At 45.8% G+C, this 72089-nt stretch overlaps 2 protein-coding genes across 3 annotated transcripts; both read right to left on the bottom strand.

Moving 5' to 3' along the window:
• Nucleotides 1-27317: 27317 nt before the first annotated feature.
• On the bottom strand, nt 27318-33821 carry LOC127308467 (uncharacterized). 2 transcript variants are annotated; one of them, XM_051339295.2, is made up of 3 exons: nt 32465-33821; nt 27744-27782; nt 27318-27634 (listed from the first exon to the last, which is right to left on the bottom strand). In XM_051339295.2, exon 1 carries the CDS (start codon nt 33696-33698, stop codon nt 32469-32471), a length of 1230 nt encoding a protein of 409 aa, XP_051195255.1. In that variant the 5' UTR covers nt 33699-33821; the 3' UTR covers nt 27318-27634; nt 27744-27782; nt 32465-32468. The 2 variants fall into 2 exon arrangements, with proteins under 2 accessions (XP_051195255.1, XP_051195256.1); XM_051339296.2 differs by having other exon boundaries at nt 27318-27596.
• A 1347-nt stretch (nt 33822-35168) lies between these two features.
• Nucleotides 35169-37751, bottom strand: LOC127308468 (uncharacterized). The gene is made up of 2 exons (XM_051339297.2): nt 36312-37751; nt 35169-35431 (listed from the first exon to the last, which is right to left on the bottom strand). The coding sequence occupies exon 1, from the start codon at nt 37660-37662 to the stop codon at nt 36316-36318; it is 1347 nt and encodes a 448-aa protein (XP_051195257.1). The 5' UTR covers nt 37663-37751; the 3' UTR covers nt 35169-35431; nt 36312-36315.
• Between the last annotated feature and the right edge of the window lie 34338 nt (nt 37752-72089).

Genomic DNA, 72089 nt, shown 5'->3' with positions numbered 1-72089 from the left:
CAGGCTCAAGTCCTTGGCGTCTAGCCTCCTAACCTCGTATCGTCTCGTCCAGCTACGTTCGGTCTCTCGGTCTTACCAGTACTGTTCTACACAGGTAGAAACCGTCAGCGGGGTTACAAATAATTTTTCCTTCGATAGTTAGCTTATTGCAAATGTTCCAAAAATCCAGCAAAGTGCCGCAAAGGTAAACCAAGCCAATCTATGAAGGGGGCCCGAGTCTGCGAGATTGCTAAGAAGTCTGCAGCTCACGCTGGATTCCACTCACAGTGCAAGAGTTCCCTCACCCATGTCCACATGAAGCCCGCCATATGGCACGAGAAGAAGATGTGGTTGCAATCCTCTGGTTCCCGAGAGAGAGTGCATAACCCATTAGATGGGTCGTGGCTTTTAGCCACCTGGACACTGGATGGAAGTCCTCCTCGGATGAGCTGCCAGAGGAAGATTTTAATTTTTAGCGGACACTAGTGCACCACACCTCCTTGAAGTGTGTGACCACCGCTCCCTGCGATAAGCTAAGGTATACCGACCGAGTGGCGAACTCCCCGGAGGCCTCCAAGGACCAGGACAAAATGTTGTTTTGGTCCTCGATGGGCAGCCCTTGTATCTCCATGCATAGGTTGTCACACTCCACCGCTTCAGCTAGGCCAAACTAACGTCTGAAGCGGATGCGCCATTCCCCCGAGGCCCCCCTCCACACGTGTACCATGGACCGATCTGAAGGGTTTGGCGCAGCAATTGAATAAGCGAGGGAAACTCCCACGAAGAGGTCTCGTTCCAATCCAACAGTCAAACCAGAAGAAGGTCTATTTCCATTATGTACCTTATGCTTGATACCCAACTTGAAATACCATTAATTTTCCTGATGGCGTTCTAGAATTGGGATCCATTGGTTGGGACCTCTTTGGCAAACATGTCCCTCTCCCCAAGGTATTTTGCCCGAATCAAGCCCACCCATAGTCCCTCTATGTTTTGGTAGAACGCAATGTTCATGGTTTTGGCATTGAGGATTCCTAAACCCCCAAACTCCTTGGGCTTGCAAACCTTAGCCTAGTCCACCATGTGGTATTTCCTATTATTTTCGACTCCTTCCTAGAAGAATCAGAATTTGGGCTTGTCTATCGCGTAGTATGTGGAATCATACAACAGATAGACGCCTATAGCGAACATTGGAAGGCTTGATATGTATAGGAGTTAGTAAGCTCCAATCTCCCTGTTGTCGCTTCGTTGTGGTTGGAGAGAGCGAGATTTGTTGTTAAAGAAAGATAAACTAGGCCGAAAAAGGGAAATGGAAGAAACTAGTGTAAATCATGTCGTTTGAACTGAATAATTATTGAGAGAAAGGATTCCTGGCAAGCCAGGTCTAACTTCTCACATTGCCTACATGCTACTACCTTTGTTTCTATATTTTTGGTATGCTCTTGCTTCCTTTTTCCAACTAACCAGAGGCAGGCCAAAACGAAGGCTCAATCTATTCAAACCCTGAACCTTACGGCCGCACATGTGTCACCTCTCGTGGCAAAATTCACCAACGGAATTTCATCAAGTACACAGTTGATCAAGCCAGATGATGTGATGCCTCAGCATGAACAAGACCCAAGCGAGAAATCAACCATTTGACTCAGCCATGTCAGGAGCGGGAATGGTGCGTACCATCATGGAGTGTGGTGAAATGGACGTTGTATCCTCTCTCCTGACGAAGATTTAGCCTTAAAAAGTTTCTCCTCACTTGCACGACAGAACTACCGCCGGTGCCAACATACTAGGAGAAATTTGCCCCACAAAGAGAGGGGGAGGCGACCCAAGACCGGGCAGTACCATGAAGATGATTCTCCTAACAAGTTCGGCGAAGGTGCACTAGGAAAATGGATCACTTGATGACGGCTTAACAAGTCTCTGAATCCCACGATCTTTCCTTCGATGCCTAGGTCCTCTGATCCCTATGAGCCTCAAGCTTAAAAGAGGATGCGGTTTTACTTGGTGTGTGAAGACCTAATACCCTGATCAATTCGTGTAATCATGACTGTGGTGCATGTGGACTGTAAGTGCTCTTTTGTTTATATAATTGAGAATAACTTTCGTGACACTAGTATGCACCTTTTAACATTCACTACGATATTTGTGATGAACCGATCTTGCTAACCCACATGCCACATTCAGGAGTTTCTTCTCCCCGAAACAACTATGTGATAGTGTCATGAAACGAAGAGCCTTGTCAACATCCAACTCAATATGGGTAGTAGCGCGAGCTAACAATAGCTCATTAAGCGATTTTCTTAAGAATAGTTAACCAAAAAAATCGACTAACCTTCAAAAAAAAATTGTCCATGATGTTTTCATCTACGTACACTTCCATCATGTCATTAAATTGACTAACCCATGTCATCAATGTTCTTCCTTGTGAATCGAATTAGATACTCCTCTACTCGTGTCATCAAAGTGCCTAACCCCTTTCAGAGTTTTGGGATTACATATGCCAATATTTTTCCTTGTGAATCGAATTAGATACTCATCTATGCTTGTATTGTACCGTTGATGTACTCTGTCTGTGGGAACCTGAAAACTATGCTGGCCTATGAACGATCTACATAAGAGAAATATCAGAGTAATGGTATGACGTGTAATATTTTTGCTCTCTCATAGGTCTTGGTTTTTAAACGAAGTTGGACACTCGTCTGACTATTTGAGCGATCAAAACGGGAGGGAACCCTCATATAACAGTCACGAGTGGATCCTAGTTGTACATCTTTGCTGCATTTAGTACTCGGACCCAGCCTATACAATACCGACTTGCATAGAGCATGCTTTTGGATGGTCTCGTTCACCTAGAAGTATATATTTTAGGAGCTGAATGAGAACCACTTAACAAGGCGAATGACAGTATTAGGAAATTAAGAAGAGATGAGGAAATAAAATGGGCCCAGAGAGCTAAAGTAAGGCATATCCAAGAAGGGGGAAACAATATTAGATACTTGGGAATCCCTATTCATTATAGGAAGCTTAAAAATTCAGATTGGTACCCAGTAGAGACCCGGTTTGAAGGAAAATTGGGATGCTGGAAAGGAAAATTACTATCGTATGGCGATAGATTAGTACTTATTAATTATGTCTTAACAAGTCTTCCAATGTTCATGTTATCTTTTCTGGAAATATTCGTCGGAGTAAGGAGGCGTCTTGATTTCTATAGATCTAGATTCTTCTGGAAGTCGGATGAAGATAAGAGAAAATATAGGCTCACAAGATGGAATATAATTTGCCGACCAAAGGATCAAGGAGGTTTAGGTATTGAAGTCCTTGAACTCAAAAATAAATGTTTACTGAGTAAATGGCTCTTTAAACTACTTAATGAGGAAGGGGTGTGGCAAGAATTACTACATAACAAATACCTAAGCCAAAAAACACTTGTAGAAGTAGAGACAAAACCAACTGATTTCCCCTTTTGGAAGGGGCTCATGCGGATAAAAAAACGATTTTACTAAAGGATTTTTTAAAATTGGTAATGGTACATCGACAAGATTTTGGGAAGATATTTGGTTAGGGTAATCCTCATTAGCTAGTCAGTACCCATCTTTATATAATATTGTGAACCATAAGAATGTATTGGTGGCTCACGTATTAGCACACATACCGCTGAACATTGGTTTCAGACGTGTGCTATCTGGTAATAAGTGGACAACGTGGTTATACTTATGCCAAAGATTAATGATGGTTAATTTAAGGAATTTCTATTTTCGTGCACTCGGGTCCTTAGTTGTGCTCAGTTTTTCCCAGCCGCTTAGTTTTTCCTCAGTTTTCCCCAAGCCCTTGTCTGAAACCATCACACGTGCTGTAACGGCCGGTTGCCCGACGGTTGACCGTTATCTGCTGACTAGTGGGGCCATGTAGAGCCCGCAAAGACACGTCAGACCGTCCATCTTTGTTTGACCGTAAGCATCGCTGTATCCCTGACCAAAACGCGAACGATGGGGCTTCGGTATATCGAATGACAAGTGGGGCCATGACGCTGATACAAGGGGAAATACACGTGTAGGATTAGATTTTTAAATGGAGCTCCACAGCGATGACACAGAGGAGGTGGCATGCGGGGTGCCGAGATAAGATCGACGTCCACAAAGAACTGCATGAGGCGAGACCAGACGGATTAGATAGATATGAACTAGACGCGTTTAACCATGCAAAGAAGAGAAGAAATGGTCGAGGACATCGACGACTACCTCAAAACTTTGACTGACCGTGTCGGACACGAACGCGAGCAATGCAGATAAAACTAGTGTCTCTCCTTTCTGGCGTGTATAGATGGGTGCTAGGAGAGTGTGGTGGCGAAGGGAAAGACCTCATGGTGGTCTGTGGCGTCCAGCATAGCGGGGCGGCGTGGTCGTGCCCACAGCGGCATGCATGCATGTTCGGCATTGGCATCAACATGTACGTTCGGCACTGGTCTCAGCGGTATCTCTGGTGTGTCAGTGATCGAATGAGGGGACGAGATTGAGGGTGCATCCCGACGGTGACCTAACAATGGCGGCGAGCATAGCCGTTCCAACCATACCGATATCAGCATCGGCTTGGAGGCTGTGGTGCTCGAATAAAGGTGGGATTTGTTTCTTGTACGTCAAAATAAATTTGAAACAAGTTTCATGTTGAAGGTTAGGTAACGAAAGTTTATAACTACAAATTATACTAGCGCCATGGTGAGGTTCTTTTTGATAGAGCTGTACGATTCGGCAAACTTTTTTGACACTTTTTAGATATTCCTTGTTATTACACGTATGGCATCATGTATGGCAAATTTGGGGTCATTTGGAGATGTTCAAAAAAATCACTTTGCTTAAGCGCGTGCCGTTTCGTCTCACTGAAACCAGCTTTTCTAAAAATGTGATTTTTTTCTACCTTCTCTAAATGACCTCAAATTTCATACAGATGATCTTCTATACATAGATAGATAGATTGTTTCGTTTTTTACATTTTTCAAACTTTTCATTTCCCTTTATAATACCCAATTGATTTTTAGGTCAAAACCTCGAAAAACAGCATCATGTATGGCATCATTTTCATCCTAAATTTCAAATTTTGTGAAACTTTCCCTTTTAGATATTCCTTGTTGTTATAGGTATGGCAACATGTATGCCAAACTTGGTTACGTCTCACTGAAACCAGCTTTTGTAACAAGTTAGGTTTTTTCGACCTTCTCTAAAGGGATTTTTTTCTACCTTCTCTAAATGACCTCAAAAATCATACAGACGATCTTCTATACAAAGATAGGTAGATTGTTTCATTTTTACATTTTTTTGAACTTTTATTTCCCTATAATACCCATTTGATTTGCAGGTCAAAACCTCGAAAGTTAACATAAGTAGATGGTGAACCCTCCCAAACTTCAAATACAGAGATAGATAGATTGTTTCGTTTATCATTTTTACCGTGAATAGTAATGGCTACAAGAAATTGGTGATGGTTTATCATTTTTTGCGTGAAAAGTAATGGTTACAACAAATCGGTGATGGTTTATCATTTTTTCTGTGAAAATTAATGGCTACAACAAATCGGTGATGGTTTATCATTTTTTGCGTGAAAAGTAATGGCTACAACAAATCGGTGATGGTTTTTCATTTTTTGCGTGAAAATTAATGGCTACAACAAATCGGTGATGGTTTTTTATTTTTTGCGTGAAAATTAATAGCTACAACAAATCGGTGACGGTTTATCATTTTTTGCGTGAAAAGTAATGCCTAAAAAAGTTTATAATTTTTAGCGCGTGAAAATAATACAGAAAACCTCCCTTTAGCATACTTAGAGGGTGGAAGCTAACCGCCGACAGAGAGAGAGAGAGGGTGGTGGCCCCGATCAGAGAGAGGGGTTATCCTGCCCGTTAGATCATACGATCAACGGTTGGCGGGCACGATCCGCGTGACATGGGCTAGACCAATCAGGGCAATGTTGCACGTCTGTGAGAATTTGTGAAAGAAGAGGGCAAAACTGAGTAGTATCAAGAAACCAAGGACACCTGAGTGGTAAACAGATTAAGAGATTTAAATATGAGATTTTAAAAATGGAAACTGCGTGTTTTGTACAATGAAACCCATCTTAGCCTACCTCAAGCTATTTGCAATACAAATATACATGAGTGTGAAAGTTGTGGCCTCATTTAGACAAAGTATGTTTTGGAGAAAGCTGTTTTGGGAAGGGCTTATTTTGGAAAACCATGCACCTTCATAGCTACTAGGTGATTTGAGAAGTTGCAATTTGTGGTAAAACTTGATTTATCTATGATTGTTATGGTTCCCAACGTGGCAGGTCGCGTAAGAAGACTCCATGCGTAAGTGCCACTTTTTTCGGAATTTTTTGCACATTAAATGACTCATTTAACTAGTTAATATCATTTGTTGACTCTCTGTTCACCAACCTCTTGAGGGTAAAACTGAGTATATTGCACTAGCCAGTATTAGCACTCAAGGGGAAAACTGAGCACACAAAAAATGCTAGTATAAGACTCGAGGGTATACCTGAGTATATCTAATTTTCCAGGGTTAGACTCGAGGACGCGTGTTGCGGTGCAGAAGTAGAAGACGTGCAATTGTTGACGCGTAGACGCGGTTCGCGGTGCAGAAGTCGAAGACGTGCAATCATGGACGTGTGTCGCGTTGCAGAAGTCCAAGACGTGCAGACGTGCAACGGTGGACGCGTAGGACGCGGGTCGCATTAACCACCCCTCGCCTTTATAGACGCCTCCTCGCACTATCTCTGTCACTCTCACTCGCTCACGCAACGCCGCCTCTCACGTCCCATCATCTTCTCCAAAGCAAAAAAACCCTGTCCCTCCCCCTCTCCTCTGCCGGTGAGATGGACAAGGAGAATGCGAATCCCATCGTCCACGACGCCATCGGCTCCAAGCGCGACGCCTCCCTCTTCGACGTCGTCCTCTCAATGGCCATCGCCGCCGCCGGTGCATCGGAGGCTGCCGCCGGTGGCGGTCAGATCCCGCCGGGATGGGACCCCTATGAGGATGTGTCGTAAATCTCGCCTGCAAACCCCTACGACACCTGCATGGATGACACATGGAACTAGGTAACTACGGTTTGCTCCCTTTTTTGTTCCCCATTCCTTTTTGAACCTTATTTTTGCTCGTGTAGATGGATTTGTAGATGGATCAGTATTGGGTTAATATTTGCGCCGATTTTATTCCATTTTGTTTTGATCCCTTTTTGATTTCGTTTAAAATTTGGGGTTCAGACGTTCGGTTAATTTATGCAAGTAATAATGGGATCTCAATCAGTTAATTTATGCAAGTAATCATGGGATCTCAATCAGTTATTTTATGCACGAATCAAAAGATATCAACCGTTTATTTTTGCAAATAATCTGGAATGTGTTCAAGTTCAGATCTGGAATCTGTTTCTTTGCCTATGATGAATCGTTGGGCACAATTTTTTACAGGGAGGGTTCAGCGAACCATTGCTGTGTATAAATCTGTTATGCATGAGCTTTGCTTCGCTAACACCGTCCCTGTAGATATATAATCGTGTCCACTCTAACTGAGGCTGCCTCTGTTTTTGCTAACTTTGTTATCATGCACATTAGTCATCGTTGCAAATCATTCACTCATAGTTTCCGTTTGATATGGATCATGTGTCTGGCAGCGACGTCGGCAGCGACAACGAGGACCAGCACACCAAGACTCGGCAGGTGCTGCGGAGGCTGCAGGTCGGCCAGTACATCTCCTACTTCGCCAAGGGTGTCTACAAGTGCCCTTCTGCACTAGGAGACTCGGCGACACTGACTTCAACTGCCTCCTCACGCATGCCGAGGACATCGGCAAGACCTTCCCCAAGGTCGGCACGACGGTGAACGCCTACTCCTTCCGCGCAAAGCACAAGGCACTCGACATGCACCTCCGCAACTTCCAACGGGTGGAGATCGCCGCCGGGCGCATGCCTCCGCTCAAACCCAAGGTGCCCAAGGGGAGCAACAAGTGGAGGCAGAGCCAGATGGGGTAGGCGGAGTCCTGGACGTGTGATGCTGCTGCCTCCTCTATTTTGTTGTTAGCTAGGGATCCCTTGTTGTTATGTTGTTAGTATGATGGTGTTGTGAAGAACCTCGAACCTGTTACTATGTTGGCTATTGTATGCAGCTTATTATCTAGGTAGGGATCCCTATTATCTATCCCTATTCTACTATATGACTGTGTGAATTTATTTTACATTACCCTGGAGATTTGCTTCTAGATTTAACTACATACATACGGACCAAAGGGAGTGCTAGATTTGCTGCCATATTGGGCAAACAACGAGGGCCAAAAGACACAAATAATTGAAGAAAGACGGAAATGCAAGCTTCTCTAGATTTGATATTAATTAGGTGAAAAAAGATAGAGAGAAAGAGGGGAAAAGGTACTCTTAAAAATGCCAATTTGGGCGAGAGAGACAGAACCTAGCTCCTGCTCACGTGCAACCAAAAGCGGTCTCGTCCTGTCCCACGCGGTCCCTTTCTACCAGCCCCACGCGACGCGGCCCCACACGACGCGGCCCCATACGTCAGCACGGAACGGTCAACTAAACGAAATAGAAAGCCCTTAATTTAAATAATGAACCGGATTTTTTATGTGGATGCTAACAACCAATGGGTTGTTTACAGTCAAATCTATGTATGAGGATCTTATGAATGATCATACAACGTACTTGCGGAAATATATTTGAAAGATGAAAATCCCCTTAAAAATCAAAAAATTATGTGATTTCTGAGTAATAAGGTGCTATTAACAAAAAATAATTTAGCAAAGAGACAATGAACTGGGTGTACTAAATGTGTTTTTGCGGAGAACAAGAGACGGTGGAACACTTATTCTTCTCGTGTCCCTTTGCTAAATTAATATGACGAACTGTTAATTTCACTAATAATCTTCCTCCTACAACCAATATTACAAATATGTTTGGAAATTGGTTAAAAGGTGTTGACAAACAATCCAAGATTTTAATTCGCATTGGCCGTATCAGCCTTATGTTGGTCAATATGGAGATATCGCAATGATATAATTTTGAACAACAAGAAAAAATTCATTTTTTTACGGGTAATCTTCTCTATGGTGCATTGGATCCAACTATAGGCTCTCCTCTCGCCGCAAGAGCAACGGGATATCATGGCTTCTGGATGCACACGATTTCAGTTGGTCGCTCAGGATATCTTGTGCCGGGCTGGCTGGCAGCATATTATTTGACTAGAGGATGCTTAGTCACTTTGTGTTGTTCTCCTTTTCTCGCTGGTTGATTTTTGTATCAACTTTAAACGAATATTGAGATGTAATAAGTACTTCCGAACAAAATCTGCTGGGTTTTAATAAAGGAATGTATGCATCATGATGATGCAGAAGTTGGATTTATCCCTTAAAAAAAGATATTTTAGGAGCTCAACAACTAAAATTTGCACCTGAGAGCCTTGACTTGATGGCATTAGTGGGTAGCATTGAAAATTCTATTTCTATCTGTGGTTTCCAACTATTCATGCTCAACTTTTACTTTACAAAATTGAAAATGAAAAAATACAATAAAGTGCAAATATGAGATCACAAGTCAAGCTAGATTTAACTTTGAGCTTGTGTTGCCTTGCATAAGTACGTTCTATCTTGTTTTGATCTTGACCGATAAATATGGATACAAGGTTCTAGGGATATAAATAGGTCCACTCCATAACCTTACGATATACGGTCCTCTACCCCATCCAATCCACGACGTCCGCAAGAGAAAGCCCACACCAAGCGTTCCACCGACTTCATATGTCGTGATGCACGAGGACTTCTACCACAACTGCCTAAACTAGACATACATTGAAAGAAGCTCAAGAGATCAACTTAATGTGCAAGACATGTATATGACCTAACAAACTCCATGGAGACTCCTACCTTCGACGGATATATACCTCAAGATCATGCCGAAGCCAAGTTACATTCATGGCCAACTCTTTGTAGTCTCTGTTAGAGTGTCAGGTATAGACCCTAGACACATCTTATCTCATCGGGTGCAACTATAAAACCCACGAGATCCAATCTTGTAATAGTCTTGTACGAACTTGTGATCACATCATGAATGAAGTCCGAGGGAACTTCATCAACATCGATTTGTAACCTATTGACCTGAGACCTGTACCGAAAAAATAAACACTTTCCTGATCCTTGTAAATGTGATTGCCGAGTGATCCTTGTAAGTGTGATTGCCGAGGGATCGTGAGAACAATCATTTGTCATTTTAGCATGCCAAGTAGGGGGTGTGCACGTCATTCAGATCAGATCTACTCCAACCCCTACGAGTAAGAGGTTTACCTCATACTAGGTCAGGTAAGATCTCCACGTCATGGAGGACGAGGAAGCATGTTGACGTGATCTGTCCTTGAAAATGGCATGACCTCACAAGGTCGAAGCTAGGACCACTAGCGCCGAAGAGTACACTCCATCGGACACCCGTCACTTAACGAAAAGACTACCTCGACTCCACCGAGAAGATCTTTAGAGCTTCTTACCGACAAGAGTTCGAGGCCTACAACACAGCGTTGGGGGCTTACTACTCTACCACAAGCCCCCACGCCTATCGTTCCGGGGCTACCTAGGTATATATGCCATGGTATTTTCCCGCCACTAGAATTGTTCGGCAGGATTGAAACATCATGTCTTGTTGAATAATACGGAAAAGGGTTCTTCAAATATTCCACAAGAATCTTCCTAGACTTTTTGGTAGATAAGGTACATGTAGGAAACAAATCGATTTCGATACACTTGCATATCTACTTGATGCAGATTGTAACCCTATTCGATTTTATAATGATTTATCTTCCATCGCAAGAAATGGACTTTCTAACATCTGAATTTCTTCATATAATCTTTATAATGAAGATAATAGAATTCCTCTTGTCAAAAAATAAATATAGTTTCTACAGTCTGATCCCTGTAATCTTGATTCCACAGGAAAATCAGTCCAAAGGCCCTACAACATAAAAGCTAGATAATGATCTTGTTGAGCAGATTAAGCACAACAATAAGCAGCGAGCGATTCTTCCAGAAAACAGTATGTCACTTACATATTAGTGCTATAAAAAGTCACCACAACTGGGATGGGCATTTTCCCAGCACAAGTCACAACAGCATCATGTCTCTTACATATTAGTCTTTGAAAAAAATCACTATGCTTAGACCATGTCTAGCGACCTGCTTAAATGTGTTTTACACATCACGAGTACCTAATACTATTTTCTCACAAGTAGTATGACACAACCAGCCAGCATATTCACCACACTGCTTGACTATCAACTAGTTCTCCTCAATGACACCGGATGCATCGCCCAAATAGCATCGCCCAAATAAGGGACTCCAAAAGCAAAGAAAGATCATCCCTGCATATACACTTAGTTACATCAATGAAGAAACCGATGTGGATGCAATAAAACTACTGTAATTGCTTGTGCGCCTTTAAAGTAAGACTTATGTGCATAACTGTGGCATTAGACTAGAGGCGCATAAGCATGACTCATTCCTGCTTTGAATGAGTGCCAGACACTAAATCAGGCCTTCTATGCAAAATTGAGAAGTGCAGTACATCTTAAGAATAAAATGCACATCATGCTTTAGGAGAATCTCAGGAACATGTAACTAAAGTTTGAAGCAATGTACACAAAAATTACATCACATTTATGGTAAATAGAGAACCTCCGGCCGTCAAACAATATATAAGTGTTACACATGTTAGTGTATAATACTAACATCTAAAAATATACCGTAGGCCCAACGAGTTTTCGCTTCTATCCTATATCTTTCCAAAGATATGCACTATACATAGCAATTTTCGGTAAGCCACTCACAAGGCCAATATCACAAAGTCTCATCCACCAAATCTACATGGTAAAGGGCTGTTGACAAGCTGATCAACCTGATATTGAGCAATCCGACATACCCGAAATATCAAGATTAGCTTCAATAGACTAGTCTTTTCACCTTTTCTATAACACGTGCACGCATAATTTGACGTACTCCTGTAGGCTCTAGAACAGACGAACTCAAAATGTAAGAAACACGAGGACACACCAAAATACCAAATCATTTGTTGGAGAAAAAGACCCCCGTGTCGCACCCCAGGCGGCACCGGGGACGAAATCCCGCGCCGCCGCCGCCCTCTTCTGCGGCTCCCCTCGCCGCGGCGGCGTCCCCCCGCTGCCAAAGGGTGCCGGGGTGGCTCACATCCCGTGGAGGCGCGGGCAGGCGCCAAGCTCGTCTGGGGCGACGATGGCGGCTTGTTGGCGAAAGGATGCCGGAGCGGCGGCTCCGGGACCGTGCTGGCGTCGTCTTGTCGGCGGCCGGCGACGGGGTGGCGGATCCGGGGCCCGCGCGCCCGGATCTGGTGGGTTGGCGGCCATCCTCTGGTGGTGGCGGTCGGCCAGATGCGTCGGTGCTCGGTCCGTCTGGATGGACGGGCGGCGAAGCGCGTGGTGCGGGCAGGCGTGCGGTGGTGGTCCAGGTCGTGGGCGCGGGGTGCTGCCGCTGGTGGCCCTCACGGCAAGATCTGGCCCTGTGGGTTGAGGCGCCAGGGGCTTGCTGGCGACGTGCTAGCAGGTTGGGGGCGCTGGTGTGGTGCTGAGGAGTTGCTGTTGGTGGTCGAAGGAAGAGGTTGTGCATGGGGTGCGGTTTCTCCCACTTGGGGGAGGCCTGGTGGTCATGGCTGCCGGGCATGCCGGACTTTGGTCCAGCCGACGATCGGTGGGTGCGGGAGCTTCGGGTGAAAACTTTGCTTCGGCCTCGGTCGGGGCAGGCAGTGGCAGCACCCGTGGTGTTGCTATACCTTGTTGGAGGCTGATGGCGTGTAACTCACACGTTCGTTGGGAACCCCAAGAGGAAGGTATGATGCGCACAGCAGCAAGTTTTCCCTCAGAAAGAAACCAAGGTTTATCGAACCAGGAGGAGCCAAGAAGCACGTTGAAGGTTGATGGCGGCGGGATGTAGTGCGGCGCAACACCAGGGATTCCGGCGCCAACGTGGAACCTGCACAACACAACCAAAGTACTTTGCCCCAACGAAACAGTGAGGTTGTCAATCTCACCGGCTTGCTGTAACAAAGGATTAACCGTATTGTGTGGAAGATGATTGTTTGCAGAAAACAGTAGAACAAGTATTGCAGTAGATTGAATTTCAGTAAAGAGAATTGGACCGGGGTCCACAGTTCACTAGAGGTGTCTCTCCCATAAGATAAACAACATGTTGGGTGAACAAATTACAGTTGGGCAATTGACAAATAAAGAGAGCATGACCATGCACATACATATCATGATGAGTATAGTGAGATTTAATTGGGCATTACGACAAAGTACATAGACCGCCATCCAACTGCATCTATGCCTAAAAAGTCCACCTTCAGGTTATCATCCGAACCCCCTCCAGTATTAAGTTGCAAAGCAACAGACAATTGCATTAAGTATGGTGCGTAATGTAATCAACAACTACATCCTTAGACATAGCATCAATGTTTTATCCCTAGTGGCAACAGCACAACACAACCTTAGAACTTTCTCATCCTTGTCCCAGGTGTCAATGCAGGCATGAACCCACTATCGAGCATAAATACTCCCTCTTGGAGTTACAAGCATCTACTTGGCCAGAGCATCTACTAGTAACGGAAAGCATGCAAGATCATAAACAACACATAGATATAACTTTGATAATCAACATAACAAGTATTCTCTATTCATCGGATCCCAACAAACGCAACATATAGAATTACAGATAGATGATCTTGATCATGTTAGGCAGCTCACAAGATCCGACAATGATAGCACAATGGGGAGAAAACAACCATCTAGCTACTGCTATGGACCCATAGTCCAGGGGTAGACTACTCACACATCACTCCGAAGGCGACCATGGCGGTGTAGAGTCCTCCGGGAGATGATTCCCCTCTCCGGCAGGGTGCCGGAGGCGATCTCCTGGATCCCCCGAGATGGGATCGGCGTTGGCGGCGTCTCTGGAAGGTTTTCCGTATCGTGGCTCTCGCACCGGGGTTTCGTCACGGAGGCTTTAAGTAGGCGGAAGGGCAAGTCAGGAGGGGGCACAGGGGCCCCACACCATAGGCCGGCGCGGCCAGGGGGGAGGCCGCGCCGCCCTAGGGTTTGGGCGCCCTGTGGCCCCACTTCGTTTCGTCTTCGGACTTCTGGAAGCTTCGTGGCAAAATAGGCCCCTGGGCGTTGATTTCGTCCAATTCCGAGAATATTTCCTTACTAGGATTTCTGAAACCAAAAACAGCAGAAAACAGCAACTGGCACTTCGGCATCTTATTAATAGGTTAGTTCCAGAAAATGCACGAATATGACATAAAGTGTGCATAAAACATGTAGATAACATCAATAATGTGACATGGAACATAAGAAATTATCGATACGTCGGAGACGTATCAGCATCCCCAAGCTTAGTTCTGCTCGTCCCGAGCAGGTAAAACGATAACACAGATAATTTCTGGAGTGACATGCCATCATAATCTTGATCATACTATTTGTAAAGCATATGTAGTGAATGCAGCGATCAAAACAATGTATATGACATGAGTAAACAAGTGAATCATATAGCAAAGACTTTTCATGAATAGCACTTCAAGACAAGCATCAATAAGTCTTGCATAAGAGTTAACTCATAAAGCAATAATTCATAGTAAAAGCATTGAAGCAATACAATGGAAGATTAAGTTTCAGCGGTTGCTTTCGACTTGTAACATGTATATCTCATGGATATTGTCAACATAGAGTAATATAATAAGTGCAATAAGCAAGTATGTAGGAATCAATGCACAGTTCACACAAGTGTTTGCTTCTTGAGGTGGAGAGAAATAGGTGAACTGACTCAACATTGAAAGTAAAAGAATGGTCCTCCATAGAGGAAAAGCATCGATTGCTATATTTGTGCTAGAGCTTTGATTTTGAAAACATGAAACAATTTTGTCAACGGTAGTAATAAAGCATATGTATCATGTAAATTATATCTTATAAGTTGCAAGCCTCATGCATAGTGTACTAATAGTGCCCGCACCTTGTCCTAATTAGCTTGGACTACCGGATCATCACAATGCACATGTTTTGACCAAGTGTCACAAAGGGGTACCTCTATGCCGCCTGTACAAAGGTCTAAGGAGAAAGCTCGCATTGGATTTCTCGCTATTGATTATTCTTCAACTTAGACATCCATACCGGGACAACATAGACAACAGATAATGGACTCCTCTTTTATGCATAAGCATGTAACAACAATTAATAATTTTCTCATTTGAGATTGAGGATATTTGTCCAAAACTGAAACTTCCACCATGGATCATGGCTTTAGTTAGCGGCCCAATGCTCTTCTCTAACAATATGCATGCTTAACCATAAGGTGGTAGATCTCTCTTACTTCAGACAAGACGGACATGCATAGCAACTCACATGAAATTCAACAATGAGTAGTTGATGGCGTCCCCAGTGAACATGGTTATCGCACAACAAGCAACTTAATAAGAGATAAAGTGCATAATTACATATTCAATACCACAATAGTTTTTAAGCTATTTGTCCCATGAGCTATATATTGCAAAGGTGAATGATGGAATTTTAAAGGTAGCACTCAAGCAATTTACTTTGGAATGGCGGAAAATACCATGTAGTAGGTAGGTATGGTGGACACAAATGGCATAGTGGTTGGCTCAAGTATTTTGGATGCATGAGAAGTATTCCCTCTCGATACAAGGTTTAGGCTAGCAAGGCTTATTTGAAACAAACACAAGGATGAACCGGTGCAGCAAAACTCACATAAAAGACATATTGAAAACATTATAAGACTCTACACCGTCTTCCTTGTTGTTCAAACTCTATACTAGAAATTATCTAGACCTTAGAGAAACCAAATATGCAAACCAAATTTTAGCATGCTCTATGTATTTCTTCATTAATGGGTGCAAAGCATATGATGCAAGAGCTTAATCATGAGCACAACAATTGCCAAGTATCACATTACCCAAGACATTTATAGCAATTACTACATGTATCATTTTCCAATTCCAACCATATAACAATTTAACGAAGAAGAAACTTCGCCATGAATACTATGAGTAGAAACCAAGGACATACTTGTCCATATGCTACAGCGGAGCGTGTCTCTCTCGCATAAAGTGAATGCTAGGATCCATTTTATTCAAACAAAACAAAAACAAAAACAAACCGACGCTCCAAGCAAAGCACATAAGATGTGATGGAATAAAAATATAGTTTCAGGGGAGGAACCTGATAATGTTGTCGATGAAGAAGGGGATGCCTTGGGCATCCCCAAGCTTAGACACTTGAGTCTTCTTAGAATATGCAGGGGTGAACCACCGGGGCATCCCCAAGCTTAGAGCTTTCACTCTCCTTGATCATGTTGCATCATACTCCTCTCTTGATCCTTGAAAACTTCCTCCACACCAAACTCGAAACAACTTATTAGAGGGTTAGTGCACAATAAAAATTAACATATTCAGAGGTGACACAATCATTCTTAACACTTCTGGACATTGCATAATGCTACTGGACATTAGTGGATCAAAGAAATTCATCCAACATAGCAAAAGAGGCAATGCGAAATAAAAGGCAGAATCTGTCAAAACAGAACAGTTCGTATTGACGAATTTTAAAATGGCACCAGACTTGCTCAAATGAAAATGCTCAAATCGAATGAAAGTTGCATACATATCTGAGGATCATGCACGTAAATTGGCTTAATTTTCTGAGCTACCTACAGGGAGGTAGACCCAGATTCGTGACAGCAAAGAAATCTGGAACTGCGCAGTAATCCAAATCTAGTACTTACTTTTCTATCAACGGCTTAACTTGGCACAACAAAACACAAAACTAAGATAAGGAGAGGTTGCTACAGTAGTAAACAACTTCCAAGATACAAAATAAAAACAAAGTACTGTAGGTAAAAACATGGGTTGTCTCCCATAAGCGCTTTTCTTTAACGCCTTTCAGCTAGGCGCAGAAAGTGTGTATCAAGTATTATCAAGAGACGAAGTGTCAATATCATAATTTGTTCTCATAATAGAATCAAAAGGTAACTTCATTCTCTTTCTAGGGAAGTGTTCCATACCTTTCTTGAGAGGAAATTGATATTTTATATTACCTTCCTTCATATCAATGATAGCACCAACAGTTCGAAGAAAAGGTCTTCCCAATATAATGGGACAAGATGCATTGCATTCAATATCCAAGACAACAAAATCAACGGGGACAAGGTTATTGTTAACGGTAATGCAAACATTATCAACTTTCCCCAAAGATTTCTTTGTAGAATGATCAGCAAGATTAACATCCAAATAACAATTTTTCAGCGGTGGCAAGTCAAGCATATTATAAATTTTCTTAGGCATAACAGAAATACTTGCACCAAGATCACATAAAGCATTACAATCAAAATCTTTAACCTTCATCTTAATGATGGGCTCCCAACCATCCTCTAGCTTTCTAGGAATAGAGGCCTCGCGCTCTAGTTTCTCTTCTCTAGCTTTTATGAGAGCATTTGTAATATGATGCGTGAAAGCCAAATTTATAGCACTAGCATTAGGACTTTTAGCAAGTTTTTGCAAGAACTTTATAACTACATAGATGTGGCAATCATCAAAATTCAAACCATTATAATCTAAAGCAATGGGATCATCATCCCCAATGTTGGAAAAAATTTCAGCAGCTTTATCACACGCAGTTTCAGCAGTTTTAGCAGTTTCAGGCAGTTTCTCGCGCTTTGCATTAGAAGTGGAAACATTGCTAACACCAATTCTTTTATTAGTATTAGTAGGAGGTGCAGCAACATGTGTAGCATTAGCATTACAAGTGGTGGTAATAGTCCAAACTTTAGCTACATTCTTTTCTTTAGCTAGTTTTTCATTTTCTTCTCTATCCCACCTAGCACGCAGTTCAGCCATTAATCTTATATTCTCATTAATTCTAACTTGAATGGCATTTGCTGTAGTAACAATTTTATTATGATGATTCTCATTAGGCATAACTTTCGATTTCAAAAGATCAACATCAACAGCAAGACTATCGACTTTAGAAGCAAGTATATCAATTTTCCCAAGCTTTTCTTCAACAGATTTGTTAAAAGCAGTTTGCGTACTAATAAATTCTTTAAGCATGGCTTCAAGTCCAGGGGGTGAATTCCTATTATTGTTGTAAGAATTCCCATAAGAATTACCATAGCCGTTGCCATTATTATAAGGATATGGCCTATAGTTGTTACTAGAATTGTTCCGGTAAGCATTGTTGTTGAAATTATTATTTTTAATGAAGTTTACATCAACATGTTCTTCTTGTGCAACCAATGAAGCTAACGGAACATTATTAGGATCAATATTAGTCCTATCATTCACAAGCATAGACATAATAGCATCAATCTTATCACTCAAGGAAGAGGTTTCTTCGACAGAATTTACCTTCTTACCTTGTGGAGCTCTTTCCGTGTGCCATTCAGAGTAGTTGATCATCATATTATCAAGAAGCTTTGTTGCTTCACCAAGAGTGATGGACATAAAGATACCTCCAGCAGCTGAATCCAATAAATTCCGTGAAGAAAAATTTAGTCCTGCATAGAAGGTTTGGATGATCATCCAAGTAGTCAGTCCATGGGTTGGGCAATTTTTAACCAGAGATTTCATTCTTTCCCATGCTTGAGCAACATGTTCAGTATCTAATTGTTTAAAATTCATTATGCTACTCCTCAAAGATATAATTTTAGCAGGGGGATAATATCTACCAATAAAAGCATCCTTGCATTTAGTCCATGAATCAATACTATTCTTAGGCAGAGATAACAACCAATCTTTAGCTCTTCCTCTTAATGAGAAAGGGAACAATTTTAATTTTATAATGTCACCATCTACATCTTTATATTTTTGCATTTCACATAGTTCAACAAAATTATTAAGATGGGCAGCAGCATCATCAGAACTAACACCAGAAAATTGCTCTCGCATAACAAGATTCAGTAAAGCAGGTTTAATTTCAAAGAATTCTGCTGTAGTAGCAGGTGGAGCAATAGGTGTGCATAAGAAATCTTTATTATTTGTGGTTGTGAAGTCACACAACTTAGTATTTTCAGGGTTGGCCATTTTAGCAACAGTAAATAAAGCAAACTAGATAAAGTAAATGCAAGTAACTAATTTTTTTGTGTTTTTTGATATAGCAAAGTAGATAGCAAATAAAGTAAAACTAGCAACTAATTTTTTTTGTATTTTGATTTAGTGCAGCAAACAAAGTAGTAAATAAAACTAAGCAAGACAAAAACAAAGTAAAGAGATTGAGAAGTGGAGACTCCCCTTGCAGCGTGTCTTGATCTCCCCGGCAACGGCGCCAGAAATCTAGCTTGATGGCGTGTAACTCACACGTTCGTTGGGAACCCCAAGAGGAAGGTATGATGCGCACAGCAGCAAGTTTTCCCTCAGAAAGAAACCAAGGTTTATCGAACCAGGAGGAGCCAAGAAGCACGTTGAAGGTTGATGGCGGCGGGATGTAGTGCGGCGCAACACCAGGGATTCCGGCGCCAACGTGGAACCTGCACAACACAACCAAAGTACTTTGCCCCAACGAAACAGTGAGGTTGTCAATCTCACCGGCTTGCTGTAACAAAGGATTAACCGTATTGTGTGGAAGATGATTGTTTGCAGAAAACAGTAGAACAAGTATTGCAGTAGATTGAATTTCAGTAAAGAGAATTGGACCGGGGTCCACAGTTCACTAGAGGTGTCTCTCCCATAAGATAAACAGCATGTTGGGTGAACAAATTACAGTTGGGCAATTGACAAATAAAGAGAGCATGACCATGCACATACATATCATGATGAGTATAGTGAGATTTAATTGGGCATTACGACAAAGTACATAGACCGCCATCCAACCGCATCTATGCCTAAAAAGTCCACCTTCAAAGTTATCATCCGAACCCCCTCCAGTATTAAGTTGCAAAGCAACAGACAATTGCATTAAGTATGGTGCGTAATGTAATCAACAACTACATCCTTAGACATAGCATCAATGTTTTATCCCTAGTGGCAACAGCACAACACAACCTTAGAACTTTCATCCTTTGTCCCAGTGTCAATGCAGGCATGAACCCACTATCGAGCATAAATACTCCCTCTTGGAGTTACAAGCATCTACTTGGCCAGAGCATCTACTAGTAACGGAAAGCATGCAAGATCATAAACAACACATAGATATAACTTTGATAATCAACATAACAAGTATTCTCTATTCATCGGATCCCAACAAACGCAACATATAGAATTACAGATAGATGATCTTGATCATGTTAGGCAGCTCACAAGATCCGACAATGATAGCACAATGGGGAGAAGACAACCATCTAGCTACTGCTATGGACCCATAGTCCAGGGGTAGACTACTCACACATCACTCCGGAGGCGACCATGGCGGCGTAGAGTCCTCCGGGAGATGATTCCCCTCTCCGGCAGGGTGCCGGAGGCGATCTCCTGGATCCCCCGAGATGGGATCGGCGTTGGCGGCGTCTCTGGAAGGTTTTCCGTATCGTGGCTCTCGGTACTGGGGGTTTCATCACGGAGGCTTTAAGTAGGCAGAAGGGCAAGTCAGGAGGGGGCACAGGGGCCCCACGCCATAGGCCGGCGCGGCCAGGGGGGAGGCCGCGCCGCCCTAGGGTTTGGGCGCCCTGTGGCCCCACTTCGTTTCGTCTTCGGACTTCTGGAAGCTTCGTGGCAAAGTAGGCCCCTGGGCGTTGATTTCGTCCAATTCCGAGAATATTTCCTTACTAGGATTTCTGAAACCAAAAACAGCAGAAAACATCAACTGGCACTTCGGCATCTTGTTAATAGGTTAGTTCCAGAAAATGCACGAATATGACATAAAGTGTGCATAAAACATGTAGATAACATCAATAATGTGGCATGGAACATAAGAAATTATCGATACGTCGGAGACGTATCAGAGGCGCTGTTGTGAAGCCCACGCCTATCCTACCGTGAGGTCGTGGGTGCTTCGGGTGAAAACCCAAGCTCCGGATCCATCGGAGCGGGCAACGACGACGTTCCCTCGCCGCTTCCTCCTTGTAGACGTTGCCTTGGACACCCGATCTCCTGTAGCGGTTGAGGCTCACACGCATATGTGGTTCCTCTTGCTTTGGGGTTGGTGGACGCCGGGGCAGCGGCCCTGGGCGGTGGTTGTGCGTCGAGGCGGCGGCCTCGGGTTCCGTTGCAGGCAGAAGCTTCATGGGGCGGAGCAGTTGCTTGCAACGCTTGGGTGACAATCTGGGCGGCGAGGTTGTCGGCTCGGTCGACGTGCCTCAGAGGAGGCGGTTTGACGTTTATGTCGGGGCGGCGGCCCCGGATGTTGGTGCGGCGGCCGTGGTCTGCGAGCGGTGTGCTCTGTGCAGCTTGGGCTGCGGGTTGCCGAGTCGTGCGGCGTCGTGGCTCCGAGTGCGAGCGGGGGTATGTCGGGATGGCGGTCCCGGAAGGTGGTGTTGGTGGTCTCTGCGCCGGGCGTGGTGGGTTAGTTGGATGTCGGGGCGGCGGCCCCGAGAGCTTGATAGTGTTGAGGACATCGGCCTTGTGTCGCGAGGGCGACAAGGTTGTTTTGGCGCAGTTCTCTGAGAGGTTCGTCTTCAGCTATGTTGGAGTGTCCCGTGTCTGCTCCTCCCATAGTAGGCACAGCGTTTTCTCTCCGGCTTGGTTTGAAGGCAAGCTGGTCTTGGCGAGTGTGTCGTCTGCTTGTATCTGTGATGGTTTGTGTGGGCTTGGCCCCGTGGTGTCTTGTTGTATGGTTTTCGCCCGGTTTTCTCCTAAAAACTGTGCACTTTCTGCTTAATTAATGGATGAGGCAAAACTTTTGCCTCCGTTTTAAAAAAAATGTAAGAAACAAACTGGATTGAGTTACCTCGGAGAACCTGGATGGGAACCCAGCCAAGCTGGGTAGGTTTTTGGTCAACCGGAGTTTGCGCAAGTGATGGTAAATCGGTGATGGATACTGATCGTTGAATATTATTTCACTGTTGATTTATGTTTGTCTAGTTTTTATTTTTCTTCTTGAAAAATGCAATGTACTAGTAGCTGAAACTTATAGATTGGTCCAGCAACAGAAGGATATAAATGACTTTCCTAGTACGATATTATTTTCTTTATTTGTACAGTCGCATGGCAGTACGGATCAGCCGTAATGAAACAAACCATGACACCTTTCCTGGTTTGACAGGTTCTCACAGTAGCATGGAACAACTAACTTTCCATATTACAAATTAGGACAACAGAGCACCATAAATTCGTAAATACAAACAGAACAAGCTTGCCATGTACGACTTCAGAGGAGAGAATCCTGAACAGAATAAGCAATACTATGACAAGATGCTTACTGTGTTGTAGTTCATAGGCTTGATTTCGACAACGATGGTGGGAAGCCGAAGTAGGAGTGAACACAATTGGGATGATATTTCGCCATGCAGACCTGCTTGAGTTCAAAAGTCTTGACCTCCAGAGAGAGAAAATTAACATGGTTATCTTCAGGCAAGAACCCAAGTGCACTACCATCCAACTGAGCCTCTCGATCACATCGAAGGAATAAGAACCCCTCTGTTGCGCCCATTGTGGAGCAGAGCCACCGGCGAGGCAACTCCATAACATTTTCCAGGTTCCACTCAATGGAAGATCCACCATTGCTCTTTTGAGTGGTATGATAGAGATAAAATGAGGTAGGACCGTAATCGCCGGCGAGAGTAAGCATCTCAAGAGCTCCTTCCGTGCCATCAACAACGATAGACATGCATATTCTCTGTCCCGGCTGGTTTCTAAGCTGCACATGGGTGCCGGTGAGAACGGCGACGGTGGAGAACTCCATTACGCCGGTGTCCAGGACCAGAAGCTTGTCCCTCCAAAGGTCTGTCCAGTAGAAGCAGCCACGGAAGTAGTTGTAGCGATACATGCGTTTCCAAGAGGGTTCAACTGCGCCAAGAGAGCTCCAGGTGGTGGACGCGGCTATGCGCCATTGTCCGGTGATGGAAGAGAACACAAACGAGGCCAGCTTGGTTCTGTAGCGCGCCACGCAGATCACCTTGAACGACGTCTCGTCCTCGTCGGCCTCGTCCTTGCCCTCCCGAATGGGAGCTAGCATAGGCCTGAACTCGAGGAGGTGCTCTTCCTGGCTGGTCATGTCCTCGGGGATGGGCGGGAGCAGCACGTACCTCCTTGACAAGGGGTCGCACACCGCCAGGTCGGTGAAGACGGTCTTGAGCACGAAGCGGGAGGTGTGCTCGAGGAGGACGCGGCCGTCGCGGGCGTCGCGGGGGAACCAGGTTTTGGGCGTGCCGGTGTTGTTGTCAGGCTCGGGCACGAAGGAGTAGGTGAAGTCGCCGGCGGCGACGAGGGCGCGGGCGAGCGGGGCGGAAGGGTGCGGCGCCTGGGCGGGCAGGAAGACGCCTTCCTCGTCGACAAGGCCGAGGAGCGGCGGCGGGTGGCGCTTGCGGAACTGGCGGAGGAAGGCGCGCTCGGTGATGACGCGGTGGAAGGAGGCGCAGACGGTGGAGGCGCGGGCGAGCGCCGCCGGGCCCGGCAGGCGGAGGAAGATCTCCTCCAGGAGCTCGTCGCGGAGGTCCGGGAGCGACAGCTGCGCCCCATGTCCGTGGTTTGGCGGCGCCGGCGAGGCCATAGCGGGCGGGCGGCCGATCGACCGCCGACGGGGTGAAGATCGAGGATGGTGGTAGGTGGTTGGGGTTTGGTGGTGCCGCGGGCGTCTCTACTCTGTGATCGAGCGGACGGACGAGCCATTTGAATGGAACTCAGGCCAACCGCCCACCGACTACGGGGATAGTTTGTTGGGGGTTGGTAGTGGTGTGCAGCGCAATGTGCGCTGTGGAATGATTCAAACTCGGAGTATAAAAAATATAAATCATTTGTTGACAATTTAGTAGGACTATACGAGAGACGTGTATACTGTATTATACGATTTTGTTTGCCAAAAATAGTCATTATTTCAGAATAGCATCCCCCTAACATGTTACATGTTGCAACGACACAAACAAGTTCAGATAGAGAAGGAGATCATGATTGAGGGTGGTTAAGGTGGTGTATGCGGTTTACCCGCAAAAAAAAAAGGGGGTGGTGCATGCGGTTGGTGCCATATGCATCGGCAGGTTTCTACGAATTTGGGCATCGGCAGGTTGCTGAAAATTTGGGGACATGCTTACCAAAAATAAGACTTGGTCGTTGCACATGCACTCTGAGGATGAGGTTGACGCGCCATTTGTCTCCTCATGATCCATTACATGCGACAGTCTCACTTGCATTTGCTGACCATTATCAACTTCTAAGTTCCTATTTTGACTAAGTTTTAAAATGTCAAAAGATATCAACTTTGACTAAGTTTTTTTGACAAAATTATATACATCTACCATACCAAATGTATTTATTAGTTGGTTATGCCGACCTTGTTGAAGATATTGTTTTTGAGAGCGAGGACTTTTTTCAGGGTGAAAATCTAAGATCTATGATCGGGCGATGACATCGCTTGTGCAATGTTTCCTTCTTGGATATGCCGCTTATGGAGAAGCTGGACTTCTGGTGCTATTTTGGTGGTGTTAGTGTTGATGTTTCAAGAAATAGATCATTGTAGTGGAACTTTTCTTTTTGTTATTCTTTTTTTTTGTTATGTGCAATGTGCATCCATAATGCCAATAGGAAAATGTGTTATTACAGAGCCTGGGTGTAATTGGTATCTTCACGATATTAATACATATTGTTTGTCAAAAAATCAAATGTATACCATATGAAAATATACATTGTGAGAAATCTAATGATATTGATTCGGCATTCTAGATATTGATATATTTTCCTAAATACTTGGTAAAACTTTATATCATTTGACTTTTATAACTTCTTATGCCCACTACATTTTGGTAAAGAGGGAGTACCTGGTAGGGTGGTGGGCTAGCCAGTTTTTCGGCTGACACGGTTTTAGGAGGATGATAGGTTGTGGTGTTGCAATAATACCTGAGTCATGACTGTGACATTCCTGTGAAAGCCTTGCCTAACTTTGTCGGCATCAGCGATGGTAGGGACATTTCTAGCATTTTTTTCCTACTTTGGTGGTGTGGTCAATGAGCCCCAGTTCACCTCCAACTCTTGTGGTCTATTCCTTCGGGTGAGAACTAAGATCCCACTAGATGGATGGCACAATGGTGAGGCCATTGAGGCCGCTCTTTCGTGGAGGCATCATTCTTGGAAGTATGCCCACGGTGGCCCGGTTGGTGTGCATGTTGTTCAAACAAGTTTTGGCTCTATTCAGTACATTCTAGGAGTCCCCTTGTCGTGTCGGTGCAACTATCATAGGTGTCAAAGGGTTGTGGACCGCAGGAGGATCCCTTCTTGTGGCGTCTTGGTCACATGGGGTTACTTGACGAGTTTGAGGTGAGTGTAGGAGCCATACGTTGCGACAAATGGGTGTTGCAGCAGTTTGTGGTGGTGTATTGTTCAGGATACGTGCTGCGTTTCGGGAGATGCCTTGTGTGCACTTTTTGGTATGCAAATGCAGATACCCTTATCATTGACTATTCTCTAGTATAACAACGATATGTTTTGCATATTATTGCTGACAAAGTTACCTTATTTACATATCTTTGATTAGATGCTCTTAACATATGATTGTCTTTTAGTAAACATTGTTGTAGCCGACATTATTTTTGCGGTGTACCATCTTTCATTTATCTTCAACGTTGCAGAAATGGACTCTATGTCGAATTATAGACCTAAAACTAGGTATGTCGTCTTCTGGTTTGTATTGGATTTGGACTCAAATACCCAATATGCACTGCATGTTGGAGCCCTCTCATCCTTCCACATCGAGGAAGAATTCGTCCTCGTGCTTGATCCGCTGAGTGATGAGCTTTGGGCACAAGACGGCCCATATCTTGCTTTTCTTGGGTAGCTCCTGGAATCTTCTAGTTACAACACCTCTTCTCCACGGCTTAGTCAGCCGATCGTCTAGCTCCTCCCTAATTTGGCCTAGAGCTAGATGTGTCCATGTGGATTCTTAGTCTTCAACATATTCTCCTTACTCGGCTGGCTACCTATCAAAAATGGGTGCTAATATAACACCGATATCATGCCACTGCGACTACCATGGGTGGCAAGGGTTGTGGATTGCGGAGGATCCCTTCTTCTGGAGTCTTGGTCGCATGGGCTTAATCGACGAGTATGAAGTGATGGTAGGTGTGTAGGTTGTGATAGACGACTGATGTGATAGACGATTGATGCGGTGATTTGTGTATTGTTTATGATGCATGCGGCGTTTGGCGTTACCAAGGCCTCTGCACCAACAGGGATGTCTTGTGTGCACTTTTGGGCATGCAAGATCCACTCCCCACTGTTGTGGCTGCGGTTGCGAAATATATTTTGTTGGGGAAAACACAAAGCTTGTGTCTCAGACTCTCAATGCATTGATAGAAAGAATATATTCACAATCCTATGAGTTGTTCAAACAACTGACCACTTAAAACAAGACCACACCCAACAACCAGAGGGTAAACATTACAACCGACGTCGCCGGACTACCCAACCTAGACACAATACATTATGCAAAACCTACAAAACCATTACTACGGAAATAGAAAATTCAACTCTAAAGAGCAGGGTAGAATTGGACCGCTCCCGCTCTGGAGAAGACAGCAAGCCACATACCGGCAACCTTGCACAAGCTTTAATGGTGCCCCTGCCACACCAGTTTGATCTCGCACCTCACTCGTCACCGAGTCGGCCAGACCAAGCGATCTAATCAGCTGGCAAAGTAACTATTTGAATTGCATTGCTTGACCGTGCCCGTAAAAATGAACTTATCTAAAATGCATTGTTTGTTGACTGCATGGACAATAATGTGATAAATAGTCAAGAAGCGAAGGAACTACACTATTTAAGAAGCCTGCTTCTTTTTATTGCTCAAAAGTGGGTGACGAACATGTGTCCTAGCGTAAACCGCCTGTTTGGAACACAATATATTCAGCTTACACACCAGAAGCATTAGAATGCAAATGTTATGGCTTGTTGAACAATACGCAAAAAAAGTGCTCATCAGATCTCATAAAGAACTTCATAGATTGGAGATCAGGTTCAAATAGGACAGAAATGGATCTTCCATCAGGCCTCGTCTAAATTTATCCAAGATTCTAAGTATAGCTCAAGCAATTTCCACAGGAAAGTTACCGAATTTCAACAACGTGCTTCCTGTAACACAGTTCACAAGAACACTTCCATATCAAGCGAAATTGCACATTTTTTAAAACCATACACCCCGAGGACGCCTTTAGAGCATAAAAGTAAGACCATGAAGTTATTGAGCAGATTAGACATGATATGTCGATAATAGGTAGCATATCTCCCAGTACAACAACAACAATGTTTTTCTTGCATAGTAGGGCTAGACAAGGTGACCTTGCTTACAGGTTACAACTTACAAGCGTCCCTATGCTTTAAATACACAACATATGACTATTATCTGATACATGCTACAACATCCAGCTAGCTTCACAGCATCATCTTGGTTATTCTTTTATCTATCCTCAGCGGCACCAGATGCATGGCCTAAATAATAGACCCCGAGAAAAAAAGTGAGTTCATCCCTGCAGATATATACATTTAGTTACAGTACAACAAAGATGCAAGAAAAATGAGGCCACCTACAATAGTACAGTACAGTTTAAGAGCAAAAGGCGCATAAGCTAATCATACCTGCTTCAGGAGAGATCCAGGGCAACCAATACTCCAGTTCTGTACACAAGAATCAGCAGAATCAGTACATCTGAATGGTGAATACAAAGCATATAAAGGCAATCAAATATTAACCAACTGAAGGTGGTTTATGCCAAATGATAAAAATATTTCGTGGATTGGATTTCACTTGCCTGCCTACGGTTTCCTTACGTGTGCTCAGGATAGGTGTTTTGTATTAATGTTTCGCCATATTATTAAGTATTCTCCTTGAGTTTTTTTTCTCTATCTAGAAAGGGAATAGAATACCCCGGTTGAAGGGTAATGAACCAACTTATGGTGGGTTATGACACATTCTACTTGTATACATAATCTGTATCACTGAATGTTGTATATAGGATGTTCCACAATTCCAAAGGACATTAACTCTCCTATTTTCCAAAAATATTTACTAGATGCAACCTGCTTTTAACATGAGACATCTGTGCTAAATGAAAATGGGTAAGGCCTAAGAAAGCGGGTCCTAACACGCCATTCCAGAAGACTCATGCTTAAAGTTGGAGTCAACTGGCCGGATTTTAAGCCAAACTTGTGGGATTTAGGCCCAGTTCTTTTGAAGCTTCTAGACAGCTTAGAGGTGAAAATAAGCCTAAGCCAAAAAGAACTCATTTTTAAGCTGTTTTTCGGGACAGCCGTTTGTTCACGATCAGGGGAAGCTGCCATACCCCAGCTTCCCGCAGCTTCCCGAGCTGGGAGCGAATCGGTATTTAACTTTGTCCCTGATTCCCACCTTATTTACGCCATACTGCCACTGCGTGCATCCACGAACCGTTTTCTGGCGAGCTACAAAAGTTTCCTTTTCTTTCTCTCTCCTCTATCGCATCTCATGTCCCGAGATAAGGTTCCTCAGCCCTCCGCCACCGCCTCTGACCACTCCGGCTGCTGCCTTCCGAGCACCACGCGCCGCTGCCAGCCGCCAAAACATTCGTCACACCACCCCAGTTCCATTCCATGGCACAAGGATAGCCGCCGACCACCCCATCCCGTTGGCCCAGATCAAGCCAACCTCGATCTACTGCGGCCGTCCACTAGTGCTCCCACCTACGGCTGGGCGCTGGCCTGCTGCTCTCGCCACCAGCCTCTCAAGCCTCACCTGCTGCAGACCTCCAGTTACGCCTCCGGGTTGCTGCCTGTTGGTTGCCTTGTGGTACTCGTGTTCAGCGGCGGCAGAAAGAGGGCTGCATGCTCCATCGATCTGAGTTAGCATGCTTGTGTATGCATCCAGAAAAAACATTACTAGCCTACTGATGGGATGTGCTTCAGTTGCTCTAATTTCTGATTATACTTTCAGTATTTGGCTCGTTGGTTTTTGATCTCCACCAGTTTGTCTGACGCAATAGTTGATTCTGAACTTTGGTTTTTGCGGTTAATTGCTGCAAACCCGAAGAATGATGTATGGAAATTATTTATGCTCATATATATACTGAAAAACAGTGCAAAATAACCCAAAAACATTTAATCGGAACCCAAAATTATTTTTGGGGCATTATAGACTTTTCATATGACAACTCGGGCAATAAGCTGTGACAGACAACTGTTTCTCTGGACAGCTCAAGCTATGGCTTATGCACAAGCCGGAGCCAAAAAGAACTGGACCTTACAAAACCAATGGGTCATGGGTTACTGAATAAAGATAAGTGCCTTAGGCCACAAAGCCTCAGATGGGACGATAAGAGATAGAGCTTGGGGGCTTTATCCTTGAGATGTTTTACAGTTCCAAAGGACAATTATCTTCCTATATCTTCCCAAAATGTTTACTAGATGTAGCCAGATTTTAAATGAGCCAGCTGTATTAAAATGGATATGGCCCAAGATAGCGTGAGTCCTAACTCGTAATTCCAAAAGAGTCATGCTTAAAGTTGCAAACCAAACTTGGTGAGGTTTACAAAACCAACAGGACATGCTTATTGAATAGACATATGAATGAAAACGGACACCTGTGTCCCTGGCAAGAACCCTAAACCACATAAGCTATATCTTGTCCCATTTGAGGCTTCGGTTTTTTTAATATTTGTTTTAGCTCTTTTAAGATGCTCCCTCTCACCACCTAGGAAGTAAGAGCAACAAACAGTCTCAACCTTTGATTCTTTGCACATATATGGTTAAATATTTTTCCTTACATTTGTGACCTGCTGCTATCGGTTGCGGGCCGGCCCTGAGCAGGTGCAACCGGTGTGGCCACACAGGCCCCCTCAGTTGCTTAGGGCCCCCAATCACGTACCCACGTGCAGGCCAAATAGAAAAACTGAACCGATCAATTAGCGCTAGCAGTTTAGGACCAAATCAATTAGCGCTAGCAGTTTAGGCCTTAGGAGCAACGTATGCACGCATTTTGCTAAAAGAAAAGACCGACCAACGCATCTGCTTATCGCCTCCAGAAGTCCAAATTCCAGTCCAGGTCACCTCCCCCATCGCATTAATTTCTTCTCTCGCCTTCTTGTACTCTTTCCCCATTTCCGCAATCGCCATTTTGAGGAAATTAATGGAGGGGGTCTTGTCAATGAATCCTTCCCCTCCTATATATTGACTATACACCTTTAGGTTAGTTTGTTATTGTCCATCTAGTACGATTTGATTCATTCTCCGTCTCCATTCCCCATTGGCTTCCCTCCCCTTGTCGGCACCCTTCCGGTATCAGCGCCGCCGCCCCCTCTTTCCCACTCCGAGGGCGACAACAACACACCTGATGTGTTCGACACACTGCCCACAAGGTAAATATCATTTCTTATATTTTGTGTTCAGCTATTTGATTACGTTGTTATGCAATTGTGTTTGTTTATGAAGTTATTATAACAATATAATGAAGTCAAATGAATCGATACGCCTTAGCCAAAATATCAACTATTTGTGTATAGGGGGTCCATTTTTTTTGTTTTGCACCGGGCCCTTGACATGTCATGGCCGGTCCTAATCGGTTGCTATCTTTTCTATGCCAAGGCAATGCAAACTCCACACAAGAAAAAAAATGCCTTGCTATGGCAGGGAAAGAATGAAGCAACCCAGCGCATAATCAGCCTATATGTCAATAATTAAACAGCCATATATACCATAACAACTTCGTGTTTTTTTGTTTTCACTTAGTTTACATTCATATTTACAATATGTAACATGTGCCTTCGAAAAAAGTATATGAAACATGTAATTTACAGGAAGAAAGTCTACTGCATATTAATTAATTTTCAGTTGGAAAGTCGAAGCTTTATCATTAATTCTATCAATGAGACGTAAGATTATTTACCAAACATAAAAAAAATGAATATACACGTTCAAAGTTTATTACATATTTAGATGCAGTATTCTTGAGATTGAACTTCAATGCATTTTATTTTGGAATATCACAGCTTCAAAAACCATTTAACCGTTAAGCTAACATACTACTCCCTCTATGCCGGTTTATTGGGCTTACTATAGCGAGCGTTGCGACCAAGGTTCCTAGCGATTGGGCAAAAGAATCTCTCCCAGCGTGGTGTTTTCCCGTCGATCAAAGCGGCAATTAAGGATCGAAGGCTAATGATCCACTTAGTGCCCATGTTCACAGCGGTAGTTAAGGAGTTCACACGGCATGCAGGTCCTTTTCACATGGAGTGCATGCATAAAATCGCTTCCACCAGGCTAGACTGATTATCGGGGAGATGAAAGTTCACTGCTTTTCATGAGTAAATCTCCTATTAATTAGCAAATCTAGCCTAATTTCTTGGTATTATCCTAGTTTCAATAGAGGCCCAATAAACTGGTATGGAGGGAGTACTGATATTGCACCACATGTTACATCAACATATATAATCACGTCAAAATTCTATTTAAAAAAGTTTGTGTTGCATTGTTGCACACATAATACGCATATACAACGATTTCTTGCCACATTATTATTTGGTAATTTCCAAATATAGAAGCCTATATGCCTATTTAATGTCCTGGGTGACCTATTACCTTATGGGAGGTACTAGGTACCATGTTCAATCTAGACCCTTGGATAAAAAAGGAATGAACAATCCTAAGAAATTCAGAGCAAGTTAAAATTTTCTTTTCTTTAGGTTAGGTTATTTTAAGACTGGCGCTGTGAATTAGGTGGGCGATTCTGAGGGCCCTTCCCAATGATTTTTCCACATATACTACCTACGGAGACTCCCAAATAGTAACAGTTTTATTTTCCACACACGACATACGGAACTAGGCTGGCACATAGTGTATTATAGTTTATCGTGGGTTTACATTTGTTTAGTTTTCTGTTTAATATTCTTCAAAGTTAGTATAATACCTACAAAATGATCAAGTGGACATGCATGTCTTTCCAAGTATGAATTTAACTTTTTTCCTAACATTAAGGTGTCAACATGGGATCCCACCAGAATTTCACTTTTAGTGTACTTTGTCTTTTCTAGTTCAAATTTTAGTGTCAAAATTTGCACTAGAAAAAGCAAAATGCACTACAAGTAGGATTTAGATGGGATCCCACTTGGCACCCTACCTAACATGTCAAGTCAGCTTCAGAATTGTTACACGGGACATAAAGTAACCATGACTATTTCACTACTCTAACAAGTTACGCACAATAGCAGAAAAAAATAACATAAATGAAAAATTAGGATAGAAAAATACTACACACATAATAAAAATAAGATTACCACTTTACAAGATGGAAAGAAAATATATACAAACACTTAGTATGAACACAAACATACCACTTCACAAACTCGGTTTTGACAATGATGGTGGGAAGCCAAAGTACGGTTGAGCAGGTCTGACGAGGTTATGGGAATTTTGTGCTCCTCCATGGACCATCTTAAGTTCAGAAGTCTTGATATCCAGCGAAAATAAATCTTCGATATCCGCTTGTGAAGCCTGCGACTGAGATTCTCGAATGCCTCGAAGGAACAAGAATCCCCCAGTCGCGCCAGCAATAAAATACCAATATGAACGTGGCAATTCTATAACATTTTTTAGATCACAATTGCCAGAATAGTGACTGCCATTTTGCTGAATGGTATGATAAATAGAATATGAGTCATTTAGACAATTCCGAATGAGAGTAAACATCTCAAGGGCTCCTTCGGTAGCCAGAACAAGGGATGATGACCATCTGCTCTGGTCCAAGAGATTTATAAGCTGCATATGGCAGCTGGTGAGGATATTGACAGTCGAAAACTCCATGCTGCAAGTGTCCAATAGAAGCAGCTTGTCCCCCACAGGTGCCCTCCAGTACAAGCAGCCACGGATATATTTAAAGAGTAACATGGATTTCTCAGATGATTCAACTGTGCCAAATGAACTCCAGCTAGGAGAAGCAGCCATACACCATTTCCCAGTGGCGGAAGAGAAGACAAGCATGAAGAACTTGCTTCGGTAGCTCGCCCAGCAGAGCACCCTGAACGACGTCTCATCCTCATCGTCGCCAGCAGGGGCGAGGATAGGTTCGTACCCGAGAAGATGCTCTTGCAGCATAGTCATATCCATATCCAGAGGTAAGGGCGGGAGTAGCACGTATCTCCGTGACAAGGGATCGCAGACCGCGAGTGCTTTTCTCAAGATGGCCGGCTTTGTCCGGTGAAACCAGCGATTGCACAAGAGGAGGACGCGGCCGTCGCGCACGTCGCAGGGAGACCAGGCTGAGTTCACAAACTCGTCAGGCTTTGGGACATAGGAGTATGAGAAATCAGCGGCGTCGGCGAGGGCATGGGCAAGCGGCGCGGAGGGATGGGGTTCCTGGACGGGGTCGAAGCCACCATTTTCGGCGGCGAACCCCAGGAGAGGCGGCGGGTGAAGCTTACGGTAGCGGCGGAGGAAGGAGCGCGCGGTGATGATGCGGCGGAAGGAGACGCAGGCGATGGAGGCGCGGGCGAGCGCCGCCGGAGTGGGTAGGCGGATCAAGATCTCCTCCAGGATCTCTTCAACGAGGTAAGGCGCCGGCGCGGCCATGGCGGCGGCGGCCGCCGCCGGGGCGGAGGAGGTAGGGATCACCGGATCGGTGGCTAGGGTTTGTCAGTGCTGGGCAGCAGTCGGGGTAGATGTGAGCGGGTGTTTTGAGTTTTTGACGCATATAGGAAATTCTTTGGGTCAGAGGTACCACTAATTATTTGTAAATCTGCAGAAATTTCTTTCTTTCTTAAAATTCCCGTAAAATTCTATGAAGCATCCAAAAGAAATGTACTTCTGGACTCCTGGAGTATATAGAATTATAGATGTATCTGTTTTGGCTTCCGGTGGGATTCATGACATCTCAATTCTGCATTTCCGTGATTCATTTAATTTTAAAACACTTTTTTCTGAAAATATTTGCTGTAAATGGTTTTAAAATTTTCAAATCTGATACAGACTCAAAATCAGTATCTCATCTGTGCAAACCTCAGAAGGAAACATCAAAAGAAAACACCATGTGTCTGAATAGTTAATCATGCATTTGAGATGCATTGTTTATTGACTGTTTTGCAAGAAGTTGGCTCAATTTTTTTAGTACTTCAATTTTAGATGACAAACATGCGTCTTAGAACACATGATTCAAGAACCGCAGGCATACAAAGAAACTAGAATTGAAACAGCATAGCTCGGTCAAAAAACACGCAGCCCTCCTTGCGCGATGGCTGGGAATTCACCAGCCCCAGCTGGGTTCCAAGCATAAGAAAGCAGCTCTCGGACACAAGCCCATATGAACTTGGCTAGTTGGCACTGGAAGAAAATGTGGTTGGCATCCTCATGTTCTCCACACAGAGAACATAAGCCATTAGAAGGTCCGTGCCAAATCCATACTTGCTCACTAGAGGCACAACCTTGTTCTGGACCATTTGCCATACGAAAATCTTTATTTTTAGAGGTAATTTGGTCTTCCAAACATCTTTGTCATGGATCGTTGTAGTTCCTTGACAGAGCTTAAGATATATGGGCCTGGCCAAGAAGCCGCCCAAACTTCTAGGGACCAACTAATGGAGTAGTAACTCGTAATTCCGAAAGACTCATGCTTAAAGTTGCAGCCAGCCTGGGTGGGTTTTAAGCCAAACTTGGTGAGATTTGCAAAACCAACAGTTTATGGTTATTCGATAAAGATGTGAATTAAAATTGACAATTGTGTCCCTGAATGGACCTTAGGCTATATCTTCTATCGTCACATCTGAGGCTTTGCGACATAACTTGATTCATGTAATTGGATATGGATATGACTCTGCTGCAAGAGCATCTTCTCGGATACAAACCTATCCTCACTCCCATTGGCGACGATGAGGATGAGACGTCGTTCAGGGTGCTCTGCTGGGCGAGCTACGAAAGCAAAGCCTCAGATGTGACGATAGAAGATATAGCCGATGAGGAAGATCCCAAAGAGGTACTGCCTAGAGCATAAAAGCTACTCCAAATGATTAACTTGTTGAGCTGATTAAGTACAATAAGAAGTAGTGATTCTGACCAACACAACAACATGTCTCTTATATAGTATTGGTATAAGGGCCGTTCTCTCAACACAACAACATTATTATGTTTCCCAACATTATTGACAAAGTCACCTTGGCTTACAAAAAAGCGCTTGGCATTTGACTATCTTCTATACTAATCAACGTTACTGCATGAAGCCAGAATTTTTGCACCACCATTTTCCATATATCCTCGACGGCACAAGATGGATGGTCCAGATAACAGATCTCAAAAGCAAAGTGAGTCCATCCCTGCAGATATAAATAATTAAAATGAAGAATAAAACAATATGGACAAAAAAAAATTTGAAACGGAGGCAAAAGCTTTGCCTCATCCATTAATTAAGAAGAGGGTGCCCAGTTTTTAGGAGAAAACCGGGCAAAAACCAACAAACAAATATGGACAATTTAAACATAGTTGCTTCCGTAATTTAACTAACTGATTCGTAGGTTAAGCGACACTCTTGTTTAGAACATCAACAGTTCCACTGAATGATATGCAAAACACTAAGCCCTAAAACGCAAAACTCAGACACAAGGACCAACCAGTCTGGATTAGTATCAAGGTGGTCTACCCGGGAAACCCCAAGGGTTTTAAGCCAAACTTGGTTCTTTTTGCAATACCAGTGGGTTATGCTTGTTGGACAGATGTGAATGAATACTGTCATACGTGCCCCTGGCACAGATCCTTACCTCTGTTTTCTATGGGCCAACCTGAGATTTTGCCATCTAAGGCACTAATATTCCTCGCCGATAGGATATACACTACACTGGCAAGAGGAGAAGGTGTACGAAAAGGATTGTAATGTTTTTAGTTTAGGTTGCTCTAAAATTTGTGCTTTCCATTAGGTGGCAAAACCTTCAGCCATTTCATTATGATTTTTTCACCGAACATTTTTCTGTGGAAATTGAGACCAAATATTAAAAGTTTGTTGTCGGTTTATGTTTGTAAAGCTTTTACCCTGTTCTCCGAAGGTAATAAAATGCTCTATAGGTTTATGCAAATTTAGTGAGACATAAATGACTTATCTGGCACGATTTTTTCCTTATTTGCGCAGTTGATTGGCAATTCTAAACAGGAGGGAAAACGGCCATGGCAACCTTCACTACTTAGAATAAAGCAATAGCTTACCACTTCATATGGTCGGTGTTGACAACGATGGTGGGTAGCCAAAGTAGGAGTGGACACGCTCATGGTTGAAGTATGACTTCTTCATCGTACAAATCTTGGTAACCTCTGAAGTCCGGAGCTCCACTGAAAAATAGTCTACATCCCAAGTCTCCAACAAGGGAGTTTCATCATAGGGATTGTCCTGTGCTACCACCATGTCCACATGATACTGACCCACCCGATCTTCCTTAGTGGCTCCAAGGAATAAGAACCCCTCCGCTGCGCCCACGGTAAAATAGTCATACGAGCCACACAACGGTATGATATTCATCCGCGGAGACTTGCAAGGTTCGCCGTTACTTTGCTGAGAGGAATGATAGACACGTGGCGAGGCATTTGGATTGTGAGCACCAACAAGAGAAAGCAGCTCAAGGGATCCTTCTCCACCGACAACGCCAGGCAGGCTTCTGGTCTGGCCAGGCCGGCGTCTGTGCTGTCCGGCTGGCGGGTCAAGCATATTCCTGAGCATCTTGTAGACATCATCGCGGTCGTGGATGACGGAAAACTCCATCCTCCGCGTGTCCAGCACGAGGAACTTGTCCATCCAAGGCGAAGCGGAGTAGAAGCAGCCGCGCACGCAGTCGAAACTCGACAAGCCACGGCATCCGTCTGGATCAGAGCTGTTGCGGAACCCGCGGGGACGGCCCGTGCCCAAGGAACTCCAGGTGGGGGACGCAGATATGCACCATTGCCCGGTGACGGAGGAGAAGACGAATGCAACCAGCCTGGTTTCGTAGTGCACCATGCATATCACCTTGAACGACCTTTCATCCTCGTGCTCGCCCACGGGGGCGAGGACGGGCGCCAGTTCAGCAGGGCGTCCGGCTATGTCCTCGTCGGGCACCGGCGGCAGCACCACGTAGCGGCGCGAGACGGGGTCGCACACCGCGAAGGCGGTCCTGAAGGTTTTCCCGGGGATTCTGCAGTCGAGGAGGACGCGGCCGTCGCGCACGTCGCGGGGGTGCCAGGGGCTGAGCCAGCCTTCCCTGGGCTTGGGCACGAAGGAGTAGGTGAAGTCGGCGGCGTCGAGGAGGGCGCGCGCGAGCCGCGCGGAGGGGTGCGGCGCCTCGGCGGGGTGGAAGCCGCCGCCTCTGTCGCTGATGAGGCCGAGGAGGGGAGGCGGGCGGAGCTTGCGGTAGCGGCGGAGGAAGAGGCGGTCGGTGATGACGCGGCGGAAGGTGGTGCAGGCGGCGGACGCGCGGGCGAGCGTCTCCGGGGTGGGCAGGCGGAGGAAGATCTCCTCCAGGATCTCGTCTGACGGGAGCGAGATGTGCTCCCGGCGATCGGCGATTGACGCCACCGGCGAGGCCATGGCGGGCGGCCGCCGGGGTGGAGAGGAAAGGGGATCGGTGACTAGGGTCAATGTTGGAAGCAGCGCTGCTCTTTTTTTTTTTTTTTTTGAGCGCTGCTGTGTTGGTGTCGCGGCTCACTTTGTAGCGTGTGTGAGTGTAACAGACTGCTAGCTATAGCTGGCCAAACGGGCTGGCACGACCCAAGCTTAAACGGGCTTCGCACGTATATGGCCAAACGGGCTGGCACGGCCCAAGCTTAAACGGGCTTCGCACGTATATGGCCAAACGGGCTGACACGGCCCAAGCTTAAACGGGCTTCGCACATATTCTATACACGGAATTGTATATCAAATTCTCTTAAATTTTTATAGGATCATTCGAAAAAGCTTTATTAAATTCTCAAAACATATTAAACTCTCAAAACAAACAATATTGTATTTGGCAATTAACCGTGCCATATTGCTCAGGTACAAATAGAGGATAGCAAGCCGTATCTTAACTTAAAGTCACGTAAAGCAATATTCTATACAAGGAATTGTATATAAATCTAATCATATACAAACATGATTTGGTTACATCTAACACCCCCATCAGTCAAAAAGAGGTCTCTTGTGTATGTTGAGACTGTCCCGAAAATTAAAAAAGGTTGGAGAAGCTAACCCCTTCTTGGGAAAAAAAGCAATCCATGGTTAGCAGCAGCAGGGGGAGGTACTACAGTGCATACACAGTTGATATTTTAGACATTACTTCAAGGTAGGTAAGGTAGACACCCTCCTCACGCCGCCGCCGCCGCCGGCCCCCACGGCCACGGCTCCGGCCGCCCCTCCCCGTCCTCCCTCCCCCCTTCCTATGGCGTCCCCTCCCTCTGCTTCCCCCGCCGGAGCCGCCGCCGCGACCACGTGTGGCATGGAGCCGGTTTCCATCTGGAGGCGCATCCCGTCCAGTCCGGAATCCGCGGCCTCTGGCCCTCGCCGGAGTGGCGAGCGTCTAGAGGTCTCGGGCATGGGCCTGTCTGACGATTCCTCGGCTTCTGGGAGCCCCGAGGTGGACTCCGGCGCGGAGAGGCGCGGAGATCTGGTGGTGTCGCAGCCGCCGGAACAGCCCTGGCTGCGTCCCAAGCCATCGCGCAAGACCAAGTGGCGCGGCCGTGTGGAGAACCGCGGCAACGCCGGACCTTCCTCTGCCCGGCTGGTGGCGCCTGAGATGGCCGGGCTGTGCTTCAAGTGTTTCCGGCCGGGGCATCACAAGAGAGACTGCTCCAACGACCCTCTGCGCCGGGTGTGGGCGGGACGGCCATGAGGCGAAGGCTTGTAAGCGCCCGAGTCCCCGGCGGAGGACGAGCTCCGGCGGACCGCGCTGGCCAACCGCGCGTCGGGCCCCGCGTGGGCTGTGCGACCCCAACCATCCTCGCCGACGGCCCGGCGCGCGACCTCCACCTCCGGCAGGGCCTGGCCCTTCCCCGCCGCCGGTCAGAGGAGATCTTCCCCTCCCAAACCTTCTGAGGCCTTCGAGCCCAGGTGAACCTCAAGCCCAAAGGAGGCGCATTTCGGCGCCCATCGCCCTGGAGGAGGAGTCCCCAGGGCGCCGTTGTGCATCGTCCGCAGATCTAGGAGCATGGCGAGTTGGAGCGTCGCCGCACCACGCGGTTCTTGCTTCCGTCGGTGGAGACCGACGGGCGAGTCTCGTGTGCGCAAGTGAGCACCGCTGCGGAGGCGGTCTTTGGGCATCACGCCGAGGGCTGTTACGTGCATCCGTTCCAGCCGGATGATTTCCTCATCGTACCGGCCACTGCAGACTGCGCGAGAGGATTCTGTCCCGAACGTCGATTGACCATCAAGGTTTCTCCCTTTTCGTCAAGCCATGGACGAGGCTTGTGCAAGCTACCAAGGTAAACCAGAGGGTGCGTGTGAACCTTGTACGTGAAGGAGTGCCACCCCATGCTTGGGACCGGGAGGTGGCGGAGGAGCTGCTCGGCACGTCTTGCGTGGTTGAGGAGTCGGCGCCGGCGACAAGGTCTAGAGCGGACCTTGCGCTGTGCCTGTCGGCTTGGACGGACAACGTTGAGCTCATCCCGCCGGCACGCGTCTTGGTGATCCCGGAGCCGGAGGAGGTGGATGCAAGATCCTCCAACCTGGCTTTGCGCCACCGAGAGGAGGTCAGCACGCTGCGATACAACGTCCTCATCCATGTGGACAGCGTCGAAGAAGATGAAGTTGGCTGGGCCGGAGCACCTCGAACGGAGGAGATCGAAGAGACCCGCATCGGCATGGCTCGCAGGATTTCGGTGGCGGGAGGCGTCGCCACCGTCGCTGGCTGCGTGGGATCCCAGATCGTCGCGGAGGCGGCGGTGACGACGGCGGCGGCGGCGGCGCGGCTGGGCGGCGATCATACGAGCAAGCCCTCATGGGGCCGTCGGATTGGGCGCTTCCACCGATGGACAGCCGAGATGGGGCGCCACGTCGCACCAGCCAGAGGAGCGTCCTCTAACGGCCATGGCAAGGACCGGTCAAGATTCAAGCGTGATGCAAGTCGGTGCCGGACAAGGCGGCAGGAGGCTGTCGGGAGTGGCGCTGCCTCGGGACACGTGGTAGCGCAGTGCAGCCTTCCTTACGCTCGCCCGCTAGCTGCCAACAAGTGTGGAGGCGAAAGGCAACGTCAAAGAAGCTTTTGACCGCTACAGACGAGGGTTCTGACAAAGTGTCTGAAGGATGCCCTGAGGTAGCTGGCGGAGGGCCCTCCTCTCTGCATCTGGAAGAGGCGGTCGTGGTCGGACCAGCGTCCGCTTCGGTCCGCGGGTCTGAGGCCCTGTGTGAGGCGGAAGACGATCGCGATGCCGCCATTCGCTGGGTGGTCGCGTCAGACTCGCTTGCTGGTGGAGGAGATCCCGATACTGAGGCCCACTCTGTCAATATGGAGGAGTACTTTGTGGTGTCCCTGTCGGAGCACAGAGACAGAGACAAGGAGGAGTCTGAAATGCATGCTGAGCAGCTCATTGGCTCGCCTTCCTGCTCGCGGACTGGGTCCTCCGTGCAGTCGGACAGGAGACAAGATTTGGAGCAGGAATCCTTCTTGGGATCGCTTAACAAGGAAACACGGGAGTCTGATGGGATGGGTGGGGACCGGCCGCCAGGCCAGATCCTACCGTCCAATCCCCAGATGGACGGTTGCATGGTCTCCCCCCCTCTAGCACAGCCAGGATCCTCTGCGGCTGAGTCCGCGGAAGAGTCACAGCCAGATGAACAGTTACCCCTCCATGATGTGCTGGAGACGCAGCTGTCTGATGCGCAAGCTGCGGTGGAGGCTGACAGGATCAAGGCTTTTTGCGCAAGAGTGCTCAAGATGTTGGCACCTCCGCTCCTACGGGAGATTGAATCATCTAGGAAGCTCAACGCTGAAGCAGAGCCATTCACGCCGAGGAGGATTACGAGAAGGGCGGCGGCGGCGCCGGTGGCAGCACCCGATGGCGAGCAAGAAGGCTTCAGCGGCGGATACGGCGCTTCTCAAGGCTCCCGGGGATCACCCCGGAGGATCTCTCGGTGTCCAACGAGGACCTCCTGTCTCTGAAGAAGCTGTTTGACTCGCCGCTGAGCAACAAACATCTGCGAGTGGTGGCCTCCATCTTTGGGAAGGTGATGCCCAAGAACTTGCAGGAGGAGGCGCCGATCCAGAGGGAGGTGCGGGCGCTGTAAGCGCTTCAATGTCCACGGAGTGCATCTTGATTCTGATGGATATTAGTCCTTCTATTCTTGATCTGAACGTGCGTGGGCTCAACGACCCGGCGAAGAGGAGTGCTGTGAGGAACTTCGTTGCATCCTTGCACGTGAATATTGTGTGTTTTCAGGAAACCAAACTCGATGTAGTTGATGATTTTGTTGTAATGCAATGTCTCGGTCCGTCTTTCGACGGATATGTCTACATCCCAGCTACCGACACCAGAGGAGGGATTCTCCTTGCATGGGATTCCACCGTTATTGATATCGCTAACGTGCACTTCGACTCATACGCGATCACGGGAGAGGTCACTACCAAAGATGGCAATATGTGGTGGATCACCACAATTTACGGGCCACAGCGCAGGGATGAAAAATTGATTTTTCTGGAGGAGCTAGAAGAGCGCCGCACGCACTGCCCGGGGCCCTGGATGATTATTGGCGATTTCAACATGATCATGTTCGCCTCGGAGAAGAACAATGCCAATTTGGACAGAGCTATGATGACCAGATTCAGGAGATTTGCCATGCAACTTGAGCTCAAAGACCTGTATATGCACGGCAGAACGTTCACTTGGAGCAATGAGAGAACACCCCCTACCATGTCCAGAATCGATCGCTGCTTGGTTTCAGTAGACTGGGATCTGCAAAATGCTGATGCGATGCTCCAGGCTCTCTCCTCCTCAGTCTCGGATCACGCGCCCCTCCATCTTTCCCTTGGCGCATCCTTCCGGCCCAGCAGGAGATTTAGGTTCGAAATGTACTGGCTGAAGCTGGAAGGCTTCGACGAAGCCGTCAAAGAGGCGTGGCACTGCGACCAGGAAATCACCGACCCTTTCAAGAGACCGGACGCCTTTGTTCCGCAATGCGGCGGCATCCACTGCAGGCACAGGGGGCAAAAGAAAACTGGCAACATCAAACTCCAACTTGCAATTGCCAACTCGCTGATCTTTCATCTGGATGCGGCTCAGGAGAAAAGAGCGTTGTCGGAGGGAGAACTATGGCTGCACGCCATGCTAAAGCAACGGATCCTGGGCCTTGCCTCCTTGGAAAGGACCATGGCACGACAGAGATCCCGTGTGAGATGGCTGCGCGAGGGGGACGCGAACACCAAATTGTTTCACTCGATCGCGAATGGACGCCGAACAAAGAATTTCATTCCCTCGCTTCGCGTTGGAGAGGAGATCATCACGGACCAAGACCGCAAGGTGGACGCGTTCTCGAATGCCTATGAGGAGCTCCTTGGTTCGATCACCACAAGGCAGCATACGATCGACCTGGGAGCCGTTGGAGTGCAGGCTGCTGATTTGCAGGAGTTAGATGAGATGTTCACGGAGCAAGAAGTCTGGGATACTATCAAAGGGATGCCGGCGGACAGGGCCCCTGGGCCAGACGGGTTCAGTGCTGCATTCTACGTCCGGGCCTGGCCGGTGATTAAATCTGACATCATGACGTGCATACATAAGCTCGGAGTGGGTGACGGAAGAGGTTTTGCTAGGCTCAATAGGGCTCTCATCACACTCATTCCCAAGAAACCAGATGCGATAGAGATTTCTGATTTCAGGCCAATAAGCCTGGTTCACAGTTTCGCGAAGCTTTTCTCTAAACTGGTGGCTAATCGACTGCGGCGGAGACTTGGAGATGTGGTGAGCGCCAATCAGTCAGCGTTCATTCGAGGAAGATGTCTTCACGATAACTTCATGCTCGTCAGGCAGGTGGCGAGGAGGATCAATACCCGGAGACAGACGGGGCTCCTGCTCAAGTTGGATCTTTCCAGGGCATTCGACACCATGTCTTGGAGTTTCCTTTTTGAAGTGCTCCGTCACATGGGCTTTGGAGACCTCTTTTTGCGTTGGATTGGCATTCTGCTGCAGACCGCCAACACCAGAGTCACGGTTAATGGAGTGCCAGGCAGAAGATTTAGGCATAACAGAGGTTTAAGGCAGGGCGATCCCACCTCGCCCATGCTGTTCGTCATTGGTATGGAAGTGCTAACCGCGTTGGTAATCAAAGCCACAGAGGACAATCTCTTGAGTGGCCTGGCTGGTACCACGGCGCTACAGCGAGTGTCTATCTACGCAGACGATGTTGTGCTCTTTTGCAAGCCGGTGGAGGAGGAACTTGCTACTATCAGACAAATTCATGGAGGCTTTCGGGGAAGCGTCTGGCCTCAGAGTGAATTATAGGAAAACTACGGCCACTATGATCAGAGGGTCTGAAGAGGAGCTAAACAGAGCCAAAGCCATCATTGGCTGCAGAAGCCAAGACTTCCCGATCAAGTATCTGGGCTTGCAACTCGCCCTGAGACCCCTAACTAAAGCTGAATGGCAGCCGATGTTGGACGCGGTGATCCATACTCTCCCGGCCTGGCAACGTGGCCTCATTGCACGGGCAGGTCGCCTGATCCTGATCAACTCTGTCATGTTGGCAAGGCCGATTCATCACATCTTTGTCGAGGACCCACCCGGCTGGCTCCTTGAGGAGGTTGAAAAGCACCTCAGAGGGTTTTTCTGGGTTGGCAAGAATAGGGCGAACGGAGGCCAATGCCTTGTCGCATGGGATAACATCAGCAAACCCAAGAGATTTGGAGGTCTTGGAGTCAAGGATCTTAGGCTCCAAGGATTAGCACTGCGAGTTCGTTGGGAATGGCTGCGCAGGACGGATGACAGCCGCCCCTGGCAGGGTTTAAGCCTGACCCAGGATCCCAAGGCGCGCGCTGTCTTCCGTAGTCTCGCTAAGCTGGAGGTGGGAGACGGATCCAAGGTTCTCTTTTGGCTAGACAGATGGATTCGTGGTCGCAGTGTGGAGGAGATTGCACCACTGGCCTTTGTCTCGGTGAGCACTCGTAGGAAGAATTTGAGGACCGTGGCGGACGCGCTCCTTGATAATAGCTGGCTGCGTGACCTTGGCCCGGAGCTGTCAGTGGATGGCTGGACACAATGCATTAGGCTCTGGGAGGAGATCGAGCTTGTTGACAGGGATGTTAGCAGGCCGGACAGATTCACCTGGACTGGATCGCTAAAGGGTGTTTACTCAGCTAAGGACACATACAGGATGCTTTGTTTGGGGCAGGAAGAGTTCAGCATGTATAAACCCATCTGGCACTCATTCGCACCACCAAAATGCAAGATTTTTGTGTGGCTTGCTTTGAGATATCGTCTTTGGACCTCAGATAGAAGGCACAGACATGGATTGCAAGATCGATCGGCGGCTTGTTACTGGTGTCTTCAGGAGGAGGACAACCTGGATCACGTGCTTATGCGCTGTCCATATGCTCGTCAGGTGTGGTTCGGTTGTATCACGGCTGCAGGGCTGAACATTGTGGAGCCTAACAGGGATAGTTCTCTGGAGTCTTGGTGGTCTTCGGCAAGAGATCTGGTGAGGAAAAGGGATAGAATCAGCTTCGACACGTTGGTGATCCTCATCGCATGGCAGATCTGGAAGCAACGCAACGCTAGAGTGTTTGGAAACACTAACCGGCAATTCTCTACTGCCCAGATGTTGATTCAGATCAAGGAGGAGTTTGGCCTTTGGAAGCTTGCCAAAAGAGGAGAGGAGTACCTTTTTGTGAGAGAGTAGGCCAGGGGGTGCGTGTGTGTGTGTGTGTGGAGTTGCCGCCTTCGCTGTTCGCAGACGTTAGGCAGGCCTCTTGTATATGACACCTTGCTTTCTTCTATAAAGATTTGGTACGCCATTGGCGTACCCTCGAAAAAAAAAGCTAACCCCTTCTTGAATATGTCTGTAAAGAACTTGGCATGTGAAAACCTTACCTCGCCTATAGCAACATGACCACAAATAAAATGGAGATCAATCTCAGCATTCATTTGTTGATGATGGTAATGGTTAATTACCAGGGATGGAGCGGTGGGTGTCAAGACAACCCGCCCAATCGGCATCATAATAGGCGATCAACTTGCTTGATCTGTGCCGATATAGAGTTAACCCATAATTTATAGTCCTATATATGTAGATAAGAACATGCTTAACAAGGAGCAAATTGATTGACACGAGGGTCATGCGTGTGTAAATAAATGTGATGAGCTGCATAGGATATATTCAAGCGAGTGAAGTTAAAGTGCCATAGAACACTAGCGATGTTGTGATATTCCAAAGGATCATCAATAGGATCATTGGCCCATTTGAAGTGAATTCAACCGGTGTTGACAGCGATTTGCATTTTAGAGTGCATGCACTCGATAAGCTCCAATACATACTTCTCCTGAGAGACAATCAATCCATCCTTGGTATGCTTGACTGCAACACCATAAAAATAGTGCAGCTTTAACAAGTTAGCCATGTTGAACTCCGTACTAGGAGAGGTGATTAGACTGTGCAAAAAATTGTAGAGGATTTTGTCCAAATGATGGCATCCTCATACAAACAAAGATACGCCATATCAGAACCATGGCGATAGACAAGGAGTTGCCTGACTTGCATCCAAGAAACCCCATATGCATCCTCATACAAACGAAGATATGCCATATAAGAATCACGGCGATAGACAAGGAGTTGTTTGACTTGCATCCAATAAACCCCATATGCGGTAATTCTTCCCTCGGTGTACGTCACTGGATTGTCTGCTTGTATCTGAACTTGTTTCTCCTTTCCTTTATTTATATTTTTTTTCCATTTTTCACAGTGCCACTTGATGTGGTCCTTCTCATGGCAGTGATGGCACACTAAATCAGTATACTTATCTTTTGATTTGCTTCTACTTATTTCTTCGCCCTTACTCAGGTATCTACTATTGCTTCTCCCACATGACTGAGTCACCAGTGTGAGGAAGAACCGTCCCTATCATAAATTTTTCTGAACACTTCATTTAGTAGATTCCTCTTCACAAGGTTCCAAGTGATAACGTCATTATGTGTTGAATTGTACATGGTGGCCTTGAAGGTCTCCTAAGTGTATGGTAATGATCCAAGTTGCTGCAAGGATCTCACATCATATTCAAATGTAATTCCCATTGAAGGTAGCTGATTTGTAATATCCTAAAATTCATTTACATGATCTATAATTGGAGTGCCTCCTTGGACTTAAACACATCAACTTCTTGATAAGAAAATCTTATTGGTACATCTCTGCGGGCATACAACTCATCCAATTTTTGCCATAAGCTCTGTGCATGTGCTGTGTGAACGATATGGTTCGAAACATTGTCATCGACCCATTGTATGTCAAACGAGTAACAACAACACCAACCCAGGGCCGGTCCATAGATTTCGGAGGCCCTAGGGAGAAACGACATCAAGGGCCCCTTGTTCACAGTAGCGAAGTTTTCTTAGGGCAGGGGGGCATATCCCCCCCCTACTCTAGAATTTTTTTAAAATATTTATTTATGCTATATTTATTACGCAAAGTTTAAGCACGATTGATGTTCTAGCCCCTTAACAATCTTCATCACGCACACAAAAGACTTAACATATATATATATATTGCGCAAGAGAAATATTAGGGTAATGCAATAGAAAACTAAATAATATTTACATTTCAAATATCCATGGTCTTCAAAATCTTGTAGAAGACGTTTGAAAATATTTATTTTTGTTGATCGAGCTATCTATGACATGATTCTTATTTCTACCAATAGCTACTTATGTGTCAACACCCGGATTTTTAAGTCCAGATGCCTATTATGCCGTACATCGCAATCCCAGGAATAATGTTTTTGCGAGACATAATAGTAAGTAGCATAGAGTCATCATTTATTACAACACATATTGTCTTACAACCATAGATCACATGATCCAATATTACACGAATATAATGTTCAACATCACAAAGAGTAGCGGAAGCGAAGTAGTAGTGGACTATCTATTCCACAGGCAACGCTTGACGTTAGAAGACGATCCTAGTTATCGTAGACGTCCTGCTGTCCGTCATCCTGATACTGGTGTTCTCCTTCATAGTCTGGCATTTGAATAGCCAGGGCAAAGCCATGAGTACTTTAAAGTACTCGCAAACTAACTTAACAAATAATTACTCATTAGTGTCATAAGGGGGTGCTAAGCTCTAGGTTTATTTGCATAAAGCCAAGTTTTATTTTAGTAAACCTTTAGCAAAGCCTTATCATGTGCTAAACTAACTCAAGTGGGAACATTAGTGTCATTCCCACGACTCATTATGGTTCACCATAATGTCACCTTTCAATCCACCATTCATTTCTAGAATCAAAACATTTTAATGATAACGGAGATAGTATGGCATTTCCAATCGTCCGTAACCGTGGACACGGCTATTCGAATAGTTTTAACACTCTGCAGAGATTGTACACTTGTGCCACAACTTTTGATTTCATCCGTCGAGGATAACCCCGAATCATCGTAACACAGTACGCGGATCATCAATCGAAACCTTTCGCTTATATATGCTAGTATGAGCACCTCTCCCCATGAGCTTGGCCTCCCGGTGAAAACCGCAGTCAACCCGGGAACTGCACAGGGCTTGGGCCGTGCATTCACCTCATATTAACATCATTCCACTTTTAACGGAGGCAGCCTCGGCGTAACCCCTATGATGTTTGTTTAGAGGGAACCCATACTAAAATACACAAGCTTCTAGTTAAGCCCTACCCATAATCAGGTATTGTGGGGGTACTTGTATAATTGGAAGGGTATCGCATTCAGACCCAATCATCAATTTTATCAAAAATCACTATCTTCTCTTGCTCACATCCACCTTCACTTTACTTTCTTTCAAAGTCATTTCACTTCACCAAGTTCCCATCTAGAGTAGTCAATTTTAATTGATTAGCACTAGCAACTATATGAGGGGTGCTATCTAGCTTTGTGCTAATCTATCTCAAGTCTTGTTCTATTCTAGACCAAGTGAATCATAAATCAAAAAGTACTTTGAAGTAAAAACAGCAAGGTAAATTTGTAAGTAAAAACATGGGATAGGTAATACATAAAAGTAAAAGGTGATGGTGCCTTTGCTCTTGTAGAGCTAAGCACTTGTGTTTAGCAAGGGTTAGCTTGCCTTGAGCTGAGTAGTTATCGAAGTTCTCTTCTTCTTCCTGTGAGTAGCCTTCCTCCTCTTGGTATTCCTCGTTACTAGCGTCTATATACGAATACGAGGTATAAATACTAAACCAAGCTCACATACTAAACTAGAAACACTCAAAGAGTTCACACTCTAATCCTATTATCAGTCAAACATGGCATGGTGGGTTATTTGATAAATTCTGATTTAGGAGAAAATAATTTCCTCTTATTATTCCTATTTCTTAAATTTGGTATGTAGTTCCTTAGAGAAATTCAATTCTTATCATTATATCTTATTAAGATTTAATCTCATCATATAATAATAGGGTATGAAATATAGGTTGACCCAAAGTCAACATTTCATATCTATTATATGTGAGTTCAAATTAATTTGAAGTGCTATACTTCACATAGTTTTAAATCTTAACATTTGAATGAATTAAAATCTCTAAGTAATAATCCTCAAGGGTTCATTATCCTAGTCATTCCCCCTGGTTATTAGTACTTAGGATCAAGATTTAAATGAGAGGTAGCTCTCATATTAGGGTTGAGTTTGAATTCCATTTTCAATTGCTCTAGAAATGACTACATAGCCATTTTATTTGATCTAGCCCATGATCATACAAACAACAGGGCTATGTTATTGCATAATCAAGTAGAGGACATCATTTGTGATTTATCAGAATTGGAATTACTTCAAAAACTATTCTGGTTAAATTTTAAATGAAGTTTGAATGTTCAAAAGTCCCTGTCTTGTTATTTTTACCTAATTAAATCTACAAGGAATTTGGAGATGGGGCCAGTGGCATTGGATAGATAAATTCATGGGCTTTCCAACGGTATAAAGTTTGCTAAATTTGGTTTGGCAGAAATCAAACTATTCAAATTTTACTAAACCTTCAGCAGAGCAAATTTGAATAAGATTAAACTAGATTTGAAATCCTGGGCTTAGGCGGGAAGCGTTACTGGGCCGAAACGGTTTTAAAACCCACTTCGCAGCCCAACACGCATCTGGTGCGCTCGGGCCACGCTGACAAGGTGGGGGCCACCTGTCGGCGCCTCTTTAAACGGCAAAACGGTATGCGCGCGTTAGGCCGTAGGATTAGAACAGAGATCAACGGTGCTGGAGCATCGTCGTCTCCGGCGAGCGACGGGCTCACTGGCGGCGAGCCTAGGGGGTGGGAGGGAGTACCAGGCCGATGCAGGAGTCTGGCAGAGTGCGCGGGGAAGTGGAAGTAGATGGGGAAGTCCTAGGAGCAGCGGCGGCGCTCGGGGAAACATCAATCGAAGCAGGGCTTCTGCGAGCTCCGGCGGACCTCAGCTCGCGATTCGAGCAGCTCCGACGAGGTCTGGTGAAATTGAGGGGTGGAGGAGACTCAGTGAGGTGAGGGGAGTGGATTGTGTGCAGAAGGAAGGAGCCGATCGTCGCTATTTATAGAGGGAGGGAGGTGGCCGAGCGTGCTGTGGAGGAGCGTCCATGGCGTGGCGCTTCTGGCGCTCCAAGGGGCAAGTGAAGGACGGCATCGGGTAGGCGTCGTCCTGGCGATGCTCTAGGTATAGCTGGCGCGTCCAGGGGACGATGGGATCGCTCGGGAGATCGATCGAGTGCGGCAGTACCCGCGGTACTTCGCCGGCGAGGACGACAGTGACGAGGCCTCTGCGCGTGCTTGAGCATGTCTAGCGTGTAGAGGGCGGGGAGTAGCTGCTCGACGCCGTGGTAGGGATGCAGGGGGAGGACGGTGGTGCTCGAGTGGGCGACGTACTGGCGCGGCCAGTGTGCGCTCACCGTGTGGGCTGGCACGTCCTGGCACGCTTTGGGCACGGCTCGTCTGGCCAATGCCAAGCCTTGGCGTTGCTGGGGCGTGTACCGTTGGTGTCCTTGTGCTGTGTAGATGCTCCAGGACAAGGGCAAGAGTTGAAACGAGGGCTGGAGGTGGAGATGCCAAAGGTGGCCGGCATGGCCACGGTATGCATTAGATTAGGGTTTCTTTTCCTTCTCCCCTCACTTTAATCGATCAAGCAAGGTACTGGGGTGAAGCAGGGGTTGTAAGAGGGTGCAATGATCAAGAATTAAAGGGGTTTAGGGAAGAAACCAGTGTGTAATAGTGTGTGTCTCAAATTGGAATTGATGTCTGCCACCTGTTCGACACAATGGCCGCATGAATTCAATTTTTGAATTTCGAAATTCTCTTTGGTGGATCTCAAACATATTAAATATAGATCAGTTTGGTGGTGGTTAGGTTTAATTTGAAGTTGAAATGCAAAGTTTCAAATTTGGGGGTAATCTTCTTTTTCTTCTCAGATCCCACTTTGGCCATTTAATTCTGGTCAACCTAGTCAACTCTAGCCATGGTGGTCAACATGAAAAGTACTCACCTTGATATGGTCTTGGATGACATGGCTTTGGTTGACAGAGTTTAGTTTAGTTTTCAAGAAATAGAGGGGTGCAAAGTAGGGAAGAAAACATTTTTGCCTCATATGACCATTATCATATGTAGTTGAGATTTTTGATTTCCTTGTGTTTGATTCTTGATTCAAGGATGCAAAAGTGTTAGTTTATCATATTGAAGTATTTTAGAAGCAAGGGAGCAAGCAATATTGGCCTTGGTTGAGGATTTGCTAATTTGCATAATGTGTATGTGAGTGGAAAATGGGTTTTTCCCATTTTCTCCAATTCCCTTCAAATTAGGGTTTAGGGATCTTGATTAGGGTTCACATAGCAATGGTTAAGCATACCAACACTCATCATGGCAAATGCACAAAAGGAAATCACTCAAAATGCTTGAACCTATATGTGGCACTTAATGCATAGAAAAAGTTTTTGTTAATTGCAAAATTTGAGTAATTGAAATTCTCTCTTGATCTTTATTATTGTTGAAACTTGGGATGTTACAAACCCTTCCCCCTTACAAAAGATCTCGTCCCGAGATCTGAGAAAACTAGGTACTAAAGAGATCTGGGTACTCAGTCTTCATAAAGTCTTCTCTCTCCCAAGTGGCTTCTTCTTCGGTATGGTTACTCCATTGGATCTTCAGAAACTTGATACTTCGAGTACGGGTAGTTCTGAAAGCTTCCTCTAGGATGCGAATAGGTACTTCGCGGTATGTCAGATCTGAGTTGATATCCACAGCTCGATGGTCGATGTTCTTGAAAACCTCGGTCTTCTCAGGTACCTCTAAACACTTCCGGAGTAGCGAGATGTGAAACACATTGTGCACCGCTGACATTTCTTCTGGTAACTCCAGTTGATAGGATACTTCTCCTCGGCGACTCAGGACTTTGAAAGGTCCGACATATCGGGGTGCAAGCTTTCCTCTAAGCTGGAATCTCTGCATTCCTTTAAGGGGGGACACTTTGAGATACACGAAATCTCCGATCTCGAAGGTCATCTCTCGGCGTCTCTTGTCGGCGTAGCTCTTCTGTCTTGATTGGGCTGTCTTGAGGTACTCGCGGATCTTGTGAACCTTCTCTTCGGCTTCTCGGAGAATATCTGGTCCAAAGATTTGACTCTCTCCTACTTCCGACCAATTCAGAGGGGTGCGGCACTTCCTTCCGTACAGTGCTTCAAAAGGGGCCATCTGCAAGCTAGCTTGGTAGCTATTGTTGTACGAGAATTCTGCGTACGGTAGGCAGTCTTCCCACTTTGATCCATATTCTAGCACACATGCTCTCAACATATCTTCTAGTATCTGGTTGACTCGTTCAGTCTGTCCATCTGTCTGTGGGTGATAGGCTGTGCTGAAATTCAGACATGTTCCGAGTCCTTCATGTACTTTCTGCCAGAATCTGGAGGTGAATTGGGATCCTCTGTCGGATACTATCGACTTCGGGGTTCCGTGAAGGCTAACTATCCTTGATATATATAACTCTGCGAGTCTTGGTCCTTGATAGGTGGTCTTGACGGGGATGAAGTGGGCGACTTTGGTTAGTCTGTCGACCACTACCCAGATGGAATCATTTCCTTTATTAGACTTGGGCAGTCCGGTGATGAAGTCCATTCCTACGGAATCCCACTTCCATTCGGGAATCTGTAGGGGTTGCAACAGTCCTGCGGGGCGTTGATGTTCTGCTTTGACTCTTTGACAGATGTCACACTTGGCGATGTAGCTTCCAATTTCTCTCTTCATTCCATGCCACCAGAATTGTTCCTTCAAATCCTGATACATCTTGGTCCCTCCGGGATGAATGGAGTATAGGGTGTCGTGAGCTTCTTTCAGAATGACCTGTTTCAATTCTGAGTCCGAAGGCACGCAAAGGCGCTTGTTATACCATAGCACTCCTTCTTCATCTACGGTGAATCCCGGGGCTTTTCCGGTGGCTATTTGGTTCTTGATTCCGTCAATGCTAGCATTTCCTTTCTGAGCTTCCTTGATCTGACTAATCAGGGTGGGTTGGAGTTCAATGCTGGCGAGGTATCCTTCGCTAACCAGTTCAAGCCTAAACTGTTCAAACTCTTCAAACAGGCTGGGTTGCTCAATTGCTAACATGGAGTTCAACTGACACGGCAGTCTACTCAGAGCATCTGCTACCACATTGGCCTTGCCGGGGTGATAGTGGATTTCCATGTCGTAATCCTTGATTAACTCTATCCATCTGCGTTGTCTCATATTCAGTTCCTTTTGCGTGAAGATATACTTCAGGCTCTTGTGATCCGAGTAAACCTCGCATCGATTACCCATGAGGTAATGACGCCATACTTTCAGTGCTAACACCACCGCTGCTAGCTCTAAGTCATGGGTTGGATAGTTCTGTTCATGCTGCTTCAGCTGTCTGGATAGATAAGATATCACTTTGCCTTCTTGCATCAGCACACATCCAAGACCAATCTTGGAGGCGTCGCAGTACACATCAAAGGGCTTGGTAATGTCCGGCATAACCAGTATTGGGGTTGTTGTCAATCTTAGCTTGAGCTGTTGAAAGCTTTCTTCACACTTGTTGGTCCATTCGAACTTTCGGTCCTTCTTCAACAGTTGAGTCATTGGTCTTGCTATGCTCGAGAATCCTTCAACGAATCGGCGGTAATATCCCGCCAATCCTAGAAATGCACGGACTTCGGTCTGAGTGGTTGGGGCTTTCCATTCTTCAACAGTCTTGATTTTTGCGGGGTCAACGGCAATTCCTCCGGCTGACAAGATATGACCCAAGAATCCTACTTCTTTCAACCAGAACTCACACTTGCTGAACTTGGCATACAACTGATGCTCCCGAAGGGTATCTAGTACCACTTCCAAGTGTTGCTCATGTTCTTCCTCGGTCTTGGAGTATATGAGGATGTCGTCGATGAAGACAACGACAAACTTGTCCAGGAAGTTCATGAAGATCTTATTCATGAGATTCATGAAGTAAGCGGGGGCATTGGTCAATCCGAAGGACATGACATTGTACTCATACAATCCATATCTGGTGGTAAAGGCAGTTTTGGGGATATCGGTGGCACGAATCTTCAGCTGATGGTATCCTGTCCGCAGATCAATTTTTGAGAATACTTGGGCTCCGGTCAGCTGGTCAAACAGATCTTCTATCTTAGGCAATGGATACTTGTTCTTGATGGTGACATCATTGAGTTTACGATAGTCCGTAACCAAACGGGTGGCACCATCCTTTTTATCCACAAACAATACTGGCGATCTCCAAGGTGACGCACTTGGTTGAATCAAACCTTTGAATAGCATATCATCCAGTTGCTTCTTTAGTTCCACTAATTCTGCCGGGTTCATGCTATAGGCTCTCTGGGCTATAGGTCCGGTTGCAGGGATTAGTTCTATGATAAACTCGATATCCCGATCTGGGGGCATACCGGGTAGATCATCCGGAAACACATCAGGATATCGACAAACGACCCTGATCTGATCCAGGGTGGGTTTGACTAGGCTTTGGTTACAAGTAAATTTTCTGGGCAGTTTTTCTGATATGTGTTCAACTATGATTCCGGTGCTACTAGTCATGGTGATGGCCTTCTTGGCACAATCGATCAGTCCATGATGTTTCGCCATCCAGTCCATTCCGAGGACTACTTCCAAACCTTTGGCTCCCAGAACAATCAAATTTGCATAGAATTCTATTTCATGTATTCTGATTGGCACATCTTTGCAAATTTTTCTAGCTTTAGTTGTTGATCCGGGTATTTGAACTATCATGACATGCTTCAAACTGATGGGTTGAATCTTACTAGTGCATGCAAAATCTTCGGTAATGAATGAATGCGATGCTCCAGAATCAAACAGCACTCTTGCGGGTATTGAGTTAACAGAGAACATACCCAGCACAATGTCTGGGGCTTCCTGAGCTTCTTCTGCATTCATGTGGTAGAGGCGGCCGTTGCGGTTGTTCGGGTTGTTGGGGGCGAACTTCTTGTTGGTGGTGACACGACGTTGCTGCTGCGCAGGGCCTGAGGTGTTGGCGGCAGTCTTGGCGAGCTTCTTGGGGCACTCATAGGAGAAGTGCCCAGCCACTCCGCACTCATAGCAGTTGTAGGTGGACTTGTCCTTGGGGGTGATGGGAACAGCGTTGCTCCCAGTCCTTGGAGCGGTGTTGGAGTTGTTTGAGTTGTTGTTGGGGGCGCGGGGTGGAGCGCGGTTGAAGTTGTTGTTGTTGTTGTAATTGTGGTGGCCTCCTGGCCTGGGGTTTCCTCCACTCCGGTTCTGATAACTCGGACGTGGGTTCTGCATCGGGGGCTTGTTGTTTCTTGGGGCGAACCCTCCACCTGAGTTGGGGCGATACTTGTGGTTGTTGCTGGGCCCACTCTGGTTCATCATACGGCGCTTGCGGTTCTCATTGGCTTGGTGTATCTTCCCCTCCATCTGAATGGCGGAGTCAACAAGGGCTTCTAGATCAGCAAAGGGAATGTTGATCAGCACAGTCTGCATCTCATCATGCAGTCCATTCAGGAACCTCTCCTTCCTCTTCTCGACGGTATCTGTCTCATCCGGGGCGTACCTTGACAAAGTGAGAAACTTGTCGCGGTATTCCACTACGGTCATCCTGCCTTGTTTCAGTTCCCTGAACTCATCCCTCATCTTCTTAATCAAACCCGGGGGCACATGATACTTACTAAACTTGAGTTTGAAATCCTCCCAAGTCATCATTTGACCCGCATGTAAGGCGCGGGTACTTGTCCACCAGGCACGTGCAGGTCCAGCCAGATAGTGGGTGGCGAACAACACCTTCTCGTTGTCCTCTACTCCGGCAACCTCGAGATTGTTCTCCATAGTTTGGAGCCAATCATCAGCATCGAGGGGTTCCTCTGTCTTGCTGAATACCGGTGGGTTGGTGTTTTGGAAGTTTTTCAACTTTGACCTAGGGTGGTCGTGGTTTCCGTGGCCTTGATTGCCCTGAGCAATCTGTTGAAGTGCAGCTAGGTTGGCTTGACGGTCAACTCTCTCAGCTTCTCTTTCTGCCATCATCTGTTGCAGCAGTTGCATCATTGCATTTTCGTTGCGGGTTGGGGGTGCCATCTGAACAGTGATAGGGATCATGAGATGAGACGAGAGGGAAATTTCTATGGCTCATTTTGGGATAAAATTCACACAACTTAAGCTTTGATTCATAAAATATTAATAATATTACACACACAAACATAGTCATGGAGGTAGCAAATTATTACAAGCCAAATGTTCAGGAGGGTTTTAAGAACCCTTTCAACAAACTACGATACATGGGGCGAATACAAAGGACCGATACATCTCATACCACGCAAGTGCTCATAAGGGGGATGGAAACTATCCATCGATGCGGAGCGGGAAGGTGGTGTCCATCCCGGCAGGCAGGTGCTGGTGGAAGTCCAGATCTCCTTCGTCTTCCTCCTCGTAGTCATCGTCATTGCTGACGTAGGAGTAGCCATCCCCTTGGATGTCTTCCCCTTCTCCCTCTCCTTCGAGGATCTGGAGCTGCTCCGCCTGAGTGGTGATGGTCTCCTTCAGGACGGCGATCTTGGCCTTCAGGCGGTGAATGGTAGAGTCCCTCTTCACGACCAGCTGGCGGAGAGTTCTACGCTCCTTTGCGATGACCTTGATGGTCTCCGCATACTTGTTCAGCTGGTCCTGGGTGTGGATAGCGGTGGAGCGGGAGTTGTCCAACTCAGCACGAGTTTCGAACAGCATGAAGTCCAAGTGATCCACGTGGTGCCTGAGCACTGGGTGGAACGGCAGGCTGATGGGTAGCCCGAGGGAGGAGTGCCTTGCAAAGTGTTCAAAGCGTTCTCCTTCAATCGCCACCGTGTTTTGCCCGCATAGACGAGCGAGAGCCTCCTGTAGAGCGCGGGCGAGTCCATCCACCCAGTTGTTCTCTCGGAGAGAGAACTGAATCTGGCGGAACATGGGGGACTCCGGCTTCCCGGGGAGGCTAGCCATGATGAGCCATTGGAGTTGGCCTCCAACTTGGTCAGCGATCTGGCCTCCGTAGAACACGGGAGGCGAGCGTCCGAGGAACTGTGAGAGGGCCATCAGATCCCTCTCGAAGATCAAATCCCCATCGTTCGCCAGGTCGTACACCTGAGTCTGGATGAAGGGTTCCGTCGGGAAGATATCCATCTGTAGAGGGATGGATGAGCAAGTTAGAGATGTGTAAGTGTTCAAACTTTTAAGCACTTATAAGTAAGACACATGAATTTGGCTAGTTTAAAAAGATCAAAGGTAAGGGTATGATTGTATTTTTCATAACTATTCAATTCATTATTTTGGAAACTAAGTTTATCGAACGTCCATTCTAACTAGGGTCTCCTAGGGTCAAACAATGGCTCTGATACCAACTTGTCAACACCCGGATATTTAAGTCCAGATGCCTATTATGCCGTACATCGCAATCCCAGGAATAATGTTTTTGCGAGACATAATAGTAAGTAGCATAGAGTCATCATTTATTACAACACATATTGTCTTACAACCATAGATCACATGATCCAATATTACACGAATATAATGTTCAACATCACAAAGAGTAGCGGAAGCGAAGTAGTAGTGGACTATCTATTCCACAGGCAACGCTTGACGTTAGAAGACGATCCTAATTATCGTAGACGTCCTGCTGTCCGTCATCCTGATACTGGTGTTCTCCTTCATAGTCTGGCATTTGAATAGCCAGGGCAAAGCCATGAGTACTTTAAAGTACTCGCAAACTAACTTAACAAATAATTACTCATTAGTGTCATAAGGGGGTGCTAAGCTCTAGGTTTATTTGCATAAAGCCAAGTTTTATTTTAGTAAACCTTTAGCAAAGCCTTATCATGTGCTAAACTAACTCAAGTGGGAACATTAGTGTCATTCCCACGACTCATTATGGTTCACCATAATGTCACCTTTCAATCCACCATTCATTTCTAGAATCAAAACATTTTAATGATAACGGAGATAGTATGGCCTTTCCAATCGTCCGTAACCGTGGACACGGCTATTCGAATAGTTTTAACACTCTGCAGAGGTTGTACACTTGTGCCACAACTTTTGATTTCATCTGTCGAGGATAACCCCGAATCATCGTAACACAGTACGCGGATCATCAATCGAAACCTTTCGCTTATATATGCTAGTATGAGCACCTCTCCCCATGAGCTTGGCCTCCCGGTGAAAACCGCAGTCAACCCGGGAACTGCACAGGGCTTGGGCCGTGCATTCACCTCATATTAACATCATTCCACTTTTAACGGAGGCAGCCTCGGCGTAACCCCTATGATGTTTGTTTAGAGGGAACCCATACTAAAATACACAAGCTTCTAGTTAAGCCCTACCCATAATCAGGTATTGTGGGGGTACTTGTATAATTGGAAGGGTATCGCATTCAGACCCAATCATCAATTTTATCAAAAATCACTATCTTCTCTTGCTCACATCCACCTTCACTTTACTTTCTTTCAAAGTCATTTCACTTCACCAAGTTCCCATCTAGAGTAGTCAATTTTAATTGATTAGCACTAGCAACTATATGAGGGGTGCTATCTAGCTTTGTGCTAATCTATCTCAAGTCTTGTTCTATTTAGACCAAGTGAATCATAAATCAAAAAGTACTTTGAAGTAAAAAACAGCAAGGTAAATTTGTAAGTAAAAACATGGGATAGGTAATACATAAAAGTAAAAGGTGATGGTGCCTTTGCTCTTGTAGAGCTAAGCACTTGTGTTTAGCAAGGGTTAGCTTGCCTTGAGCTGAGTAGTTATCGAAGTTCTCTTCTTCTTCCTGTGAGTAGCCTTCCTCCTCTTGGTATTCCTCGTTACTAGCGTCTATATACGAATACGAGGTATAAATACTAAACCAAGCTCACATACTAAACTAGAAACACTCAAAGAGTTCACACTCTAATCCTATTATCAGTCAAACATGGCATGGTGGGTTATTTGATAAATTCTGATTTAGGAGAAAATAATTTCCTCTTATTATTCCTATTTCTTAAATTTGGTATGTAGTTCCTTAGAGAAATTCAATTCTTATCATTATATCTTATTAAGATTTAATCTCATCATATAATAATAGGGTATGAAATATAGGTTGACCCAAAGTCAACATTTCATATCTATTATATGTGAGTTCAAATTAATTTGAAGTGCTATACTTCACATAGTTTTAAATCTTAACATTTGAATGAATTAAAATCTCTAAGTAATAATCCTCAAGGGTTCATTATCCTAGTCATTCCCCCTGGTTATTAGTACTTAGGATCAAGATTTAAATGAGAGGTAGCTCTCATATTAGGGTTGAGTTTGAATTCCATTTTCAATTGCTCTAGAAATGACTACATAGCCATTTTATTTGATCTAGCCCATGATCATACAAACAACAGGGCTATGTTATTGCATAATCAAGTAGAGGACATCATTTGTGATTTATCAGAATTGGAATTACTTCAAAAACTATTCTGGTTAAATTTTAAATGAAGTTTGAATGTTCAAAAGTCCCTGTCTTGTTATTTTTACCTAATTAAATCTACAAGGAATTTGGAGATGGGGCCAGTGGCATTGGATAGATAAATTCATGGGCTTTCCAACGGTATAAAGTTTGCTAAATTTGGTTTGGCAGAAATCAAACTATTCAAATTTTACTAAACCTTCAGCAGAGCAAATTTGAATAAGATTAAACTAGATTTGAAATCCTGGGCTTAGGCGGGAAGCGTTACTGGGCCGAAACGGTTTTAAAACCCACTTCGCAGCCCAACATGCATCTGGTGCGCTCGGGCCGCGCTGACAAGGTGGGGGCCACCTGTCGGCGCCTCTTAAAACGGCGAAACGGTATGCGCGCGTTAGGCCGTAGGATTAGAACAGAGATCAACGGTGCTGGAGCATCGTCGTCTCCGGCGAGCGACGGGCTCACTGGCGGCGAGCCTAGGGGGTGGGAGGGAGTACCAGGCCGATGCAGGAGTCTGGCAGAGTGCGCGGGGAAGTGGAAGTAGATGGGGAAGTCCTAGGAGCAGCGGCGGCGCTCGGGGAAACGTCAATCGAAGCAGGGCTTCTGCGAGCTCCGGCGGACCTCAGCTCGCGATTCGAGCAGCTCCGACGAGGTCTGGTGAAATTGAGGGGTGGAGGAGACTCAGTGAGGTGAGGGGAGTGGATTGTGTGCAGAAGGAAGGAGCCGATCGTCGCTATTTATAGAGGGAGGGAGGTGGCCGAGCGTGCTGTGGAGGAGCGTCCATGGCGTGGCGCTTCTGGCGCTCCAAGGGGCAAGTGAAGGACGGCATCGGGTAGGCGTCGTCCTGGCGATGCTCTAGGTATAGCTGGCGCGTCCAGGGGACGATGGGATCGCTCGGGAGATCGATCGAGTGCGGCAGTACCCGCGGTACTTCGCCGGCGAGGACGACGGTGACGAGGCCTCTGCGTGTGCTTGAGCATGTCTAGCGTGTAGAGGGCGGGGAGTAGCTGCTCGACGCCGTGGTAGGGATGCAGGGGGAGGACGGTGGTGCTCGAGTGGGCGACGTACTGGCGCGGCCAGTGCGCGCTCACCGCGTGGGCTGGCACGTCCTGGCACGCTTTGGGCACGGCTCGTCTGGCCAATGCCAAGCCTTGGCGTTGCTGGGGCGTGTACCGTTGGTGTCCTTGTGCTGTGTAGATGCTCCAGGACAAGGGCAAGAGTTGAAACGAGGGCTGGAGGTGGAGATGCCAAAGGTGGCCGGCATGGCCACGGTATGCATTAGATTAGGGTTTCTTTTCCTTCTCCCCTCACTTTAATCGATCAAGCAAGGTACTGGGGTGAAGCAGGGGTTGTAAGAGGGTGCAATGATCAAGAATTAAAGGGGTTTAGGGAAGAAACCAGTGTGTAATAGTGTGTGTCTCAAATTGGAATTGATGTCTGCCACCTGTTCGACACAATGGCCGCATGAATTCAATTTTTGAATTTCGAAATTCTCTTTGGTGGATCTCAAACATATTAAATATAGATCAGTTTGGTGGTGGTTAGGTTTAATTTGAAGTTGAAATGCAAAGTTTCAAATTTGGGGGTAATCTTCTTTTTCTTCTCAGATCCCACTTTGGCCATTTAATTCTGGTCAACCTAGTCAACTCTAGCCATGGTGGTCAACATGAAAAGTACTCACCTTGATATGGTCTTGGATGACATGGCTTTGGTTGACAGAGTTTAGTTTAGTTTTCAAGAAATAGAGGGGTGCAAAGTAGGGAAGAAAACATTTTTGCCTCATATGACCATTATCATATGTAGTTGAGATTTTTGATTTCCTTGTGTTTGATTCTTGATTCAAGGATGCAAAAGTGTTAGTTTATCATATTGAAGTATTTTAGAAGCAAGGGAGCAAGCAATATTGGCCTTGGTTGAGGATTTGCTAATTTGCATAATGTGTATGTGAGTGGAAAATGGGTTTTTCCCATTTTCTCCAATTCCCTTCAAATTAGGGTTTAGGGATCTTGATTAGGGTTCACATAGCAATGGTTAAGCATACCAACACTCATCATGGCAAATGCACAAAAGGAAATCACTCAAAATGCTTGAACCTATATGTGGCACTTAATGCATAGAAAAAGTTTTTGTTAATTGCAAAATTTGAGTAATTGAAATTCTCTCTTGATCTTTATTATTGTTGAAACTTGGGATGTTACAAACCCTTCCCCCTTACAAAAGATCTAGTCCCGAGATCCGAGAAAACTAGGTACTAAAGAGATCTGGGTACTCAGTCTTCATAAAGTCTTCTCTCTCCCAAGTGGCTTCTTCTTCGGTATGGTTACTCCATTGGATCTTCAGAAACTTGATACTTCGAGTACGGGTAGTTCTGAAAGCTTCCTCTAGGATGCGAATAGGTACTTCGCGGTATGTCAGATCTGAGTTGATATCCACAGCTCGATGGTCGATGTTCTTGAAAACCTCGGTCTTCTCAGGTACCTCTAAACACTTCCGGAGTAGCGAGATGTGAAACACATTGTGCACCGCTGACATTTCTTCTGGTAACTCCAGTTGATAGGATACTTCTCCTCGGCGACTCAGGACTTTGAAAGGTCCGACATATCGGGGTGCAAGCTTTCCTCTAAGCTGGAATCTCTGCATTCCTTTAAGGGGGGACACTTTGAGATACACGAAATCTCCGATCTCGAAGGTCATCTCTCGGCGTCTCTTGTCGGCGTAGCTCTTCTGTCTTGATTGGGCTGTCTTGAGGTACTCGCGGATCTTGTGAACCTTCTCTTCGGCTTCTCGGAGAATATCTGGTCCAAAGATTTGACTCTCTCCTACTTCCGACCAATTCAGAGGGGTGCGGCACTTCCTTCCGTACAGTGCTTCAAAAGGGGCCATCTGCAAGCTAGCTTGGTAGCTATTGTTGTACGAGAATTCTGCGTACGGTAGGCAGTCTTCCCACTTTGATCCATATTCTAGCACACATGCTCTCAACATATCTTCTAGTATCTGGTTGACTCGTTCAGTCTGTCCATCTGTCTGTGGGTGATAGGCTGTGCTGAAATTCAGACATGTTCCGAGTCCTTCATGTACTTTCTGCCAGAATCTGGAGGTGAATTGGGATCCTCTGTCGGATACTATCGACTTCGGGGTTCCGTGAAGGCTAACTATCCTTGATATATATAACTCTGCGAGTCTTGGTCCTTGATAGGTGGTCTTGACGGGGATGAAGTGGGCGACTTTGGTTAGTCTGTCGACCACTACCCAGATGGAATCATTTCCTTTATTAGACTTGGGCAGTCCGGTGATGAAGTCCATTCCTACGGAATCCCACTTCCATTCGGGAATCTGTAGGGGTTGCAACAGTCCTGTGGGGCGTTGATGTTCTGCTTTGACTCTTTGACAGATGTCACACTTGGCGATGTAGCTTCCAATTTCTCTCTTCATTCCATGCCACCAGAATTGTTCCTTCAAATCCTGATACATCTTGGTCCCTCCGGGATGAATGGAGTATAGGGTGTCGTGAGCTTCTTTCAGAATGACCTGTTTCAATTCTGAGTCCGAAGGCACGCAAAGGCGCTTGTTATACCATAGCACTCCTTCTTCATCTACGGTGAATCCCGGGGCTTTTCCGGCGGCTATTTGGTTCTTGATTCCGTCAATGCTAGCATTTCCTTTCTGAGCTTCCTTGATCTGACTAATCAGGGTGGGTTGGAGTTCAATGCTGGCGAGGTATCCTTCGCTAACCAGTTCAAGCCTAAACTGTTCAAACTCTTCAAACAGGCTGGGTTGCTCAATTGCTAACATGGAGTTCAACTGACACGGCAGTCTACTCAGAGCATCTGCTACCACATTGGCCTTGCCGGGGTGATAGTGGATTTCCATGTCGTAATCCTTGATTAACTCTATCCATCTATGCTGTCTCATATTCAGTTCCTTTTGCGTGAAGATATACTTCAGGCTCTTGTGATCCGAGTAAACCTCGCATCGATTACCCATGAGGTAATGACGCCATACTTTCAGTGCTAACACCACCGCTGCTAGCTCTAAGTCATGGGTTGGATAGTTCTGTTCATCTTGCTTCAAATGCCCTGGATAGATAAGATATCACTTTGCCTTCTTGCATCAGCACACATCCAAGACCAATCTTGGAGGCGTTGCAGTACACATCAAAGGGCTTGGTAATGTCCGGCATAACCAGTATTGGGGCTGTTGTCAATCTTAGCTTGAGCTGTTGAAAGCTTTCTTCACACTTGTTGGTCCATTCGAACTTTCGGTCCTTCTTCAACAGTTGAGTCATTGGTCTTGCTATGCTCGAGAATCCTTCAACGAATCGGCGGTAATATCCCGCCAATCCTAGAAATGCACGGACTTCGGTCTGAGTGGTTGGGGCTTTCCATTCTTCAACAGTCTTGATTTTTGCTGGGTCAACGGCAATTCCTCCGGCTGACAAGATATGACCCAAGAATCCTACTTCTTTCAACCAGAACTCACACTTGCTGAACTTGGCATACAACTGATGCTCCCGAAGGGTATCTAGTACCACTTCCAAGTGTTGCTCATGTTCTTCCTCGGTCTTGGAGTATATGAGGATGTCGTCGATGAAGACAACGACAAACTTGTCCAGGAAGTTCATGAAGATCTTATTCATGAGATTCATGAAGTAAGCGGGGGCATTGGTCAATCCGAAGGACATGACATTGTACTCATACAATCCATATCTGGTGGTAAAGGCAGTTTTGGGGATATCGGTGGCACGAATCTTCAGCTGATGGTATCCTGTCCGCAGATCAATTTTTGAGAATACTTGGGCTCCGGTCAGCTGGTCAAACAGATCTTCTATCTTAGGCAATGGATACTTGTTCTTGATGGTGACATCATTGAGTTTACGATAGTCCGTAACCAAACGGGTGGCACCGTCCTTTTTATCCACAAACAATACTGGCGATCTCCAAGGTGACGCACTTGGTTGAATCAAACCTTTGAATAGCATATCATCCAGTTGCTTCTTTAGTTCCACTAATTCTGCCGGGTTCATGCTATAGGCTCTCTGGGCTATAGGTCCGGTTCCAGGGATTAGTTCTATGATAAACTCGATATCCCGATCTGGGGGCATACCGGGTAGATCATCCGGAAACACATCAGGATATCGACAAACGACCCTGATCTGATCCAGGGTGGGTTTGACTAGGCTTTGGTTACAAGTAAATTTTCTGGGCAGTTTTTCTGATATGTGTTCAACTATGATTCCGGTGCTACTAGTCATGGTGATGGCCTTCTTGGCACAATCGATCAGTCCATGATGTTTCGCCATCCAGTCCATTCCGAGGACTACTTCCAAACCTTTGGCTCCCAGAACAATCAAATTTGCATAGAATTCTATTTCATGTATTCTGATTGGCACATCTTTGCAAATTTTTCTAGCTTTAGTTGTTGATCCGGGTATTTGAACTATCATGACATGCTTCAAACTGATGGGTTGAATCTTACTAGTGCATGCAAAATCTTCGGTAATGAATGAATGCGATGCTCCAGAATCAAACAGCACTCTTGCGGGTATTGAGTTAACAGAGAACATACCCAAGACAACGTCCGGGGCTTCGAGCTTCTTCTGCATTCATGTGGTAGAGGCGGCCGTTGCGGTTGTTCGGGTTGTTGGGGGCGAACTTCTTGTTGGTGGTGACACGACGTTGCTGCTGCGCAGGGCCTGAGGTGTTGGCGGCAGTCTTGGCGAGATTCTTGGGGCACTCATAGGAGAAGTGCCCAGCCACTCCGCACTCATAGCAGTTGTAGGTGGACTTGTCCTTGGGGGTGATGGGAACAGCGTTGCTCCCAGTCCTTGGAGCGGTGTTGGAGTTGTTTGAGTTGTTGTTGGGGGCGCGGGGTGGAGCGCGGTTGAAGTTGTTGTTGTTGTTGTTGTAATTGTGGTGGCCTCCTGGCCTGGGGTTTCCTCCACTCCGGTTCTGATAACTCGGACGTGGGTTCTGCATCGGGGGCTTGTTGTTTCTTGGGGCGAACCCTCCACCTGAGTTGGGGCGATACTTGTGGTTGTTGCTGGGCCCACTCTGGTTCATCATACGGCGCTTGCGGTTCTCATTGGCTTGGTGTATCTTCCCCTCCATCTGAATGGCGGAGTCAACAAGGGCTTCTAGATCAGCAAAGGGAATGTTGATCAGCACAGTCTGCATCTCATCATGCAGTCCATTCAGGAACCTCTCCTTCCTCTTCTCGACGGTATCTGTCTCATCCGGGGCGTACCTTGACAAAGTGAGAAACTTGTCGCGGTATTCCACTACGGTCATCCTGCCTTGTTTCAGTTCCCTGAACTCATCCCTCATCTTCTTAATCAAACCCGGGGGCACATGATACTTACTAAACTTGAGTTTGAAATCCTCCCAAGTCATCATTTGACCCGCATGTAAGGCGCGGGTACTTGTCCACCAGGCACGTGCAGGTCCAGCCAGATAGTGGGTGGCGAACAACACCTTCTCGTTGTCCTCTACTCCGGCAACCTCGAGATTGTTCTCCATAGTTTGGAGCCAATCATCAGCATCGAGGGGTTCCTCTGTCTTGCTGAATACCGGTGGGTTGGTGTTTTGGAAGTTTTTCAGCTTTGACCCAGGGTGGTCGTGGTTTCCGTGGCCTTGATTGCCCTGAGCAATCTGTTGAAGTGCAGCTAGGTTGGCTTGACGGTCAACTCTCTCAGCTTCTCTTTCTGCCATCATCTGTTGCAGCAGTTGCATCATTGCATTTTCGTTGCGGGTTGGGGGTGCCATCTGAACAGTGATAGGGATCATGAGATGAGACGAGAGGGAAATTTCTATGGCTCATTTTGGGATAAAATTCACACAACTTAAGCTTTGATTCATAAAATATTAATAATATTACACACACAAACATAGTCATGGAGGTAGCAAATTATTACAAGCCAAATGTTCAGGAGGGTTTTAAGAACCCTTTCAACAAACTACGATACATGGGGCGAATACAAAGGACCGATACATCTCATACCACGCAAGTGCTCATAAGGGGGATGGAAACTATCCATCGATGCGGAGCGGGAAGGTGGTGTCCATCCCGGCAGGCAGGTGCTGGTGGAAGTCCAGATCTCCTTCGTCTTCCTCCTCGTAGTCATCGTCGTTGCTGACGTAGGAGTAGCCATCCCCTTGGATGTCTTCCCCTTCTCCCTCTCCTTCGAGGATCTGGAGCTGCTCTGCCTGAGTGGTGATGGTCTCCTTCAGGACGGCGATCTTGGCCTTCAGGCGGTGAATGGTAGAGTCCCTCTTCACGACCAGCTGGCGGAGAGTTCTACGCTCCTTTGCGATGACCTTGATGGTCTCCGCATACTTGTTCAGCTGGTCCTGGGTGTGGATAGCGGTGGAGCGGGAGTTGTCCAACTCAGCACGAGTTTCGAACAGCATGAAGTCCAAGTGATCCACGTGGTGCCTGAGCACTGGGTGGAACGGCAGGCTGATGGGTAGCCCGAGGGAGGAGTGCCTTGCAAAGTGTTCAAAGCGTTCTCCTTCAATCGCCACCGTGTTTTGCCCGCATAGACGAGCGAGAGCCTCCTGTAGAGCGCGGGCGAGTCCATCCACCCAGTTGTTCTCTCGGAGAGAGAACTGAATCTGGCGGAACATGGGGGACTCCGGCTTCCCGGGGAGGCTAGCCATGATGAGCCATTGGAGTTGGCCTCCAACTTGGTCAGCGATCTGGCCTCCGTAGAACACGGGAGGCGAGCGTCCGAGGAACTGTGAGAGGGCCATCAGATCCCTCTCGAAGATCAGATCCCCATCGTTCGCCAGGTCGTACACCTGAGTCTGGATGAAGGGTTCCGTCGGGAAGATATCCATCTGTAGAGGGATGGATGAGCAAGTTAGAGATGTGTAAGTGTTCAAACTTTTAAGCACTTATAAGTAAGACACATGAATTTGGCTAGTTTAAAAAGATCAAAGGTAAGGGTATGATTGTATTTTTCATAACTATTCAATTCATTATTTTGGAAACTAAGTTTATCGAACGTCCATTCTAACTAGGGTCTCCTAGGGTCAAACAATGGCTCTGATACCAACTTGTCAACACCCGGATATTTAAGTCCAGATGCCTATTATGCCGTACATCGCAATCCCAGGAATAATGTTTTTGCGAGACATAATAGTAAGTAGCATAGAGTCATCATTTATTACAACACATATTGTCTTACAACCATAGATCACATGATCCAATATTACACGAATATAATGTTCAACATCACAAAGAGTAGCGGAAGCGAAGTAGTAGTGGACTATCTATTCCACAGGCAACGCTTGACGTTAGAAGACGATCCTAATTATCGTAGACGTCCTGCTGTCCGTCATCCTGATACTGGTGTTCTCCTTCATAGTCTGGCATTTGAATAGCCAGGGCAAAGCCATGAGTACTTTAAAGTACTCGCAAACTAACTTAACAAATAATTACTCATTAGTGTCATAAGGGGGTGCTAAGCTCTAGGTTTATTTGCATAAAGCCAAGTTTTATTTTAGTAAACCTTTAGCAAAGCCTTATCATGTGCTAAACTAACTCAAGTGGGAACATTAGTGTCATTCCCACGACTCATTATGGTTCACCATAATGTCACCTTTCAATCCACCATTCATTTCTAGAATCAAAACATTTTAATGATAACGGAGATAGTATGGCCTTTCCAATCGTCCGTAACCGTGGACACGGCTATTCGAATAGTTTTAACACTCTGCAGAGGTTGTACACTTGTGCCACAACTTTTGATTTCATCCGTCGAGGATAACCCAGAATCATCGTAACATAGTACGCGGATCATCAATCGAAACCTTTCGCTTATATATGCTAGTATGAGCACCTCTCCCCATGAGCTTGGCCTCCCGGTGAAAACCGCAGTCAACCCGGGAACTGCACAGGGCTTGGGCCGTGCATTCACCTCATATTAACATCATTCCACTTTTAACGGAGGCAGCCTCGGCGTAACCCCTATGATGTTTGTTTAGAGGGAACCCATACTAAAATACACAAGCTTCTAGTTAAGCCCTACCCATAATCAGGTATTGTGGGGGTACTTGTATAATTGGAAGGGTATCGCATTCAGACCCAATCATCAATTTTATCAAAAATCACTATCTTCTCTTGCTCACATCCACCTTCACTTTACTTTCTTTCAAAGTCATTTCACTTCACCAAGTTCCCATCTAGAGTAGTCAATTTTAATTGATTAGCACTAGCAACTATATGAGGGGTGCTATCTAGCTTTGTGCTAATCTATCTCAAGTCTTGTTCTATTTAGACCAAGTGAATCATAAATCAAAAAGTACTTTGAAGTAAAAACAGCAAGGTAAATTTGTAAGTAAAAACATGGGATAGGTAATACATAAAAGTAAAAGGTGATGGTGCCTTTGCTCTTGTAGAGCTAAGCACTTGTGTTTAGCAAGGGTTAGCTTGCCTTGAGCTGAGTAGTTATCGAAGTTCTCTTCTTCTTCCTGTGAGTAGCCTTCCTCCTCTTGGTATTCCTCGTTACTAGCGTCTATATACGAATACGAGGTATAAATACTAAACCAAGCTCACATACTAAACTAGAAACACTCAAAGAGTTCACACTCTAATCCTATTATCAGTCAAACATGGCATGGTGGGTTATTTGATAAATTCTGATTTAGGAGAAAATAATTTCCTCTTATTATTCCTATTTCTTAAATTTGGTATGTAGTTCCTTAGAGAAATTCAATTCTTATCATTATATCTTATTAAGATTTAATCTCATCATATAATAATAGGGTATGAAATATAGGTTGACCCAAAGTCAACATTTCATATCTATTATATGTGAGTTCAAATTAATTTGAAGTGCTATACTTCACATAGTTTTAAATCTTAACATTTGAATGAATTAAAATCTCTAAGTAATAATCCTCAAGGGTTCATTATCCTAGTCATTCCCCCTGGTTATTAGTACTTAGGATCAAGATTTAAATGAGAGGTAGCTCTCATATTAGGGTTGAGTTTGAATTCCATTTTCAATTGCTCTAGAAATGACTACATAGCCATTTTATTTGATCTAGCCCATGATCATACAAACAACAGGGCTATGTTATTGCATAATCAAGTAGAGGACATCATTTGTGATTTATCAGAATTGGAATTACTTCAAAAACTATTCTGGTTAAATTTTAAATGAAGTTTGAATGTTCAAAAGTCCCTGTCTTGTTATTTTTACCTAATTAAATCTACAAGGAATTTGGAGATGGGGCCAGTGGCATTGGATAGATAAATTCATGGGCTTTCCAACGGTATAAAGTTTGCTAAATTTGGTTTGGCAGAAATCAAACTATTCAAATTTTACTAAACCTTCAGCAGAGCAAATTTGAATAAGATTAAACTAGATTTGAAATCCTGGGCTTAGGCGGGAAGCGTTACTGGGCCGAAACGGTTTTAAAACCCACTTCGCAGCCCAACACGCATCTGGTGCACTCGGGCCGCGCTGACAAGGTGGGGGCCACCTGTCGGCGCCTCTTTAAACGGCGAAACGGTATGCGCGCGTTAGGCCGTAGGATTAGAACAAAGATCAACGGTGCTGGAGCATCGTCGTCTCCGGCGAGCGACGGGCTCAGCGCGGCGCGCCTAGGGGGTGGGAGGGAGTACCAGGCCGATGCAGGAGTCTGGCAGAGTGCGCGGGGAAGTGGAAGTAGATGGGGAAGTCCTAGGAGCAGCGGCGGCGCTCGGGGAAACGTCAATCGAAGCAGGGCTTCTGCGAGCTCCGGCGGACCTCAGCTCGCGATTCGAGCAGCTCCGACGAGGTCTGGTGTAATTGCGGGGTGGAGGAGACTCAGTGAGGTGAGGGGAGTGTATTGTGTGCTGCATGTTTGATCCGATCGTCGCTATTTATAGAGGGAGGGAGGTGGCCGAGCGTGCTGTGGAGGAGCGTCCATGGCGTGGCGCTTCTGGCGCTCCAAGGGGCAAGTGAAGGACGGCATCGGGTAGGCGTCGTCCTGGCGATGCTCTAGGTATAGCTGGCGCGTCCAGGGGACGATGGGATCGCTCGGGAGATCGATCGAGTGCGGCAGTACCCGCGGTACTTCGCCGGCGAGGACGATGGTGACGAGGCCTCTGCGCGTGCTTGAGCATGTCTAGCGTGTAGAGGGCGGGGAGTAGCTGCTCGACGCCGTGGTAGGGATGCAGGGGGAGGACGGTGGTGCTCGAGTGGGCGACGTACTGGCGCGGCCAGTGCGCGCTCACCGCGTGGGCTGGCACGTCCTGGCACGCTTTGGGCACGGCTCGTCTGGCCAATGCCAAGCCTTGGCGTTCTTTGGGCGTGTACCGTTGGTGTCCTTGTCCGTGTAGATGCTCCAGGACAAGGGCAAGAGTTGAAACGAGGGCTGGAGGTGGAGATGCCAAAGGTGGCCGGCATGGCCACGGTATGCATTAGATTAGGGTTTCTTTTCCTTCTCCCCTCACTTTAATCGATCAAGCAAGGTACTGGGGTGAAGCAGGGGTTGTAAGAGGGTGCAATGATCAAGAATTAAAGGGGTTTAGGGAAGAAACCAGTGTGTAATAGTGTGTGTCTCAAATTGGAATTGATGTCTGCCACCTGTTCGACACAATGGCCGCATGAATTCAATTTTTGAATTTCGAAATTCTCTTTGGTGGATCTCAAACATATTAAATATAGATCAGTTTGGTGGTGGTTAGGTTTAATTTGAAGTTGAAATGCAAAGTTTCAAATTTGGGGGTAATCTTCTTTTTCTTCTCAGATCCCACTTTGGCCATTTAATTCTGGTCAACCTAGTCAACTCTAGCCATGGTGGTCAACATGAAAAGTACTCACCTTGATATGGTCTTGGATGACATGGCTTTGGTTGACAGAGTTTAGTTTAGTTTTCAAGAAATAGAGGGGTGCAAAGTAGGGAAGAAAACATTTTTGCCTCATATGACCATTATCATATGTAGTTGAGATTTTTGATTTCCTTGTGTTTGATTCTTGATTTAAGGATGCAAAAGTGTTATTTTATCATATTGAAGTATTTTAGAAGCAAGGGAGCAAGCAATATTGGCCTTGGTTGAGGATTTGCTAATTTGCATAATGTGTATGTGAGTGGAAAATGGGTTTTTCCCATTTTCTCCAATTCCCTTCAAATTAGGGTTTAGGGATCTTGATTAGGGTTCACATAGCAATGGTTAAGCATACCAACACTCATCATGGCAAATGCACAAAAGAAAATCACTCAAAATGCTTGAACCTATATGTGGCACTTAATGCATAGAAAAAGTTTTTGTTAATTGCAAAATTTGAGTAATTGAAATTCTCTCTTGATCTTTATTATTGTTGAAACTTGGGATGTTACATTATGTACACGTGTATATACACATATATCTTTAAAATTAATCATAAAAAATTATGAGGGTCAAAGGTGTTGTTCTGAACATTTGGGGAGGCTAGAGAGAAATTGTATCTACGGGGAAAAAATTAGAAGTATTGAAATATTTTTTTGTTAACAGGAGTTGGAGTGAAAGCACGGTAAGCTGTAGCTTGGACCTTGTATATTTTATAGAATTATTCTAAGCGGTACATCTAAATCGTAAATATTGAAATAAATGTTTGGTAAGAGGCACGGTAAACTGTATCTTAGGACATCTATATTTTCTAGAATTATTTTATACTCTACAGCCTAAGTACAAGGATAAATATATTAAAATGTAAATAAATATTGGGCCGAGGCCCTCGCTCCTGTAGGCCCAGGGCGAGCGCCCTCTGTCCCGCCCTATGGGCCGGCCCGAGCAACCAACAAATGCAAGATACAGCAAATGAAGTGATATCATAGTTTTGTTCCCTTTGGTAATCAGAAAATTGCTCTAAACCACAAATACAATCAATATCAAATTTGTTAGACAAGTAGACATATGTATTGCCACCATAGTGACCAAAAATCAGCTTAAACGAAC

The sequence above is a fragment of the Lolium perenne genome, chromosome 6 (genome assembly GCF_019359855.2).
Source record: "Lolium perenne isolate Kyuss_39 chromosome 6, Kyuss_2.0, whole genome shotgun sequence".
Taxonomy (NCBI): domain Eukaryota; kingdom Viridiplantae; phylum Streptophyta; class Magnoliopsida; order Poales; family Poaceae; genus Lolium; species Lolium perenne.
Note: the sequence above shows the minus strand (reverse complement) of the source record. Positions and strands in the feature narration are given on the sequence as shown.

Coding starts and splice junctions, on each gene's coding strand:
- LOC127308467 (XM_051339295.2), bottom strand. CDS start 33,698: ATGGCCGCGCCGGCGCCTTACCTCGTTGAAGAGATCCTGGAGGAGATC.
- LOC127308468 (XM_051339297.2), bottom strand. CDS start 37,662: ATGGCCTCGCCGGTGGCGTCAATCGCCGATCGCCGGGAGCACATCTCG.